Source organism: Gorilla gorilla, chromosome 7 (genome assembly GCF_029281585.2).
Source record: "Gorilla gorilla gorilla isolate KB3781 chromosome 7, NHGRI_mGorGor1-v2.1_pri, whole genome shotgun sequence".
Classification (NCBI taxonomy): Eukaryota; Metazoa; Chordata; class Mammalia; order Primates; family Hominidae; genus Gorilla; species Gorilla gorilla.
In genome coordinates, this window is record NC_073231.2 from 27900127 (window position 1) to 27961074 (window position 60948).

Consider the following 60948-nt stretch of genomic DNA (forward strand, 5'->3'; position numbering starts at 1 on the left):
CCCAGTTGGAAGATGCCACACAATGGATCTATCCTAAATCTCTGTCCTAAATCTATCCTAAACTCCATATTGGACCCAGAGCAAGCTCAGGAAAAAAGTCAAGGCTGCATCTACAGCCTTTGCATAAATTAGGGGAGAACATACCATGGAAACTGAAATTCTTTTCCTTTCCCTTGCAGACTTTAGATAACCCTTTCCACGGGGTAGTCTGTCTGGGAAAGTTTGCATGAAGGCCAAGTCTAGGCTAAACTAGGAGCTCTTCATGTCCCAGGGCTATCGGTCCTGCCCTTTTTCTTGAGCAGTAAATAACTCTCAGCTTTGAAAAGCATGCCCTGGTGACGTGTTCATCATGGCCATGGGAGGAGCAGAGTCTGGCTGTCTGGGTGCAGAACTCAGAGCTCCAAGCCTCGTCTGACACTGATTTTCTCACCGCGAAAAATGGTGGGGACCGTGGCCCTGAGAGTGACCAAGGAAAGGATCTTATGTTTTATAGTGGATCACATGGTGCTCCACTGAGTCCCCCTGTGCGGGGCTGATGTGCCCCCTCCCAGCTGCTAGGCATATTGGTGCAATGAATCGCAGCTGGGTCCCTCGATGGCCATCGCCTAACACTGACAGGACTGCATTGCCCAAGGTTATTCTCATTTTTGGGAGGCAGCTGATGCTGGGATACAAATGTCCAGCCTACGATCCTCAATTTGGTGCACAGTGGTTTTGGAGCTTCTTAAGGTATGGGTGAGGCCTCAGTTGCAGCTGCCTTAACCCTGCCTTCCTCCACCACACCTGACTAATTTTGGTATTTTTGGTAGGGACAGGGGTCTCACTGTGTCACGCGGGTTGGTCTTTAACTCCTGGGCTCAAGTGATCCTCCTTTCTTGGTCTCCCTAAGTGCTGGGATTACAGGTGTGAGCCAAGGCGTCTGGCCTCAGTACTTATTTTAAAAACTAGTAGTGTCCTTCTCCTCAACCCTGCCTTCCTCACTTCCTCCCAGATGTGTCCCAAGCACCCTCTCAAGAAAGCTTCTGTGTGCAATTCCCCATTCACTGGAGCTGTTTCCCGGGCACCTAAGCTAAGTGACTTTCTCATAATGGCCACTGTTTCCTTCAAGGTCAGCTTTAAGATGTGTGAAATTAACATCACCCTACAACAGTAATTTGCTTTGATAGAAGGAAAACATTGTTGTTAGATGCAAGTCTCTGACATTCATTTCCCCTCTGACAGCTATGGTTGGCCTTCCTAAGGAGGCTTGGGGAGAACCAATGGGACCACAGATGGCAAAGCTGCAGTGGCTCTAGACACTTTCACCAGAAGTAACTTGAGAGACAAATTGAAGAGAAATTCCAGATGCCACGAACATGTGGCATGCTAACTGGGATTGCTGGATGGCATGCTAAGGGGAGTTGCGAGAAGAAGAGGGGTGTGAGATTAGCAGAGATATTGAAAGAAAGTTGGAAAAGGGACAAAAAGAGGAGGGAGAAGAGGACTTTCTTAAGGGATGGGAGATTTTTATTTAATTTCCTGGATTAGTTACTTTTTTTTTTTTTTTTTTTTTTTTTTGAGAGGGAGTCTCCCTCTATCGCCCAGGCTGGAGTGAATGCAGTGGCACGATCTCGGCTCACTGAAAACTCTGCCTTTCGGGTTCACGCCATTATCCAGCCTCAGCCTCTCGAGTAGCTGGGACTACAGGCACCCACCACCATGCCTGACTATTTTTTTTTTTTTGTATTTTTAGTAGAGACAGGGTTTCACTGTGTTAAAAATCTACATCTGTTAATTAACTGCAAGTGTCTTTGTAATTTGAGAGCTCATGGCCTTCCAGGGGAGGGGAGGATGGTTACAGATTTGTGCAAAGAGGTAAATCTTACAATGTGAGCATGCCAAGAAAAGCCTCACCTGTGTGTACATGTGCTTAAAGGATTAGAGCAAAGTTTGAAATTATGATATATTTTCTTTAGAGTAAGCACCTTACTCTTTAAGCTTCTATTTCCTTGAAGAAGGGAGGAAGAAACCATCAATTCTTGAAGGTAATCAGGTGCATGGGATTCTCCTCTTGTGGGATTTAATGAAGGTTTAAGTGCAGGGAGATGAAGGATGTGTTGTTTATGTTTTATTTTAACACATTAATAAAACCTATTTTTCATACTTGTGATTCCAGTTCAAAGGCGTCACTTGCAAGAGGTCTATCAGCTCTGGATGAAGGTGACATTTTTTGCGAGATGCAGGAGCCAGGGAAGTTATAGTGTGAGGGGCTAGCGGAACATAAAACGGGATTTTTTTTTTTTTTTTTTGAGACAGAGTCTTGCTCTGTCACCCAGGCTGGAGCACAGTGGTGTGATCTCGGCTGACTGCAACCTCCGCCTCTCGGGTTCCAGCGATTCTCCTGTCTCAGCCTCCGGAGTAGCTGGGATTACAGGCGTCTGCCACTACGCCCAGCTAATTTTTGTATTTTTAGTAGAGACAAGGTTTCACCATGTTGGCCAGGCTGGTCTCGAACTCCTGACCTCAGGTGATCTGCCCACCTTGGTCTCCCAAATGCTGGGATTACAGGCGTGAGCCACCGTGCCTGGCCAAAGGGGAACTTTTAAAGAAGGATTGCTGTAGTCTTTGTGTTCCCTTTAAGGTCTTCAAGAAATGTAAAGTAAATACTTGGTTATTTTTTTTTAAACAAAAGGTATTCCTTGGCTGGAGTAGGTGATTATTTAAATGTTTTTATTTTTATTTTTATAGGATCGGGGATACAAGTGCAGTTGTGTTGCATGGATCTATTGCACAGTAGTGAAGCCTGGAATTTTAGTACCCACTGCCCGAATAGTGAACACTCTACCCAGTCGTTTTTCATCCCTCACTTTCCTACCACCCTCCCACATTTTGGAGCCTCCAGTGTCTCTTATTCCACTCTGTATACCCATCGTTTAGCTCCCATTTCCAAATGAGAACATGCAGTTTCTGACTTTCTGTCTCTGAGTCATTTCACTTATGATAAGGGCTTCTAGTTCCATCCATATTGCTGCAAAAGATGTGATTTCATTATTTTTGATGGTTGCGTGTGTATTCCATGGTATATATGCACCACATTTTAAAATCTAATCATCTGTTGATGGACACATAGGTTCAGCCCATGATGTTGCTATTGTGAATAGTGAACAGTTGATTATTAGACTGAAAAGGCCTTCCTCGCCCATGACTTAACATGAACGAAGGACGTTGCATTTATAAAAGGATGGCCATCACCAGCTACTGGGTAGGCTGAGGCTTTTGATCACCATAGGTTGCAATTGGTGTGTTAGGTGGACGAGGGCAAGAGGATATGGTAATTAGAAATATCTAAGTTACATAGCATGTAGTTTTTAGGAAACTGAAAATCACACACACATAAATCTAATAAAGACATGGGTACTTTATTTTCAAAACACTCATATGTTGCAAAAAACACATAGAAAAATAAAGTTTGGTGGGGGTGCTGACTAAACTTCAAGTCACAGACTTTTATGTTACAGATTGGAGCAGGGTTTGTTATGCATGTAGAGAACCCAAACTAATTTATTAAACATGATAGAAACAGGCTGTCTGGGTGAAATGGTTCTGAGAACCATCCAGTTCACCTGTCAGATGCTGATAGACTAGCTCTTCAAATGTTTTTCTACCAGTTCAGAGATGGGTTAATGACTAGTTCCAATGGGGAAAAAGCAAGATGGATTCACAAACCAAGTAATTTTAAACAAAGACACTTTTTTTTTTTTTTGCAACGCAATATACTTCACAGTGAAATGTGTAATCCTTGCAAATTGCAAGTTGAAAGAATTAAATCCAGAGGAGGGGAGAGAAAGAGTACTCAGTAGGGACTGAGCACTAAATGCTTATTTTAAAAGAAATGTAAAGAGCAGAAAGCAATTCAGGCTACCCTGCCTTTTGTGCTGGCTAGTACTCTGGTCGGTGTCAGCAGCACGTGGCATTGAACATTGCAATGTGGAGCCCAAACCACAGAAAATGGGGTGAAATTGGCCAACTTTCTTTTAACTTATGTTGGCAATTTTGCCACCAACAGTAAATTGGCCCTTCTAATAAAAGAAAATTGAAAGGTTTCTCACTAAATGGAATTAAGTAGTGGAATCAAGAGACTCCCAGGCCTCAGCGTACCTCATTAGTAATTGTTTTGTTGTTTCATTTTTTTCTAATGTCTCCCCTCTACCAGGTCACCTGAGATAACAGAATGAAAATGGAAGGACAGCCAGATTTCTCCTTTGCTCTCTGCTCATTCTCTCTGAAGTCTAGGTTACCCATTTTGGGGACCCATTATAGGCAATAAACACAGTTCCCAAAGCATTTGGACAGTTTTTTGTTGTGTTTTAGAATGGGTTTCCTTTTTCTTAGCCTTTTCCTGCAAAAGGCTCACTCAGTCCCTTGCTTGCTCAGTGGACTGGGCTCCCCAGGGCCTAGGCAGCCTTCTTTTCCATGTCCCGCCCATGAGCCCTCCACTGGACAGCTCAGTAAGCCTGGCCCTTCATTCTGCGCTGTGTTCTTCCTTCTCTATGAAAATCCAATACCTCTTACCTCCTCTGCATGCAAAGATTCTCAAGGATTGTCAGACTTCAAACGTAACAGCAGAACCACCAGAAGGTCCTATAAATGCAGCAGTGACCTTCTCAAGCTGTCAGGTCTTTAAATAGGATTTGGGATTTAATGCTATGTATTTTTAAAGGAAAGAAATAAGAGTTGCTAGTTTTAAAAATGCATGTCTTTTAGCCAATTCAGAATCTCCCCCAAACTTTTTTAAAAAGTCAAGACAGATAAAGCTTTCGGGAGAGAGAAAAAAAAAAAAAAAAAAAGACCAGATCTCGGGCTAAATAAGCGAGGCATAAGTTAGGTGCAGCCAGACTAAAAATCTGGACTAAAATGAAGCCCTTTAGTGAGTAATTGCTGCAAAAAGGAACACAAAATTTTAAAAGGAGGGAAGGAAGAATTATGTTGCCTCTCAGGATACAGTATATATGATAGCCTGAAAACTCCAGGAAACTTCTGATTCTAAATTCTCCAGCCCAAGGGAAAAAAGTTGAGAAGAGGCCTTTCTACTTTCTGCTAATAAAAAAATGCAACAGCCCCTAGCAGCAGTGTGGAGACCCTCCTTAGGCCCCTGTCTTGGACAAACAGAGATTCTCCTGGCCCGGCCCCCCCTCTTGCAGTGGAGTTCTGTTTATACAGCTTGTCTTAAAATCACAGCGAGTGCATCTTGTTCTATTTGGGCCACCCTGTAAATACTTAAGTTGGCATACCATTTTAAAAGGAATAAAAAGGAATAAGAAAAGCTGATATTTTCATCTCCTCCCACCCATCTCCCCCTCCCATGCAAATGTGTGCTGAGCATGAGGGCGTTCTCTTGGAGACTCTCTATTTGCCCCTCTCTTTTACAGGGACAGAGAGAGCCTTGGCCATATTCCAAGGCCAACAGGAGGCTTCTGGACTTAAGTTTAATTCAGCTGGTGACATCCTCATCCTGGTTGTCCTTTCTCCTGTTAGGTTTGCTCTTTCAGAGTTGATATTCAGTGACACAGGAGGATGGAGTTGCAGAACAGAATCCTCGGGTGTACAGCTCATCCAAAATCATACAAAGTGCTGGAAATACCACTTGATTTTCCCTCTCTCCCCTTCAAACAGGTAGCCAGAAGCAAAAAAAAAATGACCTACAGTATGCACTGGGGGAATGACTTAGATATTAAAACTTTCACTGTCTCTGTTGTTTCATTGTCTCACCAGTGAAGAATCTGAGATTTCCATGCAAATCTCCAATAGCTTTGGTGTGCACACCTCTTGCTCCCTGACCTTGGCCCCTTGTGCTTTTCATAGAGACACCCTGGGGAAGGCAGTGTTTGATCATACATGGTTGTCACCTGAGCTGGCATTACCAAAAAGCTGGGCTCCAGCTGCCCACACAGTACAGGTATGGGTAGTAAGGATAGCTGTTATACACCGAGACCAGGGAGGCCCGGGAGAAGGCCTCCTCTTTCAGGGCCGGCAAAGAGGAGTGCTTCTCCAAGTCTCCCAGCTCCGAGGACAGCTGCTTTCGCTTAGTCTTATAGCGTCTGTTCTGGAACCATATCTTCACTTGGGTCTCCGTGAGCTTGAGGTTCTTGGCCAGGTGGGCCCGTTCAGGGGCCGACAGGTACTTCTGATGGCTGAACTTCCTCTCCAACTCGATCACCTGAGTGTGGGAGAAGGCAGCTCGGGAGCGCTTCTGCGGCTGCTTAGGGGTTTGGGGAAGCCTTGGAAGGGCGCCTGAAGTGTTTTCACAGTCCAACAGATAAGACCCCAAGTGCCTTTCTGGAAAAGAGAGTGGGGAAGGAGGGATGGGAAGACAAAAGTTACATGTTAGCAGGGAAGAGAACAGAATTCAATCCACCCTTATCTCTTTAGTGAGTGAACAAACAGCCCACTGTCATCGTGGATACATTTCACTTTTTTCACATGACTAAGGAGCTCTCCGGAGTGAAGAGTGAGTAAATATGTTTATTACGCATTCATTTTCTAAGAATCATCAAGAACCCAAAGTTAGAGGCGTTTCGTGGTTGAACTTTCTCCCTGCTGTCTAGTAGAATTAGATGGGGATTCTGGATCTGTGTGCTGAGGAGAGGCGGGAGAGGGAGGCAGGGAAAATGCCGTGGAACAAGATATCCGAGAAGGCCAGACCAAAAGACATCCGGTGTTAGGATCCAGGTGGGCAAGAGAGGGCTTGTGCCACTGGAGACGCAGAGGCAGGCTCATTCTGGGCTTTAATTCCCTCTTCGCTAAACGAGGCGTTCGGTCGCCTCATCAGAAGTGACAGGAAAGAAAATAAGTGGACTCTCTCTCCTGGACACCGGAGGGAACCCCAAATGTACCGCTTTACTGCCCACGGGATTGGGAAGCACAAGGAGGCTTTGCTGGTCAACCCCTGCTTTGTCACTGTTAATAAGTTATTATTAGTTCTCATAACTACCCGGGGGCTGGCGCCGATCGCGGGTGGCGCGGGGCGGGATCCGCTCCTGGGACGGTGGAGGGCGGTGGCGCTGCGGTCGCGCCGGCTTCTGAGCCCCGGGGAGCGGAGGGCACGGAGCCGGGCGAGTCCTGCGGTGTCAGAATCCTGCGCCGCCCTGACGCTGGGGCTCAGGGTTCATTCCGGGGGCGCGCGCGTGGCTGCGGAGGCGGGAAGGTCCCTCTGCCTGTCGCCGCGGAGCCCCGCGTCTCTGCACCCCGAGCTCTGGGGGGTCCGCCTTGGGCTGCACCCCTTCCCCGGCCTCGCCGCTTACCTGGCTCGGTCTCTGCCAGCGTCTCGGCCTCCTCCGGCGCGGCGCGGGGCCCAGTGCTCAGCTGGTCGTTCTGCGCCCCGGCGCGGCTGCGTCCTCCCTCTGGCTCTGGCTCTGGCTCCGGCTCCGGGTCGCGCTGTCTCTGGCTGCTCGTGCGGCCGCCTTGCCGCTGCGCGCCGTCCCGCAGGATGTCCTGGATGAGGAAGGACGTGAGCGGCTTGGACGGGGTCGGCGGCGGGGCCCCCTCCGCTTTCGCCTCCCCGGGCCGCGGCTCCGGAACCCTGAGCATCCCGGCGGCCCCGCTTTGGCCCGACTGCACCCGCCCGGCCCGCACCGCTTTCACTTTCCGCCTCCCGGCTCGCTTATAGCCCAGCGGAGCGGGCCGCGCCGCCCTCCCATTGGCCGCGGGACGGGCCGCGCCGCGGATTGGCCGCCCTGAGCCCCAGGTGACCCCGCCGATCTGCGAGCCCTGAGCACTGCCCCTCTCCGCTCCTCCCTAGGGGATTCCTTCCCCAGTTCCCTCTCCTTCCCCAATTCCCTCTCCTTCCCCAATTTCCTCTCCTTCTCCAGCTCTCCTCCCTCCGCTGAGCCGTTTTCCCAGGCCAGGAGCGCACCCGAAAGCGGGGCTCCTCTGCCCCAACCCACCCGCAACAGAGAGAAGCTCCTGGGGATGGGATGATCAAGACAAACAGTCCAGTTAGCTCTTCAGGACCGTCAGAGCCAATTACAGGGGATGAGCACGCAGTCACTGCAGCCGCGCGGTACCGTGAGAGTTCTGGGTGCTCTCTCTCTCTGGGGGAGATGGTGCAAACTCAGATCTGCAATATCTACGATCTCAAAGAGGCATGACAAGTAGGTGCAGCCAGACCCCAGGCTGAAAGAAGGAAAACACCTTTGCCAAAGCCTTTTCCCGTTGCAGAAGTGGTTTTCTTTGGTGGTTCCTTTATCCGCAATAACCTGTTAACTTTCCTTCCTCCCCAGACACATGACATACCATCGTTTTGAAAAGTTTCCAGACGGATGGAAGGCGTTTTAGGCCAGGACACATGCAAAAACTGCATTTAAAAAAGCAGTTCAAAAGAACATCAGCATACTCTTTTTCCAGATTACCAACTGTTAACATTTAACCCATTGGCTAAACAATGGGTTAGCCAAATTGGTCCAACCGGTACTGTGACTGGACTGGACGGTACCGTGACAACAGACGAAAGTGGAACAGAGATGATGGAAGTATTTTCTTTCCTTGTCTTTTCTCTTCTTTTTTTTACGGACAGGGTCTCCCTCTGCCGCCCAGGCTGGAGTGCAGTGATGCCATCATAACTCACTGCAGCCTCGATTTCCTGGATTCAAGTGATCCTCCTGCCTTGGCCTCTCAAAGTGCTAGGACTACAGGCATGAGTCTCAGCGTCAGGTCGATGATGGAAGTATTGAATTAATGTTAAATTTACTGAAATTGCACACTGTACTGTCAGTGTACAAGAGAATATTTTTAGGAAATAAACACGGAAGTAAGTAGGAGCAAAGGCACAAGATTTATGAAACTTACATCAAATGGTTCTGAAACAAGGATGCAGATTGATAGATCCCACGCCATAAAGCCAATGGGTTAAATGGTAACAGTTGGTAATCTGGAAAAAGGGTAGGCTGAAGTTTTTTAGAACCATTTTTTAAATGCAACTTTTTTGTCTGTCCTGGTCTAAGACGCCTTCCATTCGACTGGCAACTTTTCAAAAGGATGGTATGTTATGTGTCTCTGGAGGAAGGAAAGTTAATAGGTTATTGCTGATAAAGCGACCGCCAAAGAAAACTACCTGTGCAACGGGAAAGACTTTGGCAAAGCTGGTTTTCTTCTCTCATCTTTTCAAAGTCTCTTTATATTAGAACATTCTTTAATGTTTTCTTTTGAATCATTGTAGATTCACAGGAAGTTGCAAAAATAATACCTCCAGTGTCCTCCAATGACATCTTATACAACTGTAGGACAATGTAGAAAACAGGAAATTTACGTTGGGACATTTACAGTTAACTAGACTACAGACGTTATTTATTTATTTATTTAGAGATAGGGTCTTGCTCTGTTGCCCAGGCTGGAGTGCAGTGGAGAGATCATGGCTCACTGCAACTTCAACCTCCTGGGCTCAGGAGATTCTCCCACCTCAGCCTCCTGAATAGCTGGGACTACAGGTGTGTGCCACCCTGCCCAGTTAATTTTTGTAGTTTTTGTAAAGATAAGGTTTCACCCTGTTGCCCAGGCTGGTCTCAAAGCCCTGGGCTCAAACAATCCTTCCGCCTCCACCTCCCAAAGTGCTGAGACTACAGGTGCGAGCCACTGTGCCGGGCCTTATTGTGGTTTAAATTTTTAATTTGCATTTCACAAATGCCTAGGGATGTTGAATACCTTGTCATGTGCTTGTTTGCCAACCATATTTCCTCTTTGGTGAAATATCTGTTCAAGCCTTTTGCTCATATTATAATTGAATTTTTCTTTCTTTTATTTTTTAACCATTGAGTTATGATAGTTCTTTATATATTGCTGTTTTTAAGTCTTTGTTTGGTAGGTGATTTGCAAATATTATCTCCCAGTCTGTAGCTTGTGTTTCCATCCCTCTAACAGGATCTTCAACAGAACAAAAGATTTTAATTTCATTGAAGATCAATTTATGAATTTTTGAATTTTACAGAATGTGATTTTGATGTCCTGCCTAAGAACTCTTTGTTTAGTCCTAATACTGAAGATTTGCTCTTATGTTATCTTCTAAAAGTTTTGTACTTTACTCTTAAATCCATGATTCCTTCAGAATTAATTTTTGTATATAGTGTGAGGTTTAGATTGAGATGGCCTCCTTTTATTTCTAAAATTGAGAGTTGGGTATGAATTATTTAATAACAAGTGCTGCCATTTGGAAAATATAAAGTCCTATTCTTTTTTTTTTTTTTTTTTTTTTTGAGACGGAGTCTCGCTCTGTCGCCCAGGCTGGAGTGCAGTGGTGCAATCTCGGCTCACTGCAAGCTCCGCCTCCCGGGTTCACGCCATTCTCCTGCCTCAGCCTCCCGAGTAGCTGGGACTACAGGCGCCCGCCACTGCGCCCGGCTAATTTTTTGTATTTTTAGTAGAGATGGGGTTTCACCGTGGTCTCGATCTCCTGACCTCGTGATCCGCCCACCTCGGCCTCCCAAAGTGCTGGGATTACAGGCGTGAGCCACCGCGCCCGGCCTAGAGTCCTATTCTTATGACAAAATAAATTCCAGACAGCTCAAAGATGTAAAACACGAATGAGCACGTGAAAAAAATATTTTAACTACACTTCATCAGTGAAGGAATGCAAATCAAAATCACATTGAGACAAGCCTTTTCCACCTTTCAGATTGACAAAAGTTAAAAAAAATGGATAATGTCCAGTGTAAGTGAGAGTGTGGAGGAACAGCTGCTCTCATACAGCCATGCACTGCATCATGACGTTTGATCAGTGACAGACAGCATATATGACGGTGGTTCCATCAGGTTATGATACTGTATTTTTACTGTACCTTTTTATGTTTAGATATGTTTACATGCACAAATTCTTACCATTGTATTACCTTTGCCTACAGTATTCAGTACAGTAACATGCTGTACATGTTTGTAGCCTAGGAGCAATAGGGCATACCATGTAGCCTAGGTGTGTAGTAGACTACATCCATCTAAGTTTGTGTAAGTAGCTCTATGATGTTTGCACAGCAATGAAATTGCCTAACATTGCATCTCTCAGAACATATTCTTGTCCCTAAGGATGCATGACTGTTTTTGGATGACAACTTGGGAATATTTGTCAAAATTAAAACTGAGCATATCCTTTGACACAGCTATTCTGTGTTTGGCAATGTGCCCTAGAAGTGCACAAATACACAATGTATTGACTTGGGAACATATCTTCAATTTGGTCAGAGACTGGTTCAAGCTGCAAAGCATGCTATAGATGAAAGCCATTGTATAAAACAGCACTATAAGTTACCTATATAATGTTTTTCATTTGAACACTTTAACATACAGAATACATCAGGAACAAGATTTATACATAAGTATTCTTTTTTTCCATAGAGTAGTTACCTCTGCTCAGTGAGGTGGAGACAGTAGGTTGGGAGAGGGACAGGAGGATAGTGGAACAGGGTGTATTTCCTTGTACTCATTGATAATTTTAAAAAATGAAAAATATCAAGTTGGAGCTGAGCCTGGACTGCCCTCCTCCACCGCGTCCTCCTCAGGCCTGTGAGTGGGGCCACAGCTCGTGGTTCTCGGCCTCACCTCACTGCATCTTTTCTCCCCTTGTGCTTTGTATTTGGGGGTGTGGATGGCTCATCTTCTTTATGAGACTATGAGCTTGCTGAGAAGGGACTGTATCCTCCTCATATTTGTACCATCTCTAAAGTCTGGCTTAGTTCTCGGCATACAGAAGGCGCTCCATAAGTGCTTGCTGGCTCAATGTCCAGCTCCAGTTGTTATGACACATCTCACTGGCTAGCAGAATTATCCATAAGGGGCCAAAGGACCCCCAGGCAAATCACAGTGGAAGGCTCATCCTCCTCCCCTTGCTGTGTTTATGCAATTTAAACCAGGTGAAAATGTGCAAGGCAATCTGGAGACACTCAGGGGCTGCGGCCCAGAACAATGCCCCCTTCCAGCGATGGCCAACCCCTAGTCCCCAGATTCTGTGAATATGCTATGTAAATAGACAGCGAAAGTTAATGCTGCAGATGGAATTAGGTTTGCTGGTCAGCTGATCTTGAGATGGGAAGGTTATTCTGGATTATCGAAATGGGCCTGTTGTGTCACAGGGGTCTTTATCAGTACAAGTATGAGGCCAGAGAATCAGAGTCAGACAAGATATGACAACTGAAGCAAGGCTAGAAAGAGTCAACTGTGGGAAAGACTCAACTGGCCCTTGCTGGCTTTGAGGGTGCAAGGAGGCCAGGAGCCAACTGATGCAGGCAGCAGGGAAAGAAAAGAAGTGGATTCTCTCCTAGAGCCACCAGAAGGAACACAACCCTGATGACAGCTTGATATTAGCCCAATAGGCCAGTGTGGGCTTCTGATCTCCAGAACTACAGCATAATAAATGTGCATTGTTTTAAGCCACTAACTTTGTGGTAATTTGCCACAGCAGCACTAAGAAACTAATATGGGGCACTAGTAAAAGAGCAGTAGTGATGAAGGAGGCCCTACCAGCTTGACCTTGACTGCAGATGTGAACTTTGGATCCTTTTTTCCTTTTAAGTTATAAATATCTCTTTAGACCCATGATCCCATCCCTTCATTAAAACTGTGTGTGTGTGTGTGTGTGTGTGTGTGTGTGTGTGTGTGTGTCTGTATTTTCTTCTGGTCTTTGGCCATCTTCAATGGTAAGATAAATATAATTTTGTATCCTTTTTTCCTCCCAAATTCATATTACACATAAACATTTTTACATTGCTCCATTACATGTTTTAGAAACCATCTAAGAGCTAGGAGGGACCTCAGGATTATCTAAGAAAATGTCTTGCTTTTCTAGGAAGGAGCCTTAAGTTTACAGAGATGACAAGAACTATAACAAAGTTGAGTCCCTAAACCTCTAGGCTCATGGATGTCTCCACTGCATCACCCTCCATCCTTCCACCCACCCCACCTGCCTCCACTGCTACCCTCCAGGGTAGGAAGTACAACCAGAGCCCATAGAATTGGCCCCTATATATGTGTTTGAAAATGTATCTGGGGTTTGTTTTAATCAGGTATGGTAAGACACACAGACCCAGAAGTGACTAACATGAAGGAAGAAGGTGTTATTTATTTATTTATTTATTTATTTATTTATTTATTTATTTTGAGACAGAGCTTTACTCTTGTTGCCCAGTCTGGAGTGCAATGGAGCAATCTTGGCTCACTGCAACCTTCACCTCCCAGGTTCAAGCGATTCTCTTGCCTCAGCCTCCTGAGTAGCTGAGATTACAGGCACATGCCACCCCACCTAGCTAATTTTTTTGTATTTTTAGTTCCCCATGCTGGCCAGGCTGGTCTCCAACTCCTGACCTCAAATAATCCGTCTGCCTCGGCCTCCCTAAGTGCTGAGATTACAGGCATGAGCCACCGCACCCAGCCTGGAAGAAAGGTTTATACTCACATACCCTAGAAGCAGGGGCACAGACTTCAGGGCCACTCAGGGAAACGCCAGGGTCAGTTGGGACATAGAGGGGACTTTATGGTGGTTTTAATGGAAAGGAATGGGTTAGGCGAGCAGACAGCTACACAGATTTAGGATTGGATAGTTAGTCACAATCCTCAGCTTCCCTGTCCTCCCTCCCCTTCCTTATTGACATTCTCCCCTGCCTCTCCCGACTGGTTTGTCACTGTTCCCACTCGTGTTATGCTCAGTTCTATCAGTCCTAGGCCTTTTTGCAAGCTGCATGTACATTTCCTGTCTCTTGTTTATATTCACTGGTTCAATTTCCACCCAAAAGGCTTTGTAGCCCTCTCCAGCCTTCATTGATGGCTCTGTGGCTCATTTGGGCACATAATCTTATATTGCTTTAGAGTATTTAATCTTTTGATGCTCACCAGTTGTCTCAGTCTGTTTGTGCTGCTGTAACAAAATACCATAGACTAGGTAATTGATCAAGAGCAGACATTTATTTTCTCACAGTTCTGGAGGCTGTGAAGTCCAAGATGAAGGTGCCAGCAGGTTCGGTTGTCTGGTGAGGGCTGCTCTCTGCTTCCAAGGTGGTTCTTTATGTTGAAGGCTCCAGAGGGGAGGAATGCTGTGTCCTCACATGGCAAGAGTCTGAACCCTTTGTAAAGCCACTTTCATAAGAGCCTTAATCCCATTCATGAGGGAGGAGCCCTCATGACCTAATCACCTCTTAAAGCCCCATCTCTTAATACCATCACCTTGGCCATGAAATTTCAACGCCTGAATTTTGGAGGGGACACATTCAAACCATAGCACCAGTTTTCTTGTAAACCTTATTGAGGCCTAGGGTTGTGTTTCGGCTTCTCTTCCTGCCCCACACCAGGACAGGGGAGAGAAGACTGACACCTGTTGAATGCTCACTCTAGGCTCACCACAGTGAGTCTATGGCTCACCACAGACATTCGATAAGCACTACAACCCACTGGGGACTGTTTTGTGCAGAGAAGGAAGCTCAGACATGAAGGTAACATGCCCAGGTTCTCACTGTTAACCCAGGTTGTCCTGGCTTCAAAGCCCGTGCCTTCCCCGTGACCCCATGCACTGGGCACATAGCAGGTGTTCCATAAACACCTGTCGACCTGGCTGTTTGGAAATGGCTTTGAGAACAGATCAGGCTTTTTGACAGCCTGGGTTTCATTGTTTGGGTTGACACTGGGAAAAGAGAAAGTATGCGTCAGTTTCATAGAATGAGGAAGGCAGCCGAGACTGTGGACGACTTCCCGAGGGTTGCAGCGGTCGTCCACAGCTTCTCCAAAATTCCTAGCTTAGTTGACCCTATTTCCTGGCTTACTTCTCTTTTTCTTTTCCCAAGGGAGCCCAATAGCAGGGCCATTGAAGAATGGAACCAGAGGCAAATGACACTGCCCTCAGGCCACTTCCTTTCCTAAGTGGTTCCCCAGCAGCCCCTCCCCACTGGTCTTGCTCTGGGCCCTACATTTTTCCCTGTGGCATTTGGTTAAGATTATTGTCATGTGTTAATATGAAAATGTGATGTGAGTTTGGTGGCACATTAAGTGATTCTCCACCGTTTTCACAGTGGCATGAATTAGTCTGACCTTTATTTTCCAGCTGGTGGTTGGCAGAGGGCAGAGCTGCAGGTTATGAGAGACCTGGCACAAGAGGGGAGGGTAAAGAGACCAACTGCTGGGGCAGCACTTACACACATTGAAGATCTTGTTAAAATGTAGATTCTGAGGCCAGTCGTGATGTCTCACACCTGTAATCTCAGCACTTTAGGAGGCTGAGGCAGGTGGATCGCTTGAGATCAGCCTGGGCAACATGGCGATACTCCATCTCTACAAAAAACACAAAAAATTAGCTGGGCGTGGTGGCATATACCTGTAGTCTCAGATACTCAGGAGGCTGAGAGGGTAGGATCGCTTGAGCCTGGGAGGCAGAGGTTGCAGTGCAATCACGTCTCTGCACTCCAGCAAAAAAAAAAAAAAAAAAAAAAAAGTAGATTCTGCTTCGGTAGATCTGGGAGGACCCTAAGATTGTGCTTCTGAAAAACTCTCAAGTGATGCCTGTGCTACTGGTCCAGCAAACCCTCTCTCTCTTGAGTAGTGAGAGCTGAGGGCTCTGAGTGGCTCAGCCAGGGAGGGAAGGGGGGCTTTATGAGGAGGAGGCAGAGGCCACTGTAGGTTCATGCAATGGTCTCCATCGTTCCTCTTGGGAACTCCAGACCTCATGAGTTTCTGTGCTCTTTATCTCTTGCTCATACCCATTCAGGCTTCCTATCTCATACCTGCCAAAAGTCCTCTTCCCTTGCATCCCAGAACCCTTAAAAAATATCTGACCTTGCCACTCTGTAGCTGTGTGTGCAAGCTCTCCCTGCAGGGCTTTCTGTAAGGCCAAGGCATGAAGGTTTGGGAAACGTTTGCAGCAGATAATAGCTCAACCTCATTACACCCCTTATCAATGCTATGGCCCAAGGGATCACCAGGGGGGATTTACTGGGCAATAGGAATCCAAGAGTATTTTGCTAACAGTGCCCTGGTCACCTTTCCTCACCCCTCCATGGCTGCCGGCTTCTGGAGAGCCCCAGGCTGCAGGGCTGAGTCTGCAGAAGTTTCCCTGCCCTCTCACTGGGTGGCCTTGGTCCTTCCGAGCCTGTTCAACAGCTTAAGGAAGACCCTTGCCTGGGAGATACATCGGGTGTTGTTTGTCTAAGGGAGGAGGCTCTGACCTTCCCACCCTGAGCTGCCTGCCAGAGCAATTTGAGACCCTCCCTCTGCCACTCCCTGCCGCACAGTGCCCACCATAAAGTGAAACAGGTTCTTGTAGCCTCCTGGTGCCCCAACATGATGCCTTCCCAGGTGGATGATCATCTGAGAAGGTGATGGAGCCCATTTCCAGGCACAGGGTGGGTGCAGATCCCTGTGGTGAGGGGCTGTAGGCTAGGCTTCTGCTTGGCTCTCCAGAGGATTCTACTGATCCTTGAGAGTGGACAGGACCTGGGGGACTGGAGAGGCTGCCTCACAAAGCAAACGGCTTTTTCCCTGGACTTCTGACTGCGGCTCCTCTGATGGACACTTTCCTGAAAATTATTTGGAAAAGCACAATGGTGGACCACTGGGTGGGGAGGAATTTGCTCAGCTGGGAGTTCCTATTTGGCCTGAGGCAAGTCCCATCCCTGTTGCTCCCAGGAAGAGAGACAGGCAAGACCCTCCTGGTGTTTTCACAGCTCATAAGGGAAATGGCCACCTCAGGCATGTGGGGAAGGAAGGACAGATGCCCGAGACCACCCTGCAGCAGCGCCCTGATGCCTGAAATGCTTTGGGCATGGACAGAGCCTTTCATCCATTCATATATTTATCCAGGCTCCCTTCCCCTCTCGAGGGGCTGGGGGAGGAAAGAAGGAGATAGGGAACAAGCTGGAAGGCATGGAAGCAGGGAATGGCAGAGAGAGGAGAATGTCCAGGAACAGGAGACATTGCAGCATTCCCATTTAAACATCCACAGAACTGCATGATAAAGGCCTTAGGTATCGTTGTAGTAGTGGAGAAACTGAGGTTCAGATAATCTAAATGACTCACCAAAAATTACATGTCAGTGACCAAGTCAGAACTTCGACCTATGTCTCTCAATGTGTAGGTCAGTTTTAATTCGATCTCCTAAAAAATAGGATTTTTTTTATGCTAACATGTTTTAAACAATGAAAAAAGTGGAGGTAATTGCTATAATTTGATTTATCTCGTGTACTTTAAAAAAAAAGAAAAACAATGTCACAGGCACAGTCAAAGCCCCTTTCCAGTGTTTTACTTCTATGACATGGCAATGGAAATGTAAAGGACTTAAAAAAAAATCTCATTCAGATACTCTCCCTTCAAAGCCAGCAGTTAAGCCTGGGCAACATGGTGAAACCTCATCTCTACCAAAAGTACGAAAAAATTAGCCAGGTGTGGTGCTGCATGCCTGTGGTCCCAGCTACTGGGAGAAGGGGGATGTGTGTGGCGGGGAGGCTGAAGTGGGAGGGTTGCTTGAGTCTGGGAAGCAGAGGTTGCAGTGAGATGAGGACATTAATGCATTGTAAAGCATCCCACTGATCTCATAGCCACCAGCATCACCAATTTTATCATTAATATTTGACACACTGAAAAACCATTGCCAACAGCTGCTATCCTTGGAGCCCTTAATCTATTGATTCAATGTCTCCAGTTCATCCCCAACTGTCAACATCCAAATAGGAAGGTAAAGGGCTTGACCTGAAAAAAGAAACCTGAATCATTGCTCAAAGTCAAATACAAAGGCTTGGAGTGGAGTCCCAAGGAGTTTGGGGGGAATTTCCTCTTTCCCACAGTGGGAAACTGGAGGCAATGGTGTCCCCTGGTGGGCAGTTTAAGTTCTGCAAGCAATGGCTGCTGGTTGCTCCACAGGTGTTACTCTAGCACAGATGTTCTTGAAGTTATATGCAACACTCATATGTAATGAGTCGTTTGTAGATTCTGAATGCAGACATCCCTGGATAGAGATCAGATCCCCATGGGCATCGCTGAGATCTTAGCCTTCTGAAATATCTGAAGGTGCTTTTTGGGCCAGACACTTTCCCTCCGAGTCACTCCCTCTGAGGCTGGGAAGAAAATAGCAGGATCAAAAAAACACCACAATCAGAAGGCAGATGCTGGGTGCTGAATCATTAGCAAATATAGCTGTATGTTAAAGAATAGGAGCAGCAAATTGTAATGAGTGCCAGAAGGCAACAGAATATAACGGAAAGCAAGTGGACTTTGGAGGCTCAGCTTCTACCTCTACCTTTAGTGATGGTGATTCTGCATAAGTTCCCTAATCCTTCTGGTGTTTAGTTTCCTAATTTGGGAGTTTATTGGGCTTCACTGGATTTTAGAATGTAGAGAGTGATTATGGTGATTAAATACTATGAAGCATGTCAAAAACTCAGCACTCGGTATGGGTTTGAACATTCATTATTTTTACCTCCCTCTGCTCCTCCAATGGTTCGACTCAACTATATACCATTATACAAACATTCATGATACTCTCACTGTCTGTATTGCCTTGCTCTGGGCAAGGAAGTGCAAGAAGGGAGAGGTGAATAGAGAGCTGACTAGGGGTGGTGAGAATGTGGAGCAGCCAGAGTTTTCAGACACTCCAAGTGGGAATATAAATTAACACAACTCCTCTGGATAAATAGATCTACTAAATCTGGCCATATGTCTATCCCATGACTCAGAATTTCCACACCTAGTATATACCCATCAGAAATGTGCTCATATGTTCACCAGAAGACATGCACAAGAATATTTGGCCAGGTGCCGTGGCTCACGCCTGCAATCCCAGCACTTTGGGAGGCCAAGGTGGGCAGATCACCTGAGGTCGGGAGTTTGAGACTGGCCTGACCAACATGGGGAAGCCCCGTATCCACTAAAAATAAAAAAATAGCCGGGGGTGGTGATGCATGCCTGTAATCCCAGCTACTCGGGAGGCTGAGGCAGCAGAATCGCTTGAAACCAGGAGGTGGAGGTTGCGGTGAGCCAAGATGGTGCCATTGCACTCCAGCCTGGGCAATAAGAGTGAAACTCTGTCTCAGAAAAAAAAAAAAAAAAAAAAAAGAATGTTCATAGCAGCACTAATAAGAATAGCTCCAAATTGGAAACAGCCCAAATGCCCATCCATCGCGGAATAGATACATCCATTGTGGCATCCTCTTCATACAATGAAAACCAAACAGCAATAAGAGTGAATGAACTGTAGCCACCTGCAGCAACATGGATGAAACTCACACACATCATGTTAAGCAAAGGAAACCAGACAAAAAGAGTATAAACCATATGATTCAACTTATGTTTACTTTTGCCTTTTTCAAAAACAGGCAAAATTAATCTATGATGTTAAAAGTCAAGATAGTAGTTTCCTTTGGGTGGTGCTGACCATAAAAAGAGTACATGAGAGTTTCTGTGGGGGAGGATATTAATGTTCTGTTTCATGATCTGGGTGCTGATTATATGGGAAGTTCACTTTATTAAATTTTATCTGGCTGTACATTTATTATTTATACAATTTTCTCTACATATGCTATACTTCAAGAAAAATGTATATACATAAAGAAAATTGGCTAAAACTGATTTCTTCAATTAAGTGGCTTATGGTTTTACTGGAGAGCAATTAGGGAAACAGCCAACTGCAATCCAAGGGTGAACTATGTGCTACAACAGGGAACAAACCATGAGCTGTGACAGCTCAGAGCACCCTGACCAGAGTCCTTGACTGGGCAACTCAGAGGACTTCCTTAGGGGTGGCATTGAACTGGGCATGAAAGACCAAAAGAAGAAGACATACCTTATGTGTTTTGGAGAGCCAGAGGTTTGCTGACTGCAAGCAGAAAGCATGCAGAACAATTTGGCAGGGAATGAGACTGGAAATGTAGGGAAGAGAAAGATTATTGAAACTTGTGTGTCTGGTTGAAGAATGCAGACTACATTTGAAAGTCTTTTCATCAAGAAACATAACTTTTAAAAAATCTCTGTAGAAGCATGAGGAGTGGCTTGGAGAGAAAAAGGAATGGCTTGGCATCCAGGGATGCCAGTTAGGAGAAATTGCGCATGGTCAGGTGGGAGATAGTAACCTGGGGACCTAGCCTTCTTCTATCTTGTTGCTCTCTTATAATCTAAGATAGCTGCTACTGCTCTCACCATTTCATCTGTATTCCAGCCAGCAGCAGGAAAAGAAGGAAAGTGGAGCCTGTGTCGTGGAGAGTGCCCCCCTCACATCTGCTTACATCCTTTTGGCTAGGATGTAATTATTTGGCTACCCCTCACTGCAGAAAGAGTCACGGAAATATAATCCTTAGCTGGGAGACTGTGTGCTTAACTAAAACTCTGGGGTTCAATTACTAAAGAGGAAAGAGGGAAAATGGACATTGGATGACAGCCAGGTTGCCTCTCATCATAAGCATCTTTTGGACAGGAATCACAATGCAGATATTCAATTAATTGAATGAATGATTGACCACAGTCAGAATAAATAGTTCCCTTCTGTGTGCTCCCATGCGATAATGCACCTCTTCTAGTTTTCCATGTGGTATAATTAGCTGTAGAGGTGATGTTTCACCTGCCAGTTTATAATCTTCTTGAGAATAGCACTAAACGTTCTTTGCATCCATGGGTCTCTCTTGCTCTCTATGCTCCCTCTTCTCAGTGCATAGAAGAGTACTTTGCCCTAAGTAATAGTTCTCTTGTAAATATTTTTTAATGATACTGATCTTATATTCACCCACAGTGCTTTTTTTGTTATACTTGCTAATAAAAGTTAAGTTGATCTACAGAAGAATGGTTGGAAGAAGGAAACCAAGAATTTCCTTTTTCTCCATAGCCATAAATCCTGGCTGACAGAAATTCTTAGGGTCCCTGTTATCAGGGGTCAGACAATCCCTGCCAAGAGCTGGGTCCCTATCCGCACAGAGAAGGGATTTCTTCCAGAGGATCTGACTGCTCAGGAGCCAGCTCAGAGCCTAAATGTTTAATGAAGACTTTGTGAGTTCATACAAAAAGGCCAACTAGCAGCCATTCACTCATTTGATCAATCAACAAATGGTATGGGGCCCCTCCACTATGCTGGGCACAGGGCAAGCTGGAAATACATAAGGCAGATTGACTGCTTAAAAAGAACAAACAACTGATTGTTTAAAAAGGACAACAAATATGGAGAGTCACTGAATTGTCGTGGAGACATCTGGGGTACTCCAGGATCTCATGCCGGAGGCATCTGACCCAATTGGGGCATTAAGACAGGCTCTCTACCAGGAATGTCCAGGCGAGACACCAGAGGGCTCTGCGATGGCCTGGATACGGGAGCTGTGCAAGTAAAAGATCCCCTTTGGACCACTGAAGTCCTCACTTAGGATTTCAATCCTGCGCCCTCAAATTTCAGGCATTTAAACTGGACTGGCGATGGGAGTAAGCAGGAGTCACTGTTGCATGAATGGGAAGGAGGCAGACTTAACTGAGGCCAGCTTACAAGGACAGTCCCACAGGGAGAGAGTCCAAAGCACTCTGAGGTTTGTGCTCAGGGCTGCTGGGCATATCTTTGCTTTTCTTACAGTGGAATCTGGACTATGTCACTAAGACCACATCTTTCGTTTGGATTGTGTGGGGGTTGCTAGACAGTCTAAACAGAGGGTCAGGGAGGAAGGCAGATGGACTTCCCAGGAAGCCCTCTCCCCACTGTGGGGGGAGGTGGAACTGAGGAGGAGAAACAGTCAGGGGAATGCTCCCCACTCTGAAGAGCTGGCCATTTAAAAGCTTGAATCAGTGTCCCCAGGGCTTCGAGGCACAGAGGAAAATGTGGACCAAACCAGGCAAGGGGAATGCAGAAGCCAGGGTCTTCGCACGTTGTTTACTCACAGGCATCGGAAGATGCAGTTGTATCTCTCCCTTCCCTCCCCACCCTTTCTGGCATCTTGCTTCATAGCTCTCTCCTCTTCATGCTTTCCAAAGGCCTCCTACCTCTCATGCATTTTTCACTCGGCACAGAAAGAAAGTGTCACTCAATAGTCCTGTGATTTGTATGAAGACAAGAATGCCTTGTGGAGTATTCAGTGGAAGGATCCGAGGGGCAAAAGGACAGGGAGCCCAGGGTCTATTCCCAGTTCCATCACTAACTCACAGTGTTGCTGTCACCTTTCTGACCCTTAGACTCTGACTCTGGATGGGAGTAGTAATATATTCTGCCTTGTATGGATGGTAAGTACAGAATAAAATCATACAATAGTTCAAAGGATATGCCAATGCAAGGCTGTTATTTGTTATATAAAATATAAATCTATCAGAGGATGGATGCTTGCCAGCAAGTCACAAAAGTGCACGACAGCCCAGGACATATTCCAGCTATGGAATCCAGCTGTACCTGTGAGACAGGGTACCACTAACAGAAATCTGTTACTATCTGCAGTTGGAAACTCCCTACATTTTCAATAAATACATACATTGAGGTATAGGCATTTAATGGAACACAGAGTAGCAATGAAAAGGAGCTAACAGAAGCTGTACACAACAGCGTGAACAAATCTCACAAACATCAAATTAAATAAAAGAAGCAAGTCATGAAATAATACATACACAGCTGGGTGCAGTCACTCCTGCCTGTAATCCCATCACTTTGGGAGGCTGAGGCAGGAGGATCGCTTGATGCCAGGAGTTCCAGATCAGTCTAGGTGATATAGCCAGTCTCTGTCTCTAAAAAAAAATTTAATTTTTCAAAAATTAGTCAGGTGCAGTGGTGTGTGCCTGTAGTCCCAGGTACCTGGGAGACTGAGGCAGGAAGATCTCTTGAGCCCAGGAGTTCAAGGCTGCAGTGAGCTATGATTATACCACTGTACTCCAACCAGAGTGAGATCCTGTCTCAAATAAAAAAAAAAAAGGAAAAAGGAAAAAGGATATATGTAGTATGATTCTACCTATAGAACACTCAAAATCCAGCAAAATTAAACCACATTTGTTAAGAGATGTGTCCATATGGGTAAATACAAAAAGAGAAGACTTGTAAATCCATAAAGAGAAGCCTGTTCATTATTTATTACTATTAAAGAGAAGTCACAGTAGCTGGTACCTCCTTTGAGAGGAGGAGGGGGAAAGGGTTGGCATTCTAGGAGGGGTGTGGGAAGAAGGGCTGCTGGGGAGCTGGCATCCCATGTTTCTTGCTTTGAGTGGGACTTCCATCTGTGCTCACTTTACAGGTATTCTTTAAACTGTACATATGTTTTATGTAGTCTTCTGGGTCCATGATCTATCTCATAATTTTAAAAAATTAAAGGCATCTGAAATCAATAGGGAGCCACCCCAGGTTAGCATAGTAGCCTCAGAGATCCATCTCCTCAATTGTATAGGTGCAGAGAATGAAGTCCAGAGAGGTTAGGAGGCTTACTCAAGGTCACAGAGCATGTTCTTAGTGGAACTGGGACTAGAATGAAAGTACTCCAAACTCAGGTTCCTCTACTTCCTCTATGTCTCTGGACTCTTCATTAGGGGAAGGGAAGGGAAGGGAGGAGCACAGCTTTTAAGCCTGAGAATTCCCTCGTTTTGTGAAAAAGAAAAAGGGCCAGTTGGCGAGCCAATAAAATAATAAAGAGCTGGCAGAAACATTGAGGGTTGTAAACACTTTTCAAATGGAATTTTAAAAGATTTAAATATGCCTTCCTCAAATCATAATAATGATTTCGTTAATCATAATAATGACAACATTACGAAAAATAAATACCAGGAATCTGGCAAGTCTGTGATTTAGAATTAGACTCCATCTAACTTGCAGATGGTATCAGGATGGAGCTGGCTTGGAGTGGGGCTGGGATGGGAAAGGAAAGACAGGGAGCCAGGAAGTCTGCAACTTTATTGACTTATCCACCTGGCCTAGGTGAGACCCCTAGCCCTGGGACAGTCAGGAAAGGAACCTCTGCTATCTCTCTGAGAGCTTTTTTGTTTTGTTTAGAGGTCAATTACTTCCCATTTGGGGAACTTGTGAACATTAAGAGGTGACCGGAGTGAATGATGGAGATAAGAGGCTGATTGCTTACAGAGCGGCTCCCTGGTAAAAGCTCTGCAGAGGATAAGCAGTTGTCGGTAAGAGACACACAAAAAGGGGCAGCTTTCAGTGCAGAGGAGAGATTACGGAGACGGAAGACAGGCAGCTGGGGGTGGGCTTGATGAGCTGGGAGAGTGATGCGTTTTAAAGTGATCTTGACAGGCAGAGAGTGGGGAGATGGGGGAAGAGAATTTTTCCTTCACTCTCCTTTCCTTTAGGAATGAAATCTTTGATGTCATGTGAATCTCAAACTTCCTTGCTGTGGTCTGAAGGAAAAGCCATGTGGATTGCACATGGACAAGGTTTTTGTTATAGTTTTTTTTTTTTTTTGCCAGCCAGATATAGATGCCCCAGCAATCTAGGGAGCATGACAAAAATGTGGCAGGCAAATGGAGCATCTAAAGGATCTTGGGTGTGCATGTAACTGACACCCCTTCCCACCTCCCAAACCCCTTCAGCCAACCGAGTGCAGTTTACAAAGTCCCAGAAGCTAACTTGAATTGTATCTCAAACTACTACAAAATATAGCTCTGGCTTTGGCATATACCCATTTCTTTTCTCCATTCCAAAGTCCTAGAGCTTTCCCAGAACCTCTCCCAGTAAACAGTGTCATTCCCCTGCTAATCACCAGGATTAACCCCCATCCTCCATGTAGCCTTCTCTAAGCACCCCAGCTTGGGCTGGATTTTCTTTCTCTCTAGAGTGAGCTTAATGTCTGTCCGATTTGACATGCAGCATATACCACCTTGTATTTTAAGACACCTTCCTCATGTTGGTCTTTGCTTTCCCAATTAGAAAATACATTCCTTAAGGGTGGCAGCCAAATCTTATTTTTTTCTTATGTCCCTACCAGGAATGTTCAGCAATGCTTGAGTTCCTGATGATTAAACTGAGCCCCTTTCTTTCCCCCTTCACTGTGAGCCTTGACCCAACCATCCCTGATCTTCCTGTACCTCTTCCTGTGGTCACAAAGGTGTAGAGAAGGCATGGGAGTCTTTCACTTGCCCTAACTCTAGAGACAAGGTTATTCAAAACATCACATATCTAGTAACTGCTTCTTCTGCTACTATTCTGTGTTAGAAGAGGGTGAGAGGATGAAGGAAATAACATTTATTAATTTCCTACTCTGTGCCAAGTACTTCTCAATCCATACTACAGTGACCTATATTTCTGGGGTAGGGAATTTACCCGGAGGATTTTAAACAAATTAACATATAGCATTTTAGAATCTGATAATAGAAGGTTTAATAAACCTCACTTAACTATTGGGGGCTGGGCAGATTATATATAACTCAGTGGCAGCGTTGGACTGCAGCTCACCTGTCATGGGTCTAAGGCTGGTGTCCAAGGGTGAAACCTCTCCTCTTGTAAGGAATGACCTCCCAAGTGAAAGGAGAGTGGTGGCACTCTATGACAATTCTCTCATGGTGGAGATTTTCAGTGTAATCTCCACCTTTTTTCTCAGTTTTGTTGACCAAGTTGACTCACCAATATTCCCACATTTAAAATAGGCATATCCACTTTTTAATCCCAGGGCACAACACTATAATTGGAAGATACTGTGAAGTGTTTCTGAACACACTTTTATTGGCAGTGAACATGGAGAAATAAGGGCTGGGCTTGGCTCGGTGACTCACACCTGTAATCCCAACACTTTGAGAAGCTGAGGCGGGAGGATCGCTTGAGCCAGCCTGGGCATCACAGGGAGACCTTCTCTATATACAAAATTAAAAAAATTAGCTGAGTGTGGTGGCATGCACCTATAGTCCCAGCTGCTTGAAAGGCTGAGGTGGGAAGATGGTTCAAGCTTGGGAGGTGTAAGCTACAGTGAGCTAGGATTGGACCATGCCATTACACTCCAGCCTGGGCAATACAGCAGGCTCAATAAATAAATAAATACCCCAGCCCAATAAATAAATAAACAAAAAAAAGAAATAAAAGAGAGAAGTGGCAAAAATCCAAAGGAGAGAAAATGTAAGAAAATGATAGTAAAAAAATTAACCACCACTTTTTTTTTTTTAAGCTTAAACATATACACTCTAAGGGATGAAAGCTATTAACAGTCAGGTATAGTTTACATACCCTTAAGCAGTCTGCTTCTCACTTTAGTAAAACAACCAGGCCATATTAGAAATGAGAAAATTCAGGGGTATTACATTTGAATTAAATATGGGAATTTATCAAATATGAGAATTTAACGTTCAAGAAGTCAGTAGTCCTGCGGGATGAATAATTAGAATTTTCATTATCTAAAAATGCAATCCAAGGGGAGAAAAAAAAGCCATGTTTTCCTACTAAATTTTCTATAATATCTGTCTTGGCAAACACACGTTTTCTATTTGATCCCATGTCCCTATGAGTAAAATGAGTTTGTTTTCATTCTTGAATTTGCATGACCTCAGATACGTTAGGGGTGAGATGTCAAAATGTCACAATTTTAGAAAGCCTAAAGGTCAGGCTTTCTACCCATCTTTTTAGGACTTTGGGGCACTTGATCTTTTCCTGGCTCAAAACTTAGAAACTGCTGATGCTCCAAAGAAAACCTACAAAGAGGGCGAGAGGAGTGTTAGGGAAGAAATTAGGAAACCTACCTCCAAGACTGAATTGGTTTTGTTCTCCTAGCACTTCCGGGCTTCATTTTTACTTTAACTCGAAATTGTTTCAAGGTAATGGCGAATATATGTTCTAACGGCCTACACACACTCAACCACATGCACACCTATGTAGTATATTTATTGGGGGTGCTGTGCTGTACAAAGAGATGAAATGCACAACAGTGAAAGGGACCGGAATGTAGAGCCTACTTCCAGGAGAGCAGTCGTGGCCAGAAAAGAGCGCTCCTCTGGATTAACGGAGTCCCCAGGGGCGCGGCCTTACGGGGATGTTTAAGTCCCAAAGGAAGAGGCTCAAAGCAGGTTACTCTTCGTGAACTTCCCGGATCCTCAAGTTCCCAGCTCTTCAGCCCCCTTTCCGCCCTCCGGTCCTCTTCTCTTTCTTCCCCAACAGCTGTCATTAATTGGAGGATGGTAGGCCCGCTAGATCACCATCTCCATTCACCCCCGATGCCCCGGGGCTGCTGCGTACAGATGCAAGAGCCTCTCGGGCCTCTGGGGTTGAAGCCCCAAAAGTCACGCGCCTTAGTACTGCTCCCACACCCCAAACTGCCAGCCAGCCTTGGTGTTCTTCAGTCCCTGTGTTGCTTGGTGGGTGACGGGTGGAGGGGTCGCCTTTTGGGGGAAGAACGTCCCAGGCGGGGCCTTTAACTGGGTGACTGTGGTGCAGATCGCAGTTTCAGAGATCCCTCCGGAAAGAAGCGCCGTTGGGTAGCAGCTTCCTTCCAGCGCCGCGTCCCCTCCTTGTCACGACCTGCGGGCGGAGGGGAAGGGAACGAGCATCTGGCCCTGGTGGGCAGAGTCAAGCCGAGGAGCCTCACCAGGCCCTGACACCCTGCAGCGTGGCTGCCAGATGGCCCTGCGGGGTGGCATTCTGGCCACCGTGTCCGAAGCCCGCGCTGGCCAGTGGTGTGTGTGGCGCAGGACCCGAGGGCGCGCCCGCGTAGCAGGTGCCGTAGCCTGCGCCGTAGGGTGCTCCGGTGTAGCCTCCGTAGCAAGAGTAGGGCGACACTGCTGCACCGTAGGGGCTGGGGAAGGCAGGTGCGCCGGGCCCGGGGCCCAGGCAGGGCTTGCCATCGCGCACCAGGACGGGCACCGCCACTCGGCGCGGCGTTAGAGTGTGGCCGGCCAGTTCCAGCGACTTGTCCTGGCGCTGTCTCTTGCATTTGTAGCGTCGGTTCTGGAACCAGATCTTGACCTGCGTGGACGTGAGCTGCAGCGCGCTGGCCAGGTGCTCGCGCTCGGGCGCTGACAGGTACCGCTGCTGCTTGAAGCGCCGCTCCAGGGCCAGCACCTGCGCCTGCGAAAAGAGCACGCGCGGCTTCCGTCGTTGCCGCGCCTTGGGCTGCTCCGAGCTGCCACGCCGCACGCTGTCGCCGCTGTTGCCAACGCCGCGCTCTGGCACCCTGGTCCCGCCGCCGAGGGGCGAGGCCGCGCTCAGGCCGGGCTCTAAAAGCACAGGAAGGGACACATCAGCGCCCAGCCTAAGGCTCACCTGAGCAGTTCCTGCTTAGTTTTCAAGACTTTCCTCTCTCTGGCAGCCTTCACTCTGCGCAGGCCCCTCCTCCCTACTGCCCCCGAACCCTGTCCCAGGACGAACCCTGTCCCAGGACTGTCTCCATGTTTTTTCCCTCCAAGCTCTGTCACTTTTATATGTTACTGCTGGAACATAAATTGTGACACCCTATGGTCCCTGGTATGTGCGTCCTTTTCCTAAAGGTAGACTCTAGATAAAGAGTTAAGGCAGCTCCATTTGCTTCTTAGAATGTGTGTGCATGGGCCGGGCGCAGTGGCTCACGCCTGTAATCCCAGCACTTTGGGAGGCCGAGACGGACGGATCACGAGGTCAGGAGATCGAGACCATCCTGGCTAACACGATGAAACCCCGTCTCCACTAAAAATACAAAAAATTAGCCGGGCGAGGTGGCATGTACCTGTAGTCCCAGCTCCTCGGGAGGCTGAGGCAGGAGAATGGCGTGAACCCGGGAGGCGGAGCTTGCAGTGAGTCGAGATCGCGCCACTGCACTCCAGCCTGGGTGACAGAGCGAGACTCCGTCTCAAAAAACAAACAAACAAACAAACAAAAAAACAAAAAATCTGTGTGTGCATGGGAAACCTTCGCCGTGAGGAACAAGTGTGAGTGGAGGTGTCTATCAGATTGAGGAGACTTTGGACCCTCCTTGGAAGTAGAGAAAGAAGGAGAAGAAAGAGGAAGAGGAGGAGGAAGAGGAGGAGGAGGAGAAGAAGAAGAAGAAGGAAAGGAAGGAAAAACAGAGAGAAGCCCGGGTGTCAAGAAGGCGCAAACTCGGTGACAGGCTCTCAGGAGGCTCCTGTCTGCCTCATTTTCCTTCGCAGCCCCAAGCGCACTGCAGGGAACTTGGCTGTAAGTCCAGGAACGGGAGCCTTGAGTGTCTCCTACCTTCACCCCACTTTTGTGCACACTCTTGTCTTTTTGACGCAGCGCTCCACCAACACCACGGATGCATCCCAGCTTTCTTGGATATGATGCTTTGTAATCCAAATTAACAATATATGATGAAAACAAAATATTTATTGGCTCCTGACTTTTGGCTCAGAAACTGAGGTTCTCTTTGAGAGATACATAAAGTTGAGGTCCACATTTGGCTTCTTAAAAAGTAGCCTCTCCCTCCTTTGGGGTCTTTGTGGCAAGCAGGTGGTGTGGGCTTCACCCTGAAGTCTTCCTTTCACCCAGGGCGACCCCTACAGCTGAGACTGTGCCCACCAAGATGCAGCGTTTTCCTCCCTTCTCACTTCTCTCCTGTCTGGGCTTAAACCCCGTTTTACCCCAAGGGTGGATAGAAGGGACATGCTGAGTTTTCATGGGATCTCACGCCAGGAGAAAATCAGGAGCATGGAGGGGGTGCAAGTTCATGGAAAGACGGGACAGGACTCTAAATGAGCCAGTGCGATTGGAACCAGACTTCTAATACCCAAGGCACTGGCACAATCTCCTGGTGGGGATGGAGCTGTTTGGTATTTAAAGTTTGAGGACAGAACAACTTCCTTCAGAGACGTCTGTGCTCAGATAAACTGAGGCCATCTCCACTTGCAAAGAGGAAAAATCCTGAGGAGGGTTTGTTTTCTTAGCACATCGAAAGGTAACAACTGACCTTCAGCCAGGCTGCAGAGCAAGGAGGACCCCATTTCAAAGTCACAGATCATGCAGGCCCTGGAGCTGCACAGCACCGCAGGGTGGGCCAGCACCCTGCGCCCTTCTGTTCACAATCCTGGAGTTCTTGAGGGCAAGGTGGTTAGCTGCGATGGAGGAAGGCATGAAGCCCACCGAAGGTGTCTTCCCTGTCCGGATCGCTACCGCGGCCTTGGGCTCAGTTCCTGGAGCCGGCCTCGGGTCCCTCCTCGGCGGCGTCCACTGCTGCCGCAGAAGAGACGCTCCCAGGATTTGGTTTCCAGTGGGAGAAGGAAGGCGCCGCAAATACCATCGGCTGCGAGGCGACTGTGGTGGTCGAAGGAACGTGATCCTTTGTCAGCGGAGCCGAAGTGATCGCCGAGTTGGCTGAGCAGCGCGGAGGGAGTTTAGAATCCGCTGCAGAAAACCTACCAGCTTCTTCGCGGACACAGCAGGTAATGTTCTTAGGCTTCTGGAGTTAGTGAGCAGCCGGCCTGCAGGCCGGTAAATAACTCCGATCTAGCCCCTTGATTTATTTCTTTCGTTCGCGCCTTGAATGGAGGCGCCATGGCACAGTCTGGCAGAGGAGGCCTGCCCTGCCGGGCGCTACTCAGGGCCCCTGCGTTGAGAATGCCGAGTGAGGTGCTGAGGTTTGGAGAGAAAAAAGTGGCGTTTTCATTCCTTGAAATGTCGGGGCTCTCCAACCGAAGCCTCCGGATCGACGCAACACAACTCCCCGCCAGCCCCTTCCCTTCCAGCGGGCTGGACACAGGTGCGTGGGCCTCGCAGCCCGGCGCGCACCGTTGCGCCTTTGGATACATGCGACAGGACTCGGCCAGAACCTTGTCCCAGGGCAGAGAAAACCCTGGCAGCCTTTAACGTTCTCCCTGACGCGGAGAATCCTGCGCCAACGGGGCCTTCCACTTCGGGAGACTCAATCGCCACCCGGTCCCCAACTTTCGTCTTCCAGAAGAAAAATCCATGAGGAGGAATGGGGGGTCCCCCGACCAGACCAGCAAGAAAGGGCCCAGTTAGGAGTGACCTCAGCGCCACGAGGGTTCCACTGCTTTGATGGCCACACGCTTTTGCAAACGGTTTGGGGGTGGAGAGACACCAGATGATGGTAGGGAAGGGCGGTGGTGACTGGCACGGCTAAGACACTGCGGAGGGTTTCGCTGTGGAGATGAGAAGGTGGAGGTTCTGGGCACTGTGGCTGCGAGTGTGAGCGATGCGTTCGTGGGAATCAGAGGAGCGGATTTGGGAAAAGTGAATCCGTGAGATTCAGGGCCTTAATTTCGTTAGGGGTGTGTGAAGCACACTGGGTGTCAGGAGAGGATGGGAATGGGATTCGAGAGGCCTTTTTTTTGGACTCCTCGAGAGAAAATGGAGAGAGTCTCGAACCCAGGAGACAGGAGGCGTATTTTCCCCATGCACCCATGGATGACGCCCCCGCCCCCACATTCCCCCAGCAGGAGGCAAGACCTGAGTGCTTACTCACGTGGCTCCCCCATCCGTTCAGCGTCCATCTCCAAGACTGCCTCACAGGGACCCCCAGGAGGCTCCGAACCGTCCAGCTTTCTGTCACCGCCGCCGCCACCAGCGTTGTGAACCTCTGACCCTCGCGGCTCTGCGTCCATTCTCAGGTACTGAAAGTTTTCCGGGCTCTTCCGCACCCGCGGATGTGGCGAAGCCGCGGGGCAGCTCCGCTCGCGCTCCAGTCGCAGGATGTCCTTGACCGAGAAGGGGGTGGAGGTGACGGGGCTCAGCAGCATCCCGAAGGCGGATGGGGCGGGGCCGAGGAGGTCCGGGTGAGGAGCGGCACCCTGAACTTCCCGTCTTGTCGCTGCAGGCCCCGCAGTCAGACCCAAGCTCTGGGACAGACGCCCAGCGTCCCAGACAGCGCCTTCCTCTGGGCCATGCTGGTGGGCCCGGGTCCAGGGCCGGGTGACGAGACCGTAGCCCCCCATTGGTTCTCGCAGAAACCACGTGCTAGCTCTGCACCTTCCTCCCCCAGCGCTTTCTTCCCGCGCCCGTCTAATCCTCTCCAGTCCCCAGTCGCCTTCCTGGGAGGTTTGGTTCGTATTGACGGTTCTCAAAGCAAAGAAAACGTGGAGAGACAGTGCTGCGCGCGGCTTGGATCTCCGTCAATACGGTACTAGCGGGAGCTTCCGAGGTCAACCTAGGGTCCACGGGGACCCTCCTAGTGGACATGCGGGGATTGGAGGTGGAGTCCTTGCTGTGCAACCCGATCCGGTCCATCCAGCCTGGTCTTAGCTCAACTCTGCATTCTTATGGCGGAGGAAAGCTAAGATAGAGACAGCTGGGACCCGCGGGATTTGAGGTGCGCGCTGGGATCTTACGTGCACAGAGGCCGGACCGCAGAGTAGAAGTGAGTCTTGACCCGCCAGGGCCTATACTGAGATGGAAACCTCTCTCTTTGAACAGAATCCAGGTCTGCGGAGTCCCGACCCGCCACTTCCTAGGAGCAGCTTCTCAGCCCCAGGACCGAGGAATGGGTGTGGGGGCTGCATGTGGGGAGCCCTCGACCTCTTAAAGGGCTCCGCGAATGGTGGGGGAGACTGGAAGGCAATCTCTGCGGCCCGCGCAAAGTGGTCAGAGGCGGGAGTGGGGGTGGGGGGGGGGGGTGGGCTTCCGTCGCCCTTGGCGTCCCCACGTTCCTTTTCTTCCTCTCCTTTATCCTCCTTAAAGCGGATTGCCTGGAGCGTGCCAGCTTGTGTGCGCGTATAAATGCGGCGCCCACCGAAGGGCTGGGAAGATTTGACTCGCATTAGATCTCCAGAAAAGGCCCTTGGTTACGGCGGGCACCGAGTAAATGGCGCAGTGTGGCACAAAGGTTACCAACACGGAGATAGCGCCAACAGATCCAGCCCCTGCTGTTACTACTCCTGGATCAGGGAAACGTTATTTGGTGTCAGCAGTTCCAGCACTGAAGCGAAGAGGGTTTAAAAATTGTGTTTTAATCACAATGGGATCTCATTAGAGTTCTTTTGGGGATTTCAGATCAAATGTTTCTTTTTGTTTTTCTTTCCTTCCTTTCCCTCCCTCCCTCCCTCCTTTTTCTTTCTTTCTCTTTCTTCTTCTTCTTCTTTTTTTTTTTTTGTTACAGGGTCTCTCTCTGTCTCACAGGCTGGAATGCAGTGGCCGGATCATGGCTCGCTGCAGCCTCGACCCGGACTCAGTGATCCTCCCACCTCAGCCTCCTGAGTAGCTGGGACCACAGATGCAGCCACTAAGCCTGGCTATTTATTTATTTATTTATTTATTTATTTATTTATTTATTTATTGCTTGTAGAGCCGGGGTTTCGCCATGTTGCTTAGGCTGGTCTTGAACTCCTGGGCTCAAGCAATGTGCCCATCTCGGCCTCCCAAAGTGCTGGGATTACAGGTGTGAGCCACCGCGCAGGCCTCAAATGCTTCTTAAACCTACTTACGTGAATTCAATGTTACAACAGCTGTTTGAATATGATTATCTCCTGAAATTCAGATAAACCCAACTCATCTCCCCAGGCTAATGGATGCAAAATTGCACACAAAGATTTATGCAAAATTTCAGCACATTTGATCATTCAGCTACAAAGTAATGATTTCCTATACATGGTAACATTTAATCTTCACATCAAAGCTATACCCAAATATTTCCAGCTGCTGCTGCTGCTGCTTCTTCCTCTTCCTCCTCCTCCTCTTCTTCTTCTTTTCTTCCTCCTCTTCTTCTTCTTCTTCTTCTTCTTCTTCTTCTTCTTCTTCTTCTTCTTCTTCTTCTTCTTCTTCTTCTTCTTCTTCTTCTTCTTCTTCTTCTTCTTCTTCTCTTCTCCTTCTCCTTCTCCTTCTCCTCCTTCTCCTTCTCCTTCTCCTTCTCCTTCTCCTTCTCCTTCTCCTTCTCCTTCTCCTTCTCCTTCTCCTTCTCCTTCTCCTTCTTCTTCTTCTTCTTCTTCTTCTTTTTTTGTTTAGCGAGGAGTCCAGATCAGAGAGGTGGCCCAGATAGTTCACCAAATGGCAAGACCAGACTAGCCTCTAAACCGAGACAATTTACCCTGTCTTTCTTTCTTTTTGAAATATACATCCTTTGCTCTTAGAGATCTCAAAATCTTCTGATGACCCATACATTTATTTGAATTTTTGTTTCCTGATAAAAGTCATCATGCACACCTTGGAAAAAGTGAAGAAAAGTTAAAAGAAAATATCCACCCAGAGACAACATTTTAGTGGACCTTCTTCTCTTTATTTCTGTATATATGAGCTCATAGGGTATATATGTTTGTATATGTTTAAATTTACATCATAAGCATGCCCAGTTCATCTTTAGAAACAAATATAATTTAAAATAGGAATCTAATATTTCATGTTATGGATAGACCATAGTAGACTGTGTTTGTATTTTTAGATAATATCTTTTTTTCCCGTCACTGTAAGTAAGACTTTATTTTGTGCCTTTAATTTTCATCCTTGTCAATACTTTCTATTATTTTCTCAGGATACATATGTAGAAGAAACATCAATGAGTCAAATATTTTAATGCTCATAAGACATGCCATTCCAAGGCTTCCTAGAAAAACAGTATTATCGTATTTTTTTTCCCGGAGGTGCAGGCGAGTGCCTGGTCTGCGGGTGTTTACAATCATCACCGGGCACCCACAAGAGACCCTGAACTTAGAATATTTCCGCGGTAGGAATTCCGCCTCGTCCTTCCAGGGGATACTGACGACTGGGTTCTCGCCTTCCAAGTGCTGGAGGGGGGAAGTAGGGCGACCCGGGGTAGAAACCTAACGCCAGAAACCTTCCAGCGCCTTATCAGTTGGTGGAATTTTCGTGGCAGACAGTCGCACTCTACCTAAGTCGTAGAAGAAAGGACACCTTGTGGGGGACTTGGCGTCGGAAGCCTTGAGTTCAAATCGTAGCCCTAGGTCCCCAGCCTTGCCCTTCCTGGCTTGCTGCTAGGATCAAATGAGATTTTTGTACGTGAAAATGCTTTCTAACGCCTCTCGAGGGGTGGAAACGTCTCCATTTGACCGGAGTCCGGGTCTGCGGAGCATTTACCCGCCGCTTTCCAAGAGCAGGCTCCCCAGCATAGCGAGTCCTTGTTATGGAAAGGGTCGTTTCGGCTCAGGATGCGCGCTCCCTTCGCAGACCTGGGGATAGGGGTCCCTGTCGCGCTCGCCCCACCCCTGCAGGCAGCAAGGCCGTCCTTCTGCAGCACCGCGCCACGCGGCGGGAATTCGCAGTGTCCTGCGTTCTGGTTTCGGCTTCTTCGCTCGCTTGGGTCTCTCTCGGTCACCTCTCGGAGGGGCCTGGAGTCCCTCCTCCCTCCTCCTACTTCAGCGCCAGGAACACTGAAAGCCGCCCGCCTGCCGAGAGTGGAACCGGTACCTCGAATCTCGCCCATTCCGGGTCAATTGGAGGCGCATTGGCGGCTGCCTCGCAGTGCAACAGAGGGTCGAGCGACAGGCCACCTGCCTAAGCGCTGGCGCCCAGGAGAGCCGGGGAGGAAACTAGGAGGGGCGGCGAGAGCAGAAAAGCCAGAGAGTCCAGAGACTCTTAGGCAGCTCTCCGTGCAGCCCCAACAGCGTGGTGCCGGGAGGTGTGTGTGTGTGTGTGTGTCCCTTACTCAGGAATGGAGACATCGTGATCACCTCTTTTCTTAGGTGAGATGGAGACGGCCGTGCTAGGGGTGTGATTGATCCGCTTTGCTTCACTCAGGTCCGCAGAGTGTTTTAAGCGCCTACCATGGGTCAGCTCTGCCCAAGCTCTGGGAATACTGAGAAAATGAGAGGTCTCAGCCTTCTTATCCGAACTTGCATTCTTGCATAGAAGACAGACTTTTAAATGATTCCCATACATTGTGTTACCTTGCACAATCAGACGGAATTTGTACACTATATTTATTGATTTTTTTTTTTTTTGGAGACGGAGTTTCGCTCTTTTGCCCAGGCTGGAGTGCAGTGGCATGATCTCGGCTCACTGCAACCTCCGCCTTTTCGGTTTCAAGCAATTCTCCTGCCTCAGCCTCCCGAGTAGCTGGGATTACAGGTGCCCGCCATCACGCCCGGCTAATTTTTGTGTTTTTAGTAGAGACCGGGTTTCACCATGTTGGCCAGGCTAGTCTCGAACTCCTAACCTCGTGATCTACCCGCCTCGGCCTCCCAAAGTGCTGGGATTACAGGTGTGAGCCACCGTGCCCGGCCCTGAACCTCTTCTTCTCCGTGGTTAACAAAAGTCATTATTTCCTGTTTCTTTCACTCTCCTGAAACGAAGGGATTCCCTCCAGCAAGTACCATACTCAAGAGGCAATTCCTGGTAACCTCGCGGCTTAGTGGGCCCTGTGGGCTGAGGTGAAATCAGTCCTCTTTAACCCAAGTGCAGGATCCCCGTTAGACTAGACTAGACTTGGGCTCTGGGTCTGTTGTCACAGCTGTGTCCCCAAGGCACGTAGTAGGTCTTTAACAAATATTTATTGAGGACAGGTATCTATCCTGCTTGATTGGGGATAGTTCCTAGGATACTCTGGGGACTGGCCCAAAGGGTGTCTGGGGATCATCAATGGTGGCAATTTCCGCTTTGCCACGGTCCCTTTAGCTGGGATCCACTTTTTAATACTGTAATAATGTATTTATATTTTTGAGTATTTGAAAAATTAACATGGTTCTTAAAATCAAAATTATGTAAAAAGATGTACTTAAAGAAGTGACAGTACACCTTTGTCCCTGTATTCCTGTTCCCACTCCCCTTTCTTTCCTAGCTGGTACACACTTCAAATCTCATTAGTTTGTCCTTTCTGTGCTTTAAAACAACAACAACAAATGAACAGATATATGTGTATTTTCTTATTTTTCCTTCTTTCTTACATGACAAGGCAGCTTAATATGGATACTCTTTCTTATTGTAAAGCCATGACATTTATTGTGTGTTTTTTTTTTGAATTGATATCATGTCTCTGGTTGCTACCTGTGCATGGCCACTGCTTTAGAACAATAGCTGCAATAACAATGCCTGTGTACTTTCTACCTATATCTCCTTTGCTCAAAATAAGCTATTCCGTGCCTGCAGTATACTCAGGATGGTGAGAATCTCCTACTACTCATGACTGTTAGTATAGGGCTTTATAACCTTATATTTCAGAGTGCATAATGATAATTTTAAAGTAAACTCTCAAAATGACTCAGTGAATTTTCTCATTTTTTTCTTTTAAATGATGTCTTTAGCTTAGTCATCTTTATTTTACAGATAAAGAACTCAGAGATTACATGTGGTCCAAGATCACACAGCTATCACATAGCAGAGGAAAATTAGAATCCAGGTTTTCTCACTACCAATCCTGGGGCCATTGTTCTGCACTTCTGTGGCCCTGCTCCCGCATCAGTTCCCTCTAGAGCAGAAATGAAGAGTTGAAAAATAATGGGGAACAATTTGGCAAACAGATCTAGATTATTTCCTGTATGGTTTCCTTTTTTAAAAAATGCATATTTACATCTCATCTCACTGGTTCTCAAAATAACTCAGTGAGATGTGTAAAGTAGTTATGATTTCTAGTTTATAAATGAGGAAACTAAGAGAAAGGAAGGTTAAGACACTTATTTGAGGCCACATCTATCTCCTGATTTCCCATATGGTGCTCTTTCATGTACTACGATCAATGCATTTATTTAGTAATTGCCTTTTATGTTTCTTCCTACTTTTTTTGCTCAGTACGTGTTAGTACACTCACTCCATAGAAAAATATACTCAACAATTTAAAACATTTTAGCAAAACCATTACTTCATTATGTTCCAAATTATTCCATTCAATTCAGAAGATATTTTCTGAGAGTGCCTATTACATGGAAAAGGTAATCATAGAATCTGTCACACAAACTGGGATACATTTTTTTTAGAGACAGAGCCTCACTATGTTGCCTAGGCTGGTCTGGAACTCCCAGCCTCGAGTGATCCTCCCACCTTGGCCTCCCAAAGCGTTGGGATTACAGGAGTAAGCTGCTGCACCTGGCCTAACTGGGAAAGGCCAGTGTCCTTTAACACTGGGAAAGTGGAAAGTGTCCTTTAACACTAACTAGATGGTGTGCCAAGTATAAACTAACCACAACTGTCCATATGGTCACCCCGTATACAAGGCACTCAGACACAAAGATAAATAGTACACACTTCAGGACCCTCCAGGAGTATCCAGTCCAGTCAGGAGAAGACACATTAACTTTTATTGTAGAATGTCACCAGCTCACCTTTGTCTGCCGGACTGGCATTAATGTGCCTAATTTCATCCACTTGATGGATAACGTTTTCATTTATAATGATACTTTTATCATTAAAATCTATGATGTTGATCTGATTACCATATTTAAGAGACGGGTTGATCACTGGTGCATCCTTTATCTGCTGCCACAAGGCAAGCATACCTGCAGTCAATCACACACCCAAAGCCCCATGGCCCGCACAGCCTCCTCCCTAGAACATGAGCTGTTCCCAGCTCTCATTGGTTCCTGAAGATACTCTTTTGCCATTAGCTTTTTTTCACTTAACAATATATTCAGCAGTCACATCATATTGGTCCAAAGAGGTCTTCCTTATTGTTTTCTATAGTTGCCTAGTACTCCATTGCACAAATGTACCAAAGTTTATTCAACCACTGTTCTGTGAATGAGTATTTAGAGTTTTCCAGTACTTTACAATAACAATAATAAGTTTGTATGTGTTTTTATATTGTTGGAGGCATGTCTTCAGAGTCAAAAGACAATTGTCCATTGAATTTGTCAAAAGACACATTTCTAAGAAATGGGACCATGGGTGAAACATAAATGCATATATAATATTTTTAGGAGTTCTCCTCTCCAGAAAGGTTCTACAGGTTTGCATTCCACCAGTACTGTATGGGAGCGCCTGCTTCCCAGCTAGCCCGGGCAACGGAATGCATGATCATGCCTCTTAATTCTTACAAATTTGATAGGTGAGAAACAGTATCTCAGTGTTGTTTTTAGTTTGCATTTCTCTAATTATAAGTGAGGTGCAACATCCTTTTATATGTTTAAGGGATATATACATATGTGTATGTATCTATACATATACATGTATAATATACATAAAAATTAAAAACACATAAATATATACACATACATACACAAACGCAAATTGTATCCATCTCCCAATTTCAACTTTTAAGTTTTCTCAATATCAGTTACTTTGGTTATGTGTGCTATATGTTGCAAATATTTTCTTCCTGTTTGACAATTGTCTTTTGACTTCTTTTATAGTGCTTTTTTACCATGCATTTTATAAAATGTAATCATTTGTGTTATCTTTACTTGCTTCTTGATTTGAGTCATGGTGAGAAGACCTTTCTTTTCCTACACTGAGGTTAAAAAGGAATTCACCCATATTTTATTCTAATATTTGTTATAATTTCTTTGCTTACTTTCGAGGGTATTCGAGTGTATGGTGTGAATTAAGGATCTGATACGATCTTTTCCTAAATTGCTATGCTGAGTCCTTTTTGACGGTTTGTCCGCCATCACTTTCAGAGGCGCTCCGCGCGAACCCCGAAAATCTGTGCAAAATTCTCAGGGTTAGGGGAAGAGCATGAGTGGAGAGTAAAGTGAAGCGGGCCAAGAGATTTCTTGCATTAAATGTTTAGAAGAACCAACCAGTTAAAGGAAATAAAAATCTGCCGGTATGTAACCGCTGGGTGGGCTTCTCCATTTCTCCGTGTCACCCTCCCACAGCCGGCCTCTTAGCTTCTCGGCTTTGGGTGGCGGAGACCGTTTAGTTCTGGGACAGACCGTCGGGGGCTGACTCCGGGGGTTTGCGGGCGCCGAGCTGCCTCCGCGCGCGTTCCACTCCTTCAGCGTGGAAAAGAAAACCCTCAGCGGCCAGAGAGGCGGCGGGGCCTTCCCGGATCGCTGATTCGGGGAGCCGCAGGCGGGGACTCTGCTGGGCGACGCTTATCTGCGCCGCGCTCGCCAGCTCCGTTTCAATTAACATTCCAGTGCCGCCGCCAGCCGCGGGAGCGGAGTCCCCACCAGCCCCTGGAAAAATAAACTCTAGGCCTAGCGGCTGTGCGTGCGTGTGTGTGTGCATGTGTGTGTGTGTGTGTGCGCGCGCGTGCGCATGTGTGTGTGTGTCTGTAGAGCCGACAGAGTCCCAGATCAGTGCAGCCCAGAGCTGCCTATCCCCGGGTCGCTGTTCCCTGCGGGGTCGAGCCTGCGCCGGGCTGCAGCTCTCTGTCCCACTGCGCGGCGGGATGGCAGCTGCTCTTTTAATAAACTAGCAGTCGGCGGTCTTGCTGAGCCCTACAATATCCCCAAAGCCTGGTGTGCGATGGAACACATGGCTGCGTCCCCAGACCCCGAGAGGGGAGTTGCACACACATTGCTGACCTTGAGGGTCAGACAGACCCTTTGTCGTCTAGTTTTTAGCATCAGATGTAACCTCAGCTTGGGCTTCTATGATCTCATCGATGTCCATTTGAGATAAGCAGGGCAGACGTCCTTCTCTCCATTCCAGGGATGGGATGTTGAGGCTCAGAGGAGTCCCTTAACTTGTTTATAGCCGCTGGCCAGCCTCTCGCCTAGGGAGGCGGACATGACAGGTCTGCTATTCATGGCTTCCCGGGGCTGAGCCCAGGGCTCCAAGTTGCACTTTCCTTAAGAAGTTACCAACCTGCACAGTGCTATAAATAAGTTTCAACTGTCGCTATTGTTATTCTCTACAAATGTAAAATATGTCAACACCTTTCCTTGTGCCCACTGAATATAGGGCCACCCACCCCCTCCACTGGCTGTATATGTGGGAGGTGTCCACAGTGGATAACATTCTAAATGGAATCTTTCTACCAAAAAAAAAAAAAAAAAAAAAAAAAAGCCATTTAAACAAACAAACAAACAAACAGAAACCCTTGTTGATTTCTTTCTTCAACATAATTGCAAGTTCCCAAGGATTGTTCCTGAATTCACCCTCCAGGGGCCGGCCTCCTGTGACTTGCTAGAGCCAGCCCAGGCTTCTGAACTTGTTTTTCTAATTAAAAGCTATTTTTGGTGTATAATACAGATAAACTAGTTGTGCTTGTGAGTTTAACTTTTAAAAGACTTTTTAAGCACATTCTTTAGGAAAAGGAGAAACCTGCTAAGGTGAGGTGGGTCAGGCCAAGCTAGAAGCAGTTCTAAGTGTTAAGAGCAGCTGTGAAGTGGGCTTCCCAGTTAAATACCATCTGGCCGGGCACGGGGGCTCACACCTGTAATCCCAGCACTTTGGGAGGCTGAGGCAGGCCGATCACGAGGTCTGGAGATCAGGACCATCCTGGCTAACACGGTGAAACCCTGTCTCTACTATGGTCTGTACTAAAAATACAAAAAATTAGCCGGGCGTGGTGGCAGGTGCCTGTAGTCCCAGCTATTCAGGAGGCTGAGGCAGGAGAATTGCTTGAACCTGGAAGGCAGAGGTTGCAGTGAGCTGAGATCACTCCACTGCACTCCAGCTTGGGCACCAGAGTGAAACTCTGTCTCAAAAAACAAAACAAACAGAATAAAACCCATCTATCCCAGCTTCTGGTGCTCATGACTGAATGGAGGTGTAAATGAGGTGACACGCCATCCTTCAGAGTATTTTGCCTCTGCATAGCACTCTTTAAATTTTTTTTTTTCAATTTTACTTTAAGTTCTGGGATACATGTGCAAGTTTGTTACCTAGGTATACATGTGCCATGGTGGTTTGCTCCACCTATCAACCCATCATCTAGGTTTTAGGCTCGGAACACATTAGGTATTTGTCCCAATGCTCTCCCTCCCCTTGCCCCTCACCCCATGACAGGCCCCCCGTGCATGATGTTCCCCTCCCTGTGTCCATGTGTTCTCATTGTTCAACTCCCACTTATGAGTGAGAACATGCAGTGTTTGGTTTTCCATTCCTGTTTTAGTTTGCTGAGAATGATGGTTCCCAGCTTCATCCATGTCCCTGCAAAGGACATGAACTCATCCTTTTTTATGGCTGCATAGTATTCCATGGTGTATATGTGCCACATTTTCTTTATCCATTCTATCATTGATGCACAACACTCTTTGAGTCCTAAGGCACTCATAGTCTGACCATCTATTGCCCCCTGAGGCAACAACTGTCAGACTATGTCACTAGCCATCTGTGGGACCACCCAGCCCTGGAGGGTGTCTTGCATGGAAGGAACTTAATTTGTAGTATGGCCACAGGCTTCCATGTTCCTTAATCCTGGAAGGATGCCAGGGAAAGTGGGAAGTCTCCTAAGATCCTCCACCAATGCCCAGGGAACTTGTGGATGCTTCCCTCAACACACAGGAGAAGGGCATGTGAGTTACTGTGCAGGGGGAGTGAAGGGGAAGCCCAGGGCCTAGGGAGCTGCTGCAGCACAGTCCATTACTCTTTCCCCAGTCGCCGCTCTCCAAACATGCATAGCAGTGGTGGGAGGGGGAGTGCGGTGGGGAGCAACTACATGGACAAAGATGGAGCAGGCAGGCACAGCGGCATGCTGATGTTTGGTGCCATGTAGATAAATTATCCTGATAACCAAGTGTGTGCTTCCCCTTCTACCTCCTCTCCAGACAGTCTGACGCTGGGTAGAAGTATTAGAGAGCAGGATGGGTCATTTAAAAGCGACCCAGGGAAGGTCTTATTTTGAACAGGTCCATTTTATGTAAGAGAATTAGGCCCAGAAGGCTCTCACTGTGCCAGAGCTGCTCATCCACCTTCCTTTGGCAGGACTCCTCACTCCAGGGCCTGGAGCAGGGTTGGAGTGGACCTGTGGCCAGAAGACCCTGGGCATGCTTGGGATAGGTGGAGGATGGAAGGGGAATACATTTACCCTAAAAGAAGCTGCTAATTCATTCTCCATTCCCAAGTCCTGGCAATTTGAGAGATTGCAGAACAGAAATTATAAGAAAAAGTTATAGAATGTTTGACTCTGAACCATCATGCCGGCTGTCAAATAGTCACATCTTCAAAATTTTACTCTCTGTTTCCTTTTGATCCCTCTGAGAGTCTGGGAATAGAGCTAGGAAGGGAGGAGCTGAAATTGTGTTTGTTAAAATACTCAGGAGAGAGTGTCAAACCAAGTTTATGCAGAGAATAAAGCTGCCAGTCCTAACAATAATTGTTATTTCCTGTCTTATTCCAGGAGGGACTCTTTATCAAAAGCTAATATTTGGCTGTTAATTTACCCAACTCTAGGCATTATCATCTACCCCCTTCATTTTTACAGACAGGGCCAGAGAAATTGAATAATGTGATTGAAAGCACATCCTTTGAAGCAAAGGATCAGGGCTTCTATTCTGCTGGGAATGCCACATTCCTCCCTGGGTCTTCTAGGCATGAGTTAGGTGCGTGTGGGGTATCAGCTTTTGGCATTCTCCCCCCGCCCTGCCTTCTTACCTAGTGCCTTTCTGCCAAGTAGCTTTAAATAAACATGGTTGGTTTAATTATAAACGATTCACTAAAATTCACAGCATTGCTTTTCCATTTTGAAGGGAGGGGTGGACTAAATATTAATAATAGCTAGTACTCATTCTGTGCGTACCAGGTGCTGTGCTTTCTGTGGATATTTCTCATGTGTTTGTACAATTCCTTACCCGTAGCATTACCTCTTCTGCCAGATGTCCTCATAGCTCCTTCAGGTCTTTGCTTAGGTCAGCTTGATTTCTGCCTTTAGGAGCTTACACTGGGGAGGGAGGAACAGGAAATAAACAAGAAATACAACATATGGGTAAATTGCATAGCATGTTAGAAGGTAATATAAGATAAGGGATAAGGGGGATGAGGGATGTGCGTGTGCCATGCATGTGTGTTGCACAAAGGTGAGCAATTGCAATTTTAAGAAGAAAAGTCAGGAATAGGCCCCTTTGAGAGGGTGCCCTTTGAGCAAGGGACCCAAGGGAGGTGGGGAAAGGAGCCATGTGGGTGTCTGGAGGGAGTGTGCAAAGGCCCAAAGGTGGGCTCACTCTTGGTATCTGTTTGAGAATCAATGTGCTGAGGATAGATGGAGTGGAGTGAATGAGGGGAAGAGGGAAGAGGGGGTAGAGGAGATGAGGTCAGAGAGGTAAGGGGGCCTTGATAGGCTAGTGAAGATCTTTGGCTTTTACTTTTGAGGCAAACTGAGAACACGGGAAGGTTTTGAGTAGAAGAGTATATAATACATAATGTGACTTAAGATCGTGAAAGCCCTCCTTGGTGACTGTGTTACAATAGGTTACAGGACCACAGAGGTGGAAGGAGGGAGACTTGTTCAGAGGCCATTGCAATAATCTAGACAGCAGACCCAGGTGGAAACAGTGCAGGTGGTGAAAAGTGGTCAGATTCAGAGTGTATTCTGAAGAGTGAGGGAACAGGGTTTCCAGACCGATTGGACGTAGACAGTAAGACACAATGATGAGTCAAGGATGATTCTGTTTTTTGGCTTGAGCAAATGGAAAGGTGAAGTTGCCATCAGTTGAGAAGGAAAAGGCCACAGGCAGAAGAAGTTTTGGGAAGACCAAATGTTCAGTTTTAAAATTTGAGCTGATTATGAAATACCAGGTAGAGATCTCCATGAATACTTAGAGTCAGGCATTCAGGAGACAGGCCTAGGCTGAGAATATGTATTTGAGAGTTATTGACATGTGCATGATATTTAAAGCCATTATCCCAGATGAGATCACCAAGAAAGTGAGTGTAAACAGAGAAGAAAAGAAGTCCAAAACCAAATTCTCGGGTAACCCAAAAGTTAAGAGGGCCAGGGATAGAAGAAATTCACAAACCATCTCTTCTGAACTCTGCAAAAAAGGTCAATGTTATTATTATTTTCTGTAAATGTGTTGAGCTGATCTAGATGAAAAGAAACCAGAGAGTCATCACCACCAAATACATTTTGTGAACCTGCACTGGATACTGGCTAAAAGGAAGCTATGACAAACAAACCCTTTTGGGACAATTGGAGAAATCTGAATAGATATTAGATGGTATCATATTAATGTTAATTTTCTTAGCTGTAACAGTAGTAGAGTGGTTTTGTTGAAAGTCATGGCATATGCAACTTTCAAATGGCTCAAAAAATACACATGGAGAGAGAACAAATGTGGCAAAATGGCAATAGCTGGTGAATGGGTAGGTGATTAGTTGGGTGAGGGAAATACAAGTGGGTATTCATTGCCCTGTTCTTTCAATTTTCCTATAGTATGAAAATTTCAAAATAAAACTGTCAGAGAAAAAAAGTTTGGGTGAACCAGTATAGGAGACTCCAGAGAAGAGCAGAACAACCAGAGAGGGCAATGGGTGTCCTGGAAGACAAGTGAAGGAAGTGTGTAAAGCATGAGGGAATAAAATCCACGTAAAATGCAAGGCCAAGCACAGTGGCTCACACCTGTAATCCCAGTACTTTGGGAGGCCACGGCAGGCCCATCACTTGAGGTCAGGAGTTTGAGACCAGCCCTGACAACAGGGAGAAACCCTGTCTCTACTAAAAATACAAAAATAACCGAGTGTGGTGGTATGCACCTGTAGTCTCAGCTACTCAGGAAGCCGAGGCAAGAGAATCGCTTGAACCCAGGAGGCAGAGGCTGCAGTGAGCCGAGATGGCGCCACTGCACTTCAGCCTGGGGACAGAGTGAGAATCAAAAAAAAAAAAAAAAAAAAAAAAAAAAATCCATGTAAAATGCAACTGGTAGGCCAAGTAAGAGGACCTAGAAATGAATCTTGAATTTAAAAACAGAGAGTTAATGGTGACCTTGGCAGGGTGGCTGGGCAGGTGGGTGGGTGAAAGTCACCTCTGCTGGCTAAACCCAAAGCATGCGCATGCTGATTCAGAGCCTGGGCCTCCAGAAGCCAGGAATGCGTGTGTGTGGTCACTCATCTTTGTGCAGGATGAGTCACGGTGAATGAATTGGGTGGCTGTACCAGGCAGGAGGGGGATCCGGGGGCTCCACCTTGGCTCTCCAGTTTGGCAACAGAGATTGGCTTTTCTGTGGCAGCGCTCAGGGGTGGTTCAAAGAAACCTCTGAGTATAGTAACTGGGATTGGCTTTTATTTGATAGGGAGTAGGTTAATTCAAATGGAGAAGGTTGCATAGAAAGACCAAAATAACTGGAATAAAGAGTACATTTATTAAGCAAATTCCAGTCTTCTCCAGGCAGAAAACAGCAGAGGTTTCTTCTCCATCCCTCCCTTCCTCCCTTTTCTCTCTCTCTCTTTGTCTTTCTCTCTCTCTCTCTCTCATCTGCTGACTGAATTACCCCAGTAGTTGCCTCAATTCTGAGTTTTCTAGGGATATAGACCTGGCCTCAGAGTTGATTGCACAGAAACCAGCCTTGATGACAGATCTGCCCTCACCTCAAGGAGCCAAAGCAGTTTTGAAAATGTCATGAGTCAATCTCAGTCTCTCTTTTTTTCTCGATCACTCTCCTTCTTCCTTTGTTCAAAAGTCACTAGATTCCTAAAGTAGCATGCATTCATCAAACACAAAGAAAAATCTAGAAAAACACAAAGAAAATCAAAATCTCCTAATCCCATTACCTAGAAAAAAATTTTGTTATTATCCATTTACTTATTTTTTGTATATGTATATAATTAATTCCTTTTAAACAGATAAGGATTAGATATGTGGCTTTCTGCTTTCCCCCCTTAACAATGTATTGTAGAAATTGTGTATGTCATCAAACATTCTTCTATAACACAATTTTGAGTAATTCTATAATATTTCATCCTGTGGATCTATAGAATTTTTATTTTCTTTCTTTCTTTCTTTTCTTTTTTTTTTTTTTTTTGAGATAGAGTCTTGCTCTGTCACCCAGGCTGGAGGGCAGTGGTGCAATCTCAGGTCACTACAGCCTCTGCCTCTTGGGTTCAAGCGATTCTCCTGCATTAGCCTCCCAGGTGCCCGCCACCATGCCTGGCTAATTTTATATTTCTAGTAGAGACTGGATTTCACCATGTTGGCCAGGCTGGTCTTAAACTCCTGACCTCAGGTGATCCGCCTGCCCTGGCCTCCCAAAATCCTGGGATTACATATGTGAGCCACCATGCCCAGTGGATCTATAGAATTTTTAACATTAGAGTTATTTTGTGGGATATTTAGGTTTCTTACAGATTCTCACTTTTATAAGTAACATTTCTATTGTCAAAAGACATAAAATTGTACCAAATTTGTGATAGATGTAATTGACTTTTAGTTGCAACTCCTGAGTGGGGGCAGCCTCCATTCTACAAAATACCTGGAGAGCTGCACTGGGCAGTGTTCGAACAGTGAGTTTTGGAAGGTTGGAACAAGGAAACAAAACAACAAAAAAGAAGCTGATTGGTTAACATCAGTTTACTTTTTTGTAAGGGTTAAAGCAGAGGGGACTTCTTGATTATCCTGACTTGAGTAGACTGGAATCTCTTGTTTTTAGGAAAAAAAAAATGTCCCATTTTGAAACCTGTCTGCTTTCATAAAATTTCAGTTTGATTTTGTGGCATTTAGCATGAGTGACTCCATTATGACTGGTCTGGTCTGTTGGAGCCCGGTGCAAGAGCTCAGTCTAAAACAATGGCCTCCCACAGTGTTGTTCATCACCATAAGCTTTCCTGTAATAAATATTTTTCTCAGATTGTTTTTCCTTGGTAAAAAGTGGGGGAGAGGGAGGAGGATGGAAGTCATCAGTTCTTCCAGAAAGGTGGCCTGTGGTGGCAGAACCTACTAGAAAAAATGGACATCACTCAGAGAGTCTCAAGTAGATGCCTCTGGGTGTAGTCTGAGTCCCTCTGTCCCCAGCTGGGCCTTAGTGCCTTGCGGGATCCATTCACAACCACTCCTTCTCTGGGTGGGGGCGGGGTGGGGTGGCTCCTTCCAGTCTCCTAGGAGACCTCAGTTTCTAGAGAAGTTGATCCCACCAGGAGAAGCCAAGGGATCATGAAGTGACAGGGGTGGTGGGGTGGTGGTGGATATTGAATGGGCCCAGTTCCTGGTTCCCAGAGAGTTCCCTGGCCCAGAAATGGCTGTTGGAGCTTGGAGAAGGGCTCATGTTGGGCAACCCACTGTTGAGCACAGCCTGCAGCCAGGGCAGGGTCGTGAGGGCTTTCTGGTATTTTTGCAAGTTGCCTTGGGGATATAAGGTGCAAACGTGGAATGCATCTTCATCATTTAGCTTTGAGATGGTTGCACAGAAGCAGAAATGAGTTTTCCTTGGCTGTCTGCAGCTTCCCCCACTTCGGGCTGCCTGGGGCCAAGAAAATCCAGTGGTTACAGAGGCCACAGCCAGAATCCTGAGGATATTTGTCTTGCATTGCAGGAGAATGCCTTGGAGGTAGAATTTTAAGGCACCGACTCAAAACCCCAATGTCCCTAAATGTGAGAAGCAAATGGTTAAAACTTCTTTAAAAATGAGGCCGGGCACAGTGGCCCATGCCTGTAATCCCAGCACTTTGGGAGGCCGAGGCAGGCGAATCACCTGAGGCCGGGAGTTTCAGACCAGCCCGACCAACATGGAGAAACCTTGTCTCTACTAAAAATACAAAATTAGCCAGGTGTGGTGGCGCATGCCTGTAATCCCAGCTACTTGGGAGGCTGAGGCAGGAGAATCGCTTGAACCAGGGAGGCGGAGGTTGCGGTGAGCCAAGATCATGACATTGCACTCCAGCCTGGGCAACAAAAACAAAACTCTGTCAAAAAAAAAAAAAAAAAAAAAAGACTTGGAAGAATATTTTCATGACTTTGGGGTAGCGGGTAGATTTCTTATAATACATACAACCTATGAAGGAAAAGACTGGCAAATGAGACTACATTTTGGTCATCAAAAACCATCAGTACTCTACTAAAAAGGCGAACCAGAGAGATTTTTGCAGCACATCATGGCAAAGAGCTGGTATCCAGAATATGGACCAATCTCTTCCAAATCAATAAGAATTTAAAACATGGACAAACAACTTTTTTTTTTCCCCAGAAGGAAGAAATCTAAACAGCCAATAAGCATAAAAACAGGCATTCATCAACAGGCTAAATTGGCTGAAAATTTAAAGTTTGACCACAGGAGGCACAGGCTAGGCTGTGTAGCCAGATAAATGTCCATACACTGTGAGTGGGAGTGAAAAGTGAAAGTCTGCATGACAGTGTCTAACAAGGTTGGAGGTCCAATTATTCTATGATCCAGCAATTCCGCTTGTGCAAATAAACCCCACTGAAGTGTGTGAACACCTGTGCTGAGACACTTACACTAATGTTCATGGTGTACTGTTTTCAGTACTGTTTTCAATAGCTCCAAAATGGAAATAATTCAAATGTTCACCCATAGTAAAATTGGATAAAACAAAATATGTTATAGTATGGAATGACACAGAAGAATATGTATGAAATACCGTAAGTATGAAATGCTCAGTAAAGAAATAAGTAGTATGAAATACTCTAAAACAACAAAAGTAAGTGAAGTACAGATACACACAACAATGATACATCTTTTTTTTTTTTTGAGATGGTCTTGCTCTGTTGCCCATGCTGGAGTGCAGTGGCACAATCATAGCTCCTTGCATCTTTTATCTGGGTTTAAGCAATCCTCCCTCCTCAGTCTTCTGAATAGCTGGGACTACAGGCATGCGCCACCCATGCCTGGCTAATTTTAAAATTATTTTCAAATGGAGGTGAGGTCTCACTGTATTGCCCAGGCTGGTCTTAAATTCCTGAGCTCAAGCGACCCTCCTGCTTGAGCCTTGCAAAGAGTCAGGATTACAGGTGGGAACCACCATACCTGGCCCCAGGGATGAATCTTAAAGACAAAATGTTGAGCAAAATAAGCCAGATACAAAACACATACTAAATGATTTCATTTACATAAGGTCTTAAAAGCAGGCAAAATTAAACTACTGCATATTGCAGAGACATACTTAGGTAATGCAACTACTAAAAGAAAAGGAAAAGAATGAATTCTGTAAAAGTAAGGGTGGTGATGACTACTAAGGAGGAGGGAGAGAGAGAGGTTTGTGAGCCAGAAGAGGCTTGTGAGAGTTTCTGGGGTATCCTGACCTGGGTGGGTGTTGTCCTAATGTTTATTTTACAGTTCATTAGCTTCAACATTTATGTTTTATACATTTTTTGGTGTGTGTGTTTGCTATATTTTGTATCCCTCCTCCCAGTTAAAATAGGGACACAGATTATCTGAGGCAGGGGTTGGGGAAACCCTTATTATTTTCTGATTAAAGAATGGAGGAGTGGAGGGATAAAGTTTTGCTGTTTTCAGCTATGCACATAAAGTGAAACTATGTTAGTGAAACATAAGTGAAACTATGTGAAGACATTGTGAACATTACATTCTTTCCTAGTAGAGATTCTTTAAGGGGCACTTTAGTCCTGTAGTAGAGATAATTGATTTATCTTTACTTGAATGTAATGAACATAACAAGGCTTAGCCTGAAACAGTGTCTCCAGCTTTTGAAAGCAGCCTGCAGTCATCACCTTTGTATTGACGAAATTAATCATTGCTGGTGTTACAGTATCTATGTCCTTATTATAATTATTTTTTCTTACCAAAACTTTTCCCCCACAAATAGAGCAGATACTTCAAATAAGTCACTATTCCCAGTCAGGTGTATTCTGAGTTAACAAAAGCCAGCTGCCCACCAGGCTTTCAGCCTCTGACTGGGAGGAACCCTGAGGTGGAGGCTCCCTAAGCCCCGCCCCCTTCCCTATTCTCAGCAAAACCAGGCAGAAAGCATCGCAGGTAAGGAAGCTGTTCACTCCTACGCATACTACTGGGAATGTATGGACCAACTGGGGAAGAATTTCAGGGCAAAATTAGGGAAACGAGGGGAATTAGAAAGTGCAGAAGGTGGCTGGGGTGTGGTGGCCGACGCCTGTAATTCCAGCACTTTGGGAGGCCGAGGTGGGCAGGTCACTTGAGCTCAGGAGTTTGAGACCAGCCTGGACAACAGAGAGAGACCCCATTTCTACAACAAACAAACAAAACAAAACAACAAAAAACCCCCAAATTAGCCAGATATGGTGGTGCCCACCTGTAGTCCCAGTTATTTAGGAGGCTGAGGCAGAGGATCGCTTGAGCCCAGGAGGTTCAAACTGCAGTGAGCCCTGACCATGCCACTGCACTCCAGCCTGGGCGACAGAGTAAGACCCTGTCTTAAAAAAAAATTAAAAAGTGTAGAGGATGAGTTCGCAGGCAAGTCAGAACTTGCTGGATGATTTGATTTTTTTTTTTTTTTTTTTTTTTGAGACGGAGTCTCACTCTGCTGCCCAGGCTGGAGTGCAGTGGCGCGATTTTGGCTCACTGCAAGCTCTGCCTCCCGGGTTCACACCATTCTCCTGCCTCAGCCTCCTGAGTAGCGGGACTACAGGCGCCTGCCACCATGCCCAGCTAATTTTTTGTTTTTTAGTAGAGACGGGGTTTGACCGTGTTAGCCAGCATGGTCTTGATCCACCCGCCTCGGCCTCCCAAAGTACTGGGATTACAGGCGTGAGCCACCGCGCCCGGCCGATCATTTGATTTTTAAAATGTAAAGTGATAATCGGTGATTGTGTCAGCAGAATTATTTGTAAAATATTTACTTGTATGTTGCATTTTCTCATTAGAGGTTTCTCTTATCATTTTAATAGAATAGCCATTCATTTAGCTATATATTTTGAAATATACACCTTGAATTTTACGTTGAAACAGACACAAATACTCCGTAGAAAAATAACCTGTTCACTTTCGAAATCTTAGAGAACTTTGTTTTTTAACATTTGATGATAAGAATGTTTACGTGGTGCCAGGACCTGTTCTAGTCCTTTATGGATATGAACTCGTTTAATCCTCACCCAGATGGTTTGAGCTGAGTACCTCTTATTGCAGCGGGGATACTAAGGCCGGGACAACAGAAGTACGTCGCTGACTCGAAGCTGGGAGGCGGATTTCAGAGGCTGAGTTCTTAACACCAGGGCACTTCCTTGTAGCCACCACGCCCGGCTGCATCTTCCACCCGGCCGGTTTGCAGAAACAGGAGATACCGAGAAGTTAGGGTGGCCCAGGTCTGGCCTTACATCTGCAGAGGGGCGAGTGCAGATTGCGCGATGGCGAGGCTCCTGCGACAAGGCGAACACCAAGGACGCGAGCTATCTGGAACCACAAATAAAACAAATTCAGGGACGGCTTTGACACCGCGGCCACCTCCTAGGCGCTTCTTGGAAGGGCGCGACTGTGGTGCCCGCTCTGCCCGCGGCCCCGCTTACTTTTGGACTCTGTCCCCCATGGGGCTGGGGTCCGGGTCCCCGCCCTGACCCCCGCCTCCGCCGTCAGCCTCTCTCCGCTCCCAGCCGGGTGGCGCCGCAGGGGGTGGGGTTGTTTTCGTTTGGCCCCGGGGACGTCCTTGTCATTCCAACAGCCTCCCGGTGCGGCCCAAACACCCTGGGCCACCCGACACCTCGCGCTGTTGACGGCGCGGGGCCGCCGGCGCCAGGGCGGGTGGCGGAGCTCCGCGCGGGCCGGGGGGAACCGCAAGAGGAGCCCGGGGCGGGCGGCGGCCCCGGGCGGGTCAGGGGCGGCGCGAGCCCACACAGAGCGGTGAAACGACCAGGGGCCCTCCCACTCTTCCCGGACTCCGGAGGAGCTAAGCCGGCAGGGATCGCTCACCCACCCTGAGCACTTTAACTGCATGGTGGCCAAGACCCTTCGTCCGGACCCTACTCCTGTTTTCCTCTAGCACTCACTTCCCTCCGTACTGTTAATATTATTTACTTCATAGTTTATGTTGATTTTACTACCTTTTAGAAAATGTAAAACAAAATATTTATTTTAACTTAAATCTAGATAATAGTATTCGTTAAAGCATATGATATTATGTTTTAACGAATGCTGTTATTGCATTATAACTATAACTTGCAAAACTTTTTGTCTCTTCTCATCGTCTTTCACACTTTCTGTGACCTGCACACCACACTCGAGAGATTGTTTAATCCTATTTTACACCCCTTCTCCCCACCACAACCAGTCCCATTTTACAGATGAAAGAGGTGAGGTGCGTAGGGACCTTTCTTAGGGATGGCAGCGCGCACCCGCCCCACACCTGACCTGCACCTGCCCCGCACCTACCCCACATCTGCCCCGCAGCTGCCCCACACCCGGCTGCGCGTGCCTTTCTCGCTTGGATCCCTGGCACGGTGATGCTCAGCTCCTGGGTGGCTGGAGGAGGCTGTCGACATTGGCTTCCTAGCCCAGGGGCCTTGACTGAACATTCACTGCTCTCCCAGCCTGGGAAGGGATGGGAGGTTCAGGAGACCACCTACCTGGCATCTGCTGGCACCAGCCAGCCCGCACCTGAGGTTTTGTAGGTAGGCTTAGAAAGCGATTCCTGGAGTGCTGACAGTCTTGCCGCTTGCTCTCCCGTGGTGCCTCACCTACACTCCAGGACCACTCTGGGGCCATTCAAGAGCTCGCCCACTTTGTGACTGCTAGAGCTGCCTTGCTGAAACAGCCTTCATGTACCTATGCTCACCTGCCCACTGAGGCTTACTGCCAGGACATACCCCTTTGGGGAAAGAAAAAACCAAAAACCTAACTGGCAAATTTGATGACACTGGGTGTCTGGCTCAATCTGTTTCTCCACTTTTCATGTTCACTTGATGAGGGACAGTTCTGCTAGAGACAATGCCTTATCCCACAGGGCTGTGTGTCTGTACCAGGGCTTCCCAGACTTTAAAGGGCTTAGGAATTACCTTGGCCCTTGTCACAGTGCAGGTTCTGATTCAGTAGTGCGGGACCTAAGATTCCGCACTTCCCACAAGCTGCTGGTCCTCAGGCCACACTTTGAATAGCAAAGGTCTAAGGGATTCAGAGTTTGGGGCTAGCTCAAGGGACAGAAAACTTAGGGTAGTTGCCCTTCCTCACAGCCCTCAGTTGGCACCACCTTCCTTTGCTTGAGCAGGCTCTTTGCTTATGAATTAATTAGAAAGGCAAGGAGGTTTGGCCAGGGGAGGTGGCTCATGCCTGTAATCCTAGCATTTTGGGAGGCAGAGGTGGGTGGATCACCTGAGGCCAGCTGTTTGAGACCGGCCTGGCCAACTTGGTGAAACCCAATTTCTATTAAAAATACAAAAATCAGCACGGCATGGTGGTATGCCCCTGTAATTCCAGCTACTTGGGAGGTTGAGGCAGGAGAACCCCTTGAACATGGGAGGTGGATGTTGCTGCTGTAAGCCGAGATCATGCCACTGCACTCTAGCCTGGGTGACAGAGTGAGACAAGGTCAAAAAAAAAAAAAAAAAAAAAAAAAAAAGACGGGGGTTTGTAATGAAGAGCAGTCCTCTTGGAGGCCAAGTTGTTAAGTTTGGCTTACATCATTTACTGCATGAATTTGGGTAAGTCACACAGCTTCTCTGAACTTTGTTTCCTCATCTGTATAATGGGCATAGTTATCTGTATCACTGGGTTTATGCAAGAATTATGGGGGAAAAACCCCTATGTAAACATGCTTTTTCTAGATGTAAAGCCTTGACTGACTTTAAAGGTTTGATATTTTCTTCTCCATGGATTTGCAGTAAGTTCTCAAAAGGTAGATTGATGTGACTAACCACGCAAATAAAAGGGATATTAAATACATGTGCATTCACACAGAGCTGTTTTGTTCGGAAGTGAAAGTTACATTCCTCTCCCTGAAATGACTCAAGGATCATGGTTCCCTATTATAAGTTAAAATTCTTAAGGAAAGGCATAGAAAGAAAAATGACAGTTTGTGGCAACACTAGTTTCTGTACCTCTCATCAATCTTAGGAGGGCATGTGCATTGGGGTTGGGACCCTCAGGGGCACGGTGTGCCCTCTGGAGCTGGGCATCCTTGACCACGCTGACCACTGCCCTTGGTACTTTATCAGGCCTCATTCCAACTCATTTTTGGGAGTGATGATCATTTTTCTATTCTGTGGACTTTTTACTGTGGTAAGTTACAGCTCACTTAGAGCAAAGATAAGTTTTATCTGAGCCTGTTCTTAGATAGGGTGAGGACCCTAATGTTGCAGTAAGGTGAATTGACAAGAACTTGGAATTGAACAAGAAGCCTAAATTCTAATCTTGACTTTGCCATTAACTAACTACTGTAGTCATTAATGGGCATCTGTTCCTTTTTCTGAAAATAGGGTTCATTTGTATATTAATGGCTTCACTTCTCTTAAGCAAGGGTTACCAACTATTGGTCCTGCAGAGATGGTGGGTTTGGCCCATGCTGTATTTTTAAAAAAATTAATAGACATTTTTTTTTTTGAGACGGAGTCTTGCTCTGTCACCCAGGCTGGAGTGCAGTGGAGCGATCCCGGCTCACTGCAACCTCCGCCTCCTGGGTTCACACCATTCTCCTGCCTCAGCCTCCCGAGCAACTGGGACCACAGGTGCCTGCCACCATGTCTGGCTAATTTTTTCATTTTTACTTTTAGCAGAGACTGGGTTTCACCCTGCTAGTCAGGATGGTCTTGATCTCCTGACCTCGTGATCCACCCGCCTCCACCTCCCAAAATGCTGGGATTATAGGCGTGAGCCACCATGCCCAGCCAAATTAATAGACTTTTTTTTTTTTGAGACCGAGTCTTGCTCAGTCGCCCAGGCTGGAGTGCAGCGGCGCAATATCGGCTCACTGCAAGTTCCGCCTCCCGGGTTCACACCATTCTCCCGCCTCAGCCTCCTGAGTAGCTGGGACCGCAGGCGCCTGCCACTACGCCTGGTTAATTTCTTTGTATTTTTAGTAGAGACAGGGTTTCACCGTGTTAGCCAGGATGGTAGAGACGGGGTTTCACCGTGTTAGCCAGGATGGTCTCGATCTCCTGACCTCGTGATCTGCCCGCCTCGGCCTCCCAAAGTGCTGGGATTACAGGTGTGAGCCACCGTGCCCGGCCTAATAGACATTTTTTTAGAGCAGTTTTAGGTTTATAGAAAGATTAAGCAGAAAGCAATGTTTCCATATACCCCACCTATACGATTTCCCATACTAGATAATAAAATCTTGCCTTAGTGTGATATATTTGTTATAATAGATGAACCAATATTTGATACCTTATTCTTAATCTAAATTCCATAGTTTACTGTAGAGTTCACTCTTGGTGTTTCACATTCTATAGGTTTTCACAAATGTATAATGACATGTATCCACTATCACCATATCATACAGAATAGTTTCACTGCCCTAAAAATCCTATGTGTTCCCTTGATCCCTCCCTCCTTCCCCCTTGAATCCCTGTCAACCACTGATTTTGTAAATGTTTCTATAGCTTTGCATTTCCCAGAATGCCATATAGCTGGAATTATAGTCTGTGACGTTTTCAGATTGGTTTCTTTCACTTAGCAATATGCATTTAAGGTTCTTCCATGTCTTTTCATGACTTGATAGCTCTTTAAAAAAAAAAATTAAGAGACTCTCAGTCTGTTATCCAGGCTGGAGTGCAGTAGTCTGATTATGGCTCACTGCAGCCTCATTCTCCTGGGCTCAAGTGATCCTCCCATCTCAGCCTCCTGAGTAGCTGGGACCACAGTTGTGTGCCACCACACCTGGGTAATTTTGTTTATTTTTTGTAGAGGCAAGGTTTCACTATGTTGTCTAGGCTGGTCTCAAACTCTTGGGCTCAATCTGTCCTCCCATCTTGGCCTCCCAAAGTGCTAGGATTATAGACATGAGTCATAGTAATATTCCATTATCTGGATGTATCACAGTTTGCTTATCCTTTCGCTTATTGAAGGTCATCTTCCTTACTCCTAGTCTTTGGCAATTATGAATAATGCAGCTATAAACATTAGTATGTAGATTTTTGTGTGCTTAGAGGTTTTTAACTCATCTGGGTAAATACCTAGGAGTGTGATTGCTGGACCAGTAAGAGTGTGTTTAGTTTTGTCAGAAACTTCCAAACAGTCTTTCAAAGTGGCTGTACAAGTTTGCTGTCCAACCAGCAATGAGTGAGAGTTCCTATTGCTCCACATCCTCACCAGCATTCAAAATTGTTAGTGTTTTGGATATTAGTCATTCGAATGATACCTCATTCTAGTCAACTAGTCATTCTAGTGGTATCTCACCACTGGTTTAATTTGCAATTCATTAATGGGAAATGACTGGAGCATCTTTTATGTGCTTATTTTGCCATCTGTGTATCTTCTTTGGTGAGGTGTGTGTTGAGGTCTTTTGCCCATTTTTACATTAGGTCATTTGTTTTTGTATTGAGAGTTGAGTTCTTTGTATATCTTGAACACAAGCCTTTTTTCAGATACGTATTCTGCAAACATTTTCTTCTAGTCTGTGGCTTGTCTTTTCATTCTTTTATAAGTATCTTTCACAGAGCAGTATTAAATTTTAATGAAGCCTAATTTATCAGTTTTTCTTCCATGAATTGTGTTTCAATGTTGTATCTAAAAAAAAAATCATTGCCTGGTCCACACTGCATGTTAAAATGTTTTAATTTAAGCCCATATTTTAAAAGTAGAAATATTCCTGTAATCCCAGCACTTTGGGAGGCTGAGGCGGGTGAATCACTTGAGGTCAGGAGTTCGAGACCAGCCTGGCCAACATGGTGAAACCCCATCTCTACTAAAAATATAAAAAATAGCTGGGCGTGGCTGTGGGTGTGGGTATCTGTAATTCCAGCTACTTAGGAGGTTGAGGCAGGACAATTGCTTGAACCCGGGAGGTGAGGGTTGCAGTGAGCCAAGATGGTGCCACTGCACTCCGGCCTGGGTGACAAGAGTGAAACTCCATCTCAAAAAAGTAAAGCAGGCATGTTAAGAAACAAATCTGACATTGGACAAACACAGATTGAGGGATATCTTAAAAAATAACAGGTCTTATTTTGGTTATTATGGCTGTGTAACAAATAACCCCAACACAAATTTATGTCAAACAATCATTTGTTTTGTTTGTGGCCTCTGGGCTAGGAATTCAGAAAGTGCAAAAAGGAGTGGTTTGTTCCTGCTCCATGATGTGTGGGTCTTGGCTGGAAGACTCAAAGCCTGGGGATTGGAAGTGTCTTAACGTTCATTCACTTACATGTCTGGTAGTTGATGCTGGCTGTTGCTGGGATCTTGGCTGGGCCTCTTGGCAGAAACACCTATATGTGGTTTTTCCATGAGAACTGCTTGGCTTCTTCACAGCTTGGTGACTGGATTCCAAGGATAAGTGAAGAAAGAGACAGCAAGAGAGATAAAGAGATAGAGATAGAAAGAGAGAATCAGACAAAAGTCACATTCTTTTCATAACCTAGCTTCAGAAATCAGAGAGCATTGCCTCTGCTGTACTCTACTGGTCAAAGCAACAACAACCCACTCATGTTCAAGAAATAGACTCTACCTCTCAATGGAGAGTGGCAAGACTATTCCGGAAGAGCATATGGAACTAGAAATATTGTGGCCATTTTTAGAACATGCGATCTATTATGGGTCTTTAATCATCAAAATTGTTAAGATCATAAAAGTTAAGGAAACAGTGAATAACTATTCTTGATTCAATGAGACTAAAGAGACCTGGACGTTGAATGCAAAACATGATCCAGGAATCTTTTTTTTTTTTCTATGAAAGGCAATATTTGGAAAGTTGGTGAAATCTGAGTAAGATGTTAGTGCTAATTTCCTGATTTTGATAACTTCACTCTTGTTATATAAGAGAATGTATTTAGAAAACATATACCCAAGTATTTAGGTAGAAAGAGGCATTATGTCTTAAACTTCACAGTTTACAAAATAACTTACACACGCACACATAGAGAGAAAAAAAGGATGAAGTAAATGTAAAATTTTAATGTCCGGGGACTTGGTAGAGGGCACATGGGAATTTTTGTACTGTTCTTGCAAGTTTTTCAAAGTTTAAAAGTTTTTCAAATGAGAAAGGGTGAAAAAACTCACCAAATCTTGATTTTTGGCATTTCTCAGAAACTGGAAGAACTGGCATCATATATTTCTTTTCTCTTTGTTTTTTGTTTGTTTGTTTGTTTTTTGTTTGTTTGTTTGTTTTTTTTGAGACGGAGTCTTGCTCCGTCACCCAGGCTGGAGTGCAGTGGCACAATCTCAGCTTACTGGAACCTCTGCCTCCCAGGTTCAAGTGATTCTCCTGCCTCAGCCTCCTTCAGCCACCCTAGTACCTGGGACTACAGGCGCCCACCACCATGCTCAGCTATTTTTTTTTTTTTTTTTGTATTTTTAGTAGAGACAGGGTTTCACCGTGTTGGCCAGGCTGGTCTCAAACCCCTGACTCCAAGTGATCTGCCCACCTTGGCCTCCCAAAGTGCTGGGATCACAGGCGTGAGTCACCATGCCCAGCTGAGTTTCAGTTTTTATGGCACCGGAGACAGTGAGCCTAAGGCTCACTGGGAATAAGCTAATAGAGAATTTCTACAGAAAGCTGGGACTTCATGTGATGACATTCTCTGTGCAAGAATGATTTAGAAAAGAGGATACAGCCACTTAACCTGCCTACTAAAGCAGAAAGTAAAAAACATATTACCTGAGAACTCAAGCTTAAAACTGGCACCCACACAGGTTTGCAGCACCAGTCACATCATCAGGCTGGTCAGAACATCACATTGATAATTTACAAGCCAAAAATGTATAAGCATGCTTATAGATTGGTAGTGCCCGCAGGGTCCTGGTGGAAGCATGTGCAGATGTTCACTGCAGGAGCCCAACTCCAAGACTCAGAATTCACACAGGTAAAATGTCACAAAGTAGGAAACCAAAGACAGAGTTAAAAACTACATGTAGGCAGGGCATGGTGGCTCACGCCTGTAATCCCAGCACTTTGGGAGGCCGAGGTGGGCAGATCACCTGAGGTCCGGCTGAGACCAGCCTGGCTAACATGGTGAAACCCCATTTCTACTAAAAATACAAAAAGTTACCAGGGCATGGTGCTGTGCGCCTGTAATTCCAGCTACTCAGGAGGCTGAGGCAGGAGAATCACTTGAACCCGGGAGGCAGAGGTTGCAGTGAGCCAAGATCACGCCATTGCACTCCAGCTTGGGCAACAAGAGCGAAACTCTATCTCAAAACAAACAAACAGACAAACAAATAAAAAACCTCCCACGTATACACACAAACAAAGCACGGTAAGCTAGGGCCAGTGGAAACAACACTTGACAACATTAGGTCCACAAAAATTATAGATATTGTAGTGATCAGACTCAGAATCGAAAGTAACCATATTTATTGTGTGTAATGATGTAAAAGAAAGGATTGAAAATTTAAAGTGTAAGAGACTATTGAGAAAGCAAAAAGTAGCCTCTAACATCTAATATCTGACCTGACCCTCACTGCTAGTCCGTGCTGTTCTTGTGTTGAACATAGACAACAGAAAATTGGTGAGCGCTGTGGCTCACACCTGTAATCCCAGCACTTTGGGAGGCCGAGGTGGACTGATCACTTGAGTCCAGGAGCCTGAGACCAGCCTGGGAAACATGGCGAGACCCCATCTCTATAATAAATAAAAATATTAGCTGGAAGTGGTGGCATGTACCTCTGATCCCAGCTACTTGGTAGGCTAAGGTAGGAGGATTCCTTGAACCTGGAAGTCAGAGGTTGCAGTGAGCCATGATTGTGCCGCTGTAGTTCATTCAGCCTGGGCAACAGAGTGAGACACTGTCTAAAAAAAATGAAAATCAACATCAGACCAGGCCACTCTGTGACCATTATGGACCTGGGCAAAACCAAGACCACTCCACTGTCATGTCTGACAACATATGAACATTGTCCTAATAGCAAAAATGACCAAATTTCCCCGTATCTTGGCTGATGTGATCATAATTGTCTTCTTTTTAGATAAGATTTATTGTTATAGAATTATAGTTACAATTATAGATTTATTCTTATAGAATTAATTACAGTTATAGAATTAATTTTGCTTCCTGACAGCATCCAATACAAAGCAAAACTCTGGTTTCTTAAACCTTCCCTCAAATCACCCAGCCAAAGTCCAAATCTTTTTAATGGGTCCTTTGACTACCCTCTTACTGAGATGCCTCATGGATCCTTATGGTATGCATTTGCCTTTGTTGCAATGAGTAATGAACCCACTTGTTCAACTACAGATGTGTTTCTGGTGTTCTTTGCCTGGAGAGAATTGATAATATAAAAATCAAGCCAATTTGAAAAATAATCAAATAGTACTCTAGAAATAAAATTATAAAGTGAGAAAGTCATTGGACACATTTAACAGCAGCTTGAACACTAGAGAGAGAATTAGTGAACTGGAAAGAAAATGCATCTAAACAATTTACTGATTATGCA

At 46.2% G+C, this 60948-nt stretch overlaps 2 protein-coding genes and 1 long non-coding RNA gene across 6 annotated transcripts; all 3 read right to left on the bottom strand.

The window, feature by feature from the left end:
- Window positions 1-3377: 3377 nt before the first annotated feature.
- Window positions 3378-7642, bottom strand: NKX3-1 (NK3 homeobox 1). Its single transcript, XM_019031878.4, has 2 exons — window positions 7281-7642; window positions 3378-6315 (listed from the first exon to the last, which is right to left on the bottom strand). Exons 1-2 carry the CDS (start codon window positions 7564-7566, stop codon window positions 5897-5899), a joined length of 705 nt encoding a protein of 234 aa, XP_018887423.1. The 5' UTR covers window positions 7567-7642; the 3' UTR covers window positions 3378-5896.
- Window positions 7643-26722: 19080 nt separating this feature from the next.
- On the bottom strand, window positions 26723-31694 carry NKX2-6 (NK2 homeobox 6). Its single transcript, XM_004046787.4, has 2 exons — window positions 31263-31694; window positions 26723-28065 (listed from the first exon to the last, which is right to left on the bottom strand). The coding sequence occupies exons 1-2, from the start codon at window positions 31534-31536 to the stop codon at window positions 27434-27436; spliced, it is 906 nt and encodes a 301-aa protein (XP_004046835.4). The 5' UTR covers window positions 31537-31694; the 3' UTR covers window positions 26723-27433.
- A 5064-nt stretch (window positions 31695-36758) lies between these two features.
- Window positions 36759-52238, bottom strand: LOC109027958 (uncharacterized). Of its 4 annotated transcripts, none has more exons than XR_010134943.1 (5): window positions 51945-52172; window positions 51556-51831; window positions 46088-46227; window positions 43357-43445; window positions 36759-40334 (listed from the first exon to the last, which is right to left on the bottom strand). It is a non-coding gene; the product is annotated as an uncharacterized lncRNA (long non-coding RNA). The 4 variants fall into 4 exon arrangements; XR_010134944.1 differs by having other exon boundaries at window positions 36763-37145; window positions 43305-43445; XR_010134942.1 differs by having other exon boundaries at window positions 36945-37145; window positions 51534-51831; window positions 51945-52238.
- Between the last annotated feature and the right edge of the window lie 8710 nt (window positions 52239-60948).

What these genes read in the sequence shown, in the direction of transcription:
- NKX3-1 (XM_019031878.4), bottom strand. Translation starts at nt 7,566, where the DNA reads ATGCTCAGGGTTCCGGAGCCGCGGCCCGGGGAGGCGAAAGCGGAGGGG. An exon ending in GCTGGCAGAGACCGAGCCAG is followed by an intron (nt 6,316 to 7,280) that starts GTAAGCGGCGAG and finishes TCTCTTTTCCAG; the next exon opens with AAAGGCACTTGGGGTCTTAT.
- NKX2-6 (XM_004046787.4), bottom strand. Translation starts at nt 31,536, where the DNA reads ATGCTGCTGAGCCCCGTCACCTCCACCCCCTTCTCGGTCAAGGACATC. An exon ending in TGAACGGATGGGGGAGCCAC is followed by an intron (nt 28,066 to 31,262) that starts GTGAGTAAGCAC and finishes CTGTGCTTTTAG; the next exon opens with AGCCCGGCCTGAGCGCGGCC.